The 51,588-nt window shown below is 50.4% G+C and overlaps 2 protein-coding genes across 7 annotated transcripts; one reads left to right on the top strand and one right to left on the bottom strand.

Moving 5' to 3' along the window:
- The first annotated feature begins 301 nt into the window (after window positions 1-301).
- PI16 (peptidase inhibitor 16) lies at window positions 302-10,614 on the top strand. 2 transcript variants are annotated; one of them, XM_064361090.1, is made up of 6 exons: window positions 302-813; window positions 5,272-5,493; window positions 7,520-7,629; window positions 7,943-8,031; window positions 8,702-9,403; window positions 9,614-10,614. In XM_064361090.1, exons 1-6 carry the CDS (start codon window positions 643-645, stop codon window positions 9,733-9,735), a joined length of 1,416 nt encoding a protein of 471 aa, XP_064217160.1. In that variant the 5' UTR covers window positions 302-642; the 3' UTR covers window positions 9,736-10,614. The 2 variants fall into 2 exon arrangements, with proteins under 2 accessions (XP_064217160.1, XP_064217161.1); XM_064361091.1 differs by having other exon boundaries at window positions 305-813; window positions 8,702-8,800.
- A 3,219-nt stretch (window positions 10,615-13,833) lies between these two features.
- MTCH1 (mitochondrial carrier 1) lies at window positions 13,834-31,589 on the bottom strand. 5 transcript variants are annotated; one of them, XM_012464322.2, is made up of 12 exons: window positions 30,890-31,589; window positions 26,983-27,067; window positions 24,119-24,225; window positions 23,690-23,767; window positions 23,254-23,311; window positions 22,826-22,877; window positions 21,190-21,249; window positions 18,303-18,396; window positions 16,301-16,348; window positions 16,060-16,127; window positions 15,720-15,795; window positions 13,834-14,663 (listed from the first exon to the last, which is right to left on the bottom strand). In XM_012464322.2, exons 1-12 carry the CDS (start codon window positions 31,208-31,210, stop codon window positions 14,592-14,594), a joined length of 1,119 nt encoding a protein of 372 aa, XP_012319745.1. In that variant the 5' UTR covers window positions 31,211-31,589; the 3' UTR covers window positions 13,834-14,591. The 5 variants fall into 5 exon arrangements, with proteins under 5 accessions (XP_012319745.1, XP_012319744.1, XP_012319746.1 ...); XM_012464321.2 differs by having other exon boundaries at window positions 18,252-18,396; window positions 30,890-31,233; XM_012464323.3 differs by lacking the exon at window positions 30,890-31,589 and adding an exon at window positions 29,595-29,708 and having other exon boundaries at window positions 14,371-14,663; window positions 18,252-18,396.
- Window positions 31,590-51,588: the final 19,999 nt, after the last annotated feature.

Genomic DNA, 51,588 nt, shown 5'->3' with positions numbered 1-51,588 from the left:
TTACTGAGGGCCTACTATGTGCCAGATACCATACTAGGTGCTTTATGTACATTATATGTCATTTAATCTTCTCTCCAGGCCTATGAGGTGGGTACTGTCATTGTCACTGATTCACCTGAGAGAGCTGCCAAAACACAGATAGCAAGGGGCAGCACCAGGATTCAGATTTGGGTTGGCTCAGCCTTTTATCAATACATCTGGTCTTCCTCTGTCCTTTCAAAAGCCTATAGCTTCCTCATCTTGCCCACACCTCTGCGGGTAGGGTCTGTGTGGTTTCCTTTCTCTTATCGGTCCTCGACACCCAGTGGGTGTGACCTGGGGACAACCAGTCACAGCTCTGCAGAGGTTACTGTGATTTGGCTCCTGAAGCATCTGTCCACAACTAAGGAACTCACACAGCTTTTGGCCTGAGCCCCCGTTACCGAGAGAAAGGAGGTTTTTGCCAAGGACTCCAAGGGGAGTGCACTCGATGCTGGTCGGAACCCAAGGCACCCAGCCCTCCCTGAGACACTGTGTGAGTTGGGCTGGGCCTCAGACACGGCCCCCACTGCCCCACCCCAGCCAGGGTGGTGCTTGAGTGGGAAGGACTTTAAAGCCAGCTGCCAGACCCCTGGACGGGAGAAGGAGAGACGGCTGGCCACCATGCACAGCTCCTGCAGTTTCCTGATGCTTCTGCTGCCACCGCTGCTACTGCTGGTGGCCACCACGGGCCCCGCTGGAGCCCTCACAGATGAGGAGAAGCATTTGATGGTGGAGCTGCACAACCTCTACCGGGCCCAGGCATCCCCGCCCGCCTCGGACATGCTGCACATGGTAAGCGTGGCCAGGGCCCTGGCTGGCTGGGATGGAAGGGGTGCTGGGCAGAGTCTGTCTCCAGGCCCTCTTACCCTGCTCCTCATGCCGAAGTGATTCCAGAATTCCTCTCCTTCCTCTGGTCAGTGACAGAGTCTCCAAGTCCCTGACATTATATTACATGACTTTTAATGGCAAAAACCACAATGACTTTTGCATTCACCTAATAAAATTTGCAGCCCCTGTAAGCAGCCTCATAATATGGATGAGGAAAGTGAGGCTCAGAGGGACTTATTGGGGTCACACAGCTGGTAGAGCCAGACCTGAAGCCCTGGATTCCCATTCCAGTGACCTTTCCCCAGCACATCCTCAAATGCATGTGTCCTCAGTGGGGGAACCCGGGAACTTCTTAACACCTTTGTGAAAACGATCTTTCACATGCCTGCCAAGGAGAGGACAAGAGGAAGCAGGGCAGCAGGATGGGTGTGGGCACCTGGGGTAGGAGGCGGGTGCTAAGGAGGTGGGTGACAGCAGGATCCACAAGCAAAGAGGGCTCCGGATCACACAGCTCAAATTCTCTCGGTCACCTACAAGACGTGATTCGAGGCAAGTCCTGTGACCTTGCTGATCCTGTGTCTCACCTATAAAAGGAGGTCGGAATGAGAGCTACGTATATACCAGCGTGGATTGAATCTCACAGATTGAATGGGTGAGGAAGGGTCTCTTTACATGAAGTTTGAAAACATGTAAAAATACTATTTATGTCCTGGTGAAACGTGCAGGTGTAGTAAACATACATGTACATGCACACAGGAGACAGAAGCTAGATTTAGGGCTGGTTACTTCTGTCAGGAAGAGCTATTTATGGCAGGGTGGAGGCGGGGTGTCTATACACAGGATTAGAGGAGATAAAGCGAGAAATTCACCCGCCTCCTGCCCTCCCTGAGGGCTGAACTAGCCTGTCCCCTCTAGCCACCTTCGGGTGGCCGGGGAGGTTGCTGGGCAGTGTTCAGGGCCCCCCGGAGCTGGTGCCTGAGAGCACAGATGCACCTTGGGGAACACAACAGTGAGCCTGGGGCCCCAAATCTAAGTTCTAACCTCAGCTCCATGTGATCTGGCTGAAGTAACTCTGGGTGGACCCCTTCCCTTCAAAGGCCTGTTTCCAGATGGAAACATGAGGCTGGCGATCCCTGCCCCGCGCGTCACAGGATGACCTGTGAGAAAGATTTAGGAAGAGCTCTGCACACACACCCGGCACTGCCGCGCACAGCTGTGCCAGCCTGGGCATCGAGGAAAGGTGAACAACAAATCAGGAGTTGCAGCTGCAGCTCTGCCAGCAGCTCCCTGATTGAGGCCTGCGACGCATCGTTGGGCCTCAGTTTCCCCACCTGTAGATCCCTGAGGCCCTACAGTTCTTGGTGGCTGAGACTGGGGGCCACACAGGCTGGGAGCTGCTTCTCAGACAGAGGTGCACCTTGGAATGGGGCAGCATTCTGGGAGGCAGCTGGGATATTGAGGGGATATGCTGCTGCCTAATGGGGAGTAATATGAGATGAGGCTGGGGCTGGGATGCCAGGAAATACTCAGGACAAGACTCAGATTCAGCCTCAGTAGCAGTGAATGCAGGGACTCTGGAGCCAAATGGCCTGGGTTCAAATCTTAGCTTTGTTACTCATTAGCTTTGTGACCTTGGCCAAGTTAAACTCTGCCTCACTCTCCTCATCTGTAAAATGGAGATGATAACAGTGGAATAATTCCCTTGTAGCTATGGTGGTTGTAGGGTTAAATGAGTGAATATGTGTAAAGCACTCAGAAGAATGCCTGGCACACAGTAAGTGCTCAATAGGTATCTGATTAACACTAAAGAGGGAATGGATCCAGGGTGAGGCAGGTGAGGGTTATCATGAACCTTCTCTCTCTCAGCCTCCAGATCTAATCGGCACCAGTTTTGCCCCCCAGAAGGTTCAATTTTCCTTGAAATCTAACCCTTCCCTCTAGCCCCTTCTCTCTTTGGCACAACTCTGGTTCAGGGTTCTTTCATTCTGCACCCAAGGACTCCTAGGATAGCCCCTACCTGTTCCTCAGTCTCTGGCCTCTGCTGTCAGAATGAATAATCCAACACATGGGCCTAACACTGCTCAAAATCCTTCAGTGGCTCCCATGGCTCCCTACTGCCTCAGGATAAAGCTCCAGCTCCTAAATGAGAAGCCTGTGTGTTCTGGCCACTGCCTACCTCTCCATCCTCCTTTCCTACTCACCCTTTATTCTTCTGTAACCTGAACAGCTTGTCTTTTCCCAGCCAAAATGTTTCCCAGCTTCATGCTCTTGCTGATGTGTACCTTCTGATTAGGACGCCTCTCCCTTCCAGCTGGCTAATGCCTCATCTTTTAACACTTAGCTTAGTGTCTCCCTCTCCACCCTTGGCTGGGCTAGATGGCCCTCTTTGGTGCCCCTATAGTACTTGTTGCACATCTGTCATTTACCATGTGGTGGCCTAATTCACTGTTTTGTTTTGTTTTGTTTTGTTTTGAGATGGAGTTTTGCTCTTATTGGTGAGGCTGGAGTGCAATGGCAGCGATCTCGGCTCACTGCAACCTCTGCCACCCAGGTTCAAGCAATTCTCCTGCTTCAGCCTCCCAAATGGCTGGGATTACGGGTGCCCGCCACCATGCCCAGCTAATTGTTATATTTTTAGTAGAGACAGCGTTTCACCATGTTAGCCAGGCTGGTCTCAAACTCCTGACATCAGGTGATTGACCTGCCTTGGCCTCCCAGAGTGCTGGGATTCCAGGCGTGAGCCACCATGCCTGGCCCCAGTTGACTTTTATGTCAGTGGAAACTTGGGCTTCTTGGTTCCTGCTGTTGTCCCAGGGCTGACACAGTGCCCAGGACTGTTGAATGAATGAATGGATGGACTTGCTTCTGGATGGTGACCATGTGGCCAGTGTGGGTGGGTGCTGAGAGTCTTACAACTCCACAGGGGGCTCTGGATGACTGACTGAGAATCCTTAAGACCAAAGCAATGATGCTAATGGTGGGGCTCCAGGTATCTAGTCAGAATGGAAAGGACAGCCAGGCTCTGTATGGGGAGACTGCTTTAAGCAGGGCCTTGTCTCAGTCATCAAGTTGACAAGTATCTGTTGAGTGCCTACCATGTGCCAGCACTGCGCCAGACACTGGGGATCCATCACTGCCCTATCCTGACAGCACTTACAGTCCAGCCCGGCGCCTCGAAGGCCATCTCAGACACTGTGACCCTGGTCCCCAGCGCCCTGCCCCTTTCCCACTCCCAATCTCCCACTGTTGCTAGAGTTGAGAGAATTTCAGGGACCAGTGACTCAGGACAAAAGTGTCCAAAGAGGGAAAGAGACTCACCCAAGGTCACAGCTGTGGAGCTATCCCAGCCAGGCGCACACCCATCCCCACACCAGGCAGCGGCTCTTGAAAGCCTTGAGTGGGTGCAGAGTGGGTGTGGCCACACAGCCACCTCCCCTCAGGGTCACCCAAGCTCTTGGCGCTTTATGGGATGTCTGGCTCCCACAGCTGGCTGGAACCCCAGAGGGTGGAGCAAGAGCGGCGGCCAGGCCATGGATTTCCAGGAGAAGCCAAGGACAGCATTTAATGGGATCCAGGCTTCCCTCCTCAGTCCTTTGGGTTGGATGCCTTGTTAATCCCTCTTCCCACCCACACTCGGTCTGTCCTCCTAGCCAGGGACACAATCTCAAAGGCTCCAAACCTAAAATGCCCCCTCCCACCATCTCACCTGAGGTCCCCACTGGAGAACACTGTCACTGGGGTCTGAGAGTGGGTTACCAAGACTCTGAAAATAGGCCCCTTGGTGAGAGGCTTGTGACATTCAGTGTCACATAGAGACACTTAATTTTCTTGGAGAAAGGGGGTTGCTGTTGACAAGGATTGGGAGCAATTAGGAATAGCACTGGGGAGGGAGCCTGCAGAGGGAAAGGCATGGGGGCTGGGCTGTCCCAAGGGGAGAGTGGGGGCTTAGAGGGAGAGGAGAGTGCCGGCCCTCAAGTCAGGTTCATGGTTGAGGGGGAGGGAAATGGGCTGAATAAACAACACAGCCCCTCGACACCAATCTCATCTGTGCTCTTCAGAGAAGTTCAAGGAGGCCTGGGAGGTAGGCAGGGGCAGGGATGGCCACCTTTTTCACATGAGGCTTTTAATAACACTGTCACCAACGCCACCTCATCCACTCTTCCCAGCTTCTGAGGGTGCAGAAAGGTTAGGCAGTCCCTGTAGTCACACAGCTGGTGAATGGTCCAGCTCTGCGGCCTAGAGTGGCATCCTCCACCTCCCCACAGAAGCCCACTCAGAGCAGAGACCTATTCCAGGCCATGCCCAAGAGTCACCCCGCTAAGGATGTGCCAGAAGGATTTCCCCACGACCCCCTCGACCTTTTGTTTGGTCCCCACAGAATCTGTGGGCATCCTCACCTCCCTTCTCCCTCCTGCCCTGCAGAGATGGGACGAGGAGCTGGCCGCCTTCGCCAAGGCCTATGCACGGCAGTGCGTATGGGGCCACAACAAGGAGCGAGGGCGGCGAGGCGAGAACCTGTTCGCCATCACCGACGAGGGCATGGACGTGCCGTTGGCCATGGAGGAGTGGTACCACGAGCGTGAGCACTACAACCTCAGCGCCGCCACCTGCAGCCCAGGCCAGATGTGCGGCCACTACACGCAGGTGCGGGCCCAGAGGGTGGGGCGGGGCCTCATGGCGTGGGGTGGGGCCACGTGCTCCCTGGGCGGGGCCACCTCTGCCTTCCACGCTCCCGAGCGTCCTTGCTGCAGGAGGCGGGCCTCACTCCAATCCCCTTAGACACTGCAAATCTTGTCTTTTCACTGCAACTAATACACTGTCTAGGCCCCTGAGGGAGTTGGCTTCTCCACAATCATTTGAAAACGTAGGCCGCCAGGCCCAGGCACAGTAGCTCACGCTTGTAATTCCAGCAATTTTGGAGGCCGAGCTGGGAGGATCACTTGAGGTCGGGGTTGGAGACCAACCTGGGCAACACAGCGAGATCCCCGTCCCTACAAAAAATACAAAAAACCTAGCCGGGTGCAGTGGCGCGAGCCAGCTACTCTGGAGGCTGAGGTGGGAGGATCGCTTCAGTCCTGGAGGTTGAGGCTGCAGTGAGTCATGATTGCGCCACTGCACTCCAGCCTGGGCGACAGAGGGAGACCCTGTCTCAAAAAAAAAGGGGGTAGGGGTGGGGGTGGGGGCGGTGGGGCATGTTAGGCGTCACAGAGCCAGTTTCATGGACCGTGCTTGTTGTCCTAGGCGATATTGTACCGGGCTCCAAGCAGTCCTACTCCCCTTTCCCCAGGATGTGCAGGGCTATTTACCCCAGCAGTAGATGGTCCCTAAATTTCACTCTATGGCTCTTTTGTCATTTATCATGGTGTCTAATTTGCTGCTTCTCATCTGCCAGGGACTAATCAAGCAAAAATAGACAATTTTGTTTAGTTTTTCTTTTGCATTTAACCATTATGCATAAAAATGAAGAGCAAATTGTGGCAGAATGAAGGCTTCGGGAGATTTCTGATAGAATTTCCTGCTTCCCAGTCACACTTTACTTCCTGTCTGGGTTCTCCCTGCATTTTGAAAGTTTGGGCTTGCAGATATGTGTGTGTGTGTGTGTGTGTGTATTAACATCAGTGTTACTGAATTCTTTTTTCTCCTCCCAGTGATTATGTGTCACACAAACAATAACATGACAAACAATTAAAAGAAAAGAAACCAATCCACCCACATCCACCAATTCCCACCCACATCCACCAATTCCATTTCTCAGTGCCTCTTTTTCATGATATTTTTAGTCTTCATCTTTAGGAAGGAGATCCCAGCAGCACCCACCCAGGTCAGGAAGTTGTGAGGGCCCATCACCCTCCCTGCCCCTTTCCCTCTGGACCCTGCCACCCCTCCCTCTTCCTCCACCCCCACACACTTGCTCCTGCAGGGATTGTTGTCAGGGCCCAGCAGGGAGTTAGTCAGGCCAGCTCCACCCTAGCTTTCTCTGGGGCTGAGGGTGCATGCACTCTGGGGTCGTTTCTGCCCAGAAGGTGCTCAACCCCGGGAGACCTTCAGCTGATTTCAGCAGAGATTCCTGGGCAGATTGGGCTTAGAACCAGCAAGGGAAGGCTGCTGGTCTCACCCTATGGCAGCACACAAATGTTGTTGGACTTTTTGTTTGATAAAGACAGAAGTCCTTCCAGCAGCCAAGACACCCACGCTGAGAAACAGCCAGAACAGGTCCTGCTCAGCTGTGATTTGGGGGAAGTTCCACTTCCAAAATGGCTCCTCCTCCTCCCCACCTTGCACTTTTCTTGTTGCTGAGGTCTAAAATTCTACCATTTGAGATTCTTTCCTTTGGATATAACCTTCATTTATTGCAAGGGCCTCTAGGAAGAGCCCACAGCAAAAATTCATGAGGGTATATCAGCCCTAGAGCTAAGGGAAGGTTTTGAGTGGAAAAGAGGCCTGGTGGTGTGTGGGGTTGGCAGAGAAGAGTAGACTGTTAGGGACAAACTCCCCCATCCCTCCCCCTGGTCAGAGTTTTGTCCTGAACCTGCATGGCCTTGGGGACGTGGATGTCACAGACTATAGGGTGGCTCTTCTCCCCATCCCTATAAGGCAGGTGTAGTGGGATGCCAGGAAGGCACCATGCCACCTCGCATGGGGCTGAACTGCTAGGTTTGCCCTCCTTCAGGTGGTTTGGGCCAAGACAGAGAGGATCGGCTGCGGTTCCCACTTTTGTGAGAAGCTCCAGGGTGTCGAGGAGACTAACATCCAATTACTGGTGTGCAACTATGAGCCCCCGTGAGTGCTGGGGGAGCCCTGGAGATGGAGAGCAGGGAAGGCAGGGGCAGAGCCAAGGGGAGGGCAGAGTTGGCCACAGCCTGAAGGAGCGGGAGGAGAGGGTTCAGTCTGGAGCTATACGTCCAAGGAGCTGTGAAGGCTCCGATGGGCGTCTGCTCTCATTGGCCAAAGGGCCACGAGGAGCCCAAGGTCGCCCAGCAAGTCAGTGGCTGGCAGTCAGGAGACCCAAGGGCACTTCCAGACTAGGTGTGTGTATAGGGGAGAGGGTTGGGAGGGGATCGACCCATCCCCGCAGCATCCTCCTGACCTGTAGGGGGAACGTGAAGGGGAAACGGCCCTATCAGGAGGGAACTCCGTGCTCCCAATGTCCCTCTGGCTACCGCTGCAAGAACTCCCTCTGTGGTGAGTCCACGGGTGGATAGATAGGGGCAGGGGGTGTGGAATAGTTAAGGGTAGGGGGTGTGGAAGGGATGCGATGCAGACTGGATGGTCTAAGAGCCTCCCTGGACTGAGCGGTGCGTGGGCAGGGGAGGGGCGGGGCGGGATGCAAACACCAGGGGCCTCTGGCGGCTCCCTTAGCCCTCCCGGCGCAGCCACTTCGGCGCCCTGTCGTTCCAAGTGACCGATTCCAAACCTTCAAACGGAGGATGTTAGAAAGTCTGGTGGCTTCCGGGGGCCCGGGCGAGGTGGGAGTGGCCACATGTCAGGGTCTCGAGGAGTGGGCGGGGGCAGGAAGGTGGGCGTGGTCAGAGAGATTCAAACGGGCGGGGCCGGCCTTGAGCGGGGAGGGGCAAGGGGTGGTCTGTGAGGGGCCAGGATCCCGCTGGAGAAGTCCCCTGAAAAAGGGCAAGTGCGAGTGCAGGGAGACTTGGACCAGGAGGTGGATGGAGGAGCAACCGTGTCAATCACCAGAAGTAACATTTATTTTCAGTAAGGGACATATCCGCCGGAGAGGTGTGTGTGTGTTGTGTGTCCTGGTAGGACATTTGGTCGCCTCACTTGGGTTGCGGTGGGGTGAGAGATGTGGGGTCCCGCTTGCAGCACTCATGCCAATTCTCGTCTGTCTTATCAGAACCCATCGGAAGCCCGGAAGATGATCAGGATTTGCCTTCCCTGGTAACTGAGACCCCATACTCCCTGGCAACTGAAGCCTCAGACTCTTGGAAAATGGGTACTCCTTCTTCCCTAGCAACGGGGATCCCGGCTTTCTTGGTAACAGAGGTCTCGGGCTCCCTGGCAACCAAGGCTCTGCCTGCTGTGGAAACCCAGGCCCCAACTTCCTTAGCAACGAAAGACCCTCCCTCCATGGCAACAGAGGCTCCACCTTCTGTAACAACTGAGGTCCCTTCCATTTTGGCAGCTCACAGCCTGCCCTCTTTGGATGAGGAGCCAGTTACCTTCCCCAAATCGACCCATGTTCCTAACCCAACATCAGCAGACAAAGTGACAGACAAAACAAAAGTGCCCTCCAGGAGCCCAGAGAACTCTCTGGACCCCAAGATGTCCCTGACAGGGACAAGGGAGCTCGTGCCCCATGCCCAGGAGGAGTCTGAGGCTGAGGCTGAGGCTGAAGGTGAGGCTGAGGCTGAGTTGCCTCCTTCCAGTGAGGTCTTGGCCTCAGTTTTTCCAGCCCAGGACAAGCCAGGTGAGCTGCAGGCCACACTGGACCACATGGGGCACACCTCCTCCAAGTCCCTGCCCAATTTCCCCAATACCTCTGCCACCACTAATGCCACGGGTGGGCGTACCCTGGCCCTGCAGTCATTCTTGCCAGGTAAGGCCCATAGCATGTCCTACTTCCTCCCTGGCTCTGGAATGTCAGCATCCTGCCCCAGCTTAGGTGGTTTGAGCATGGTGGGGCATGAACCCTCTAAGTAGGAGCTTCCTCTCTGGCTGCTGCCCGCCCCCAACTTGCATGGTGGGGTGGGCGGGACGTCAGGCACAGCCATCTCTAGGCTGAGGCAAAACCTCTCTCTTCCCACAGGTGCAGAGGGCCCTGACAAGCCTGGCGTCATGTCAGGGCTGAACTCGCGCCCTGGTCAGGTGTGGGGCCCTCTCCTGGGACTACTGCTTCTTCCTCCCCTGGTGTTGGCTGGAATCTTCTGAAGGGGATACCACAGAAAGGCAAGGCCTGGTGCGGGGGGCCCTGGCCTCATGCCCACCGGGATTGTCTTTCTCCAAGTGAGAGGTCACAGCTTCCTGGGCAGGTCCTGCTCTGTGGCCCAGCAGTCCCCCTTCACCCCAACTTCTGGCCAGATTCCAGGCCAGCACTCTTGTCCTCCTGGGAGGCGTCTACAGGGCCAGCCTCTGGCACTGCTCCAGGAGTGCCTCGGCTCTGGGTAGGCCCATCCCTCAGCCGGCTGCGGACTGTTCTGGGCGGTATTAACATGTGCCCACACTCAGGTTGTCCTGTGGCCATCAGCTTCTCTCCCAGACAGAGGATCTCGGGCTTCCAGAAACTCCTGGGTTGCTCCCAGTCCCCTGGCCTCTTCCTTGAACCATCTGAGTCCAGGACTGTCCCCCAGAAATACCTCTTGCCTTCCTAGGGTGAAGAGGTCAGCTGTCCTGTCATCTTCCTCACCCTGTCCCCAGCCCCTAAACAAGATGCTTCTTGGTTAAGGTCCTCTGGAAGGGAAAGGCTACGGGGCACATGCCTCATCACACCATCCTGGAGGCCCAAGGCCTGGCTGGCTGCAAGCTCGGGGTCGCCTGATGACTGCACACCAGGCCCAGACCTCTCCTGCTCCTCCCACCTGAGTTCTGGGGGTGGGAGTATTTGGGGGAGCTCACTGCCTGCCTGGCCTGGGGCTGTCTGCCCACACAGTATGCTCTCCCTGAGTGCCTGCACAGCTGGGGATGGGGATTGCAAGGGGCAGATGAAGGACAAGCCCCACTGGAGTGGGGTTCTGTGGGGGAGGGAAGCAGGGACAAGGGAAGGAAAGTAACCCCTGACTCCCCAATAAAAGCCTGTCCAACCTGTGACAACTGTTCCTTCTCTTTCACATCCCCCTCCTCTAAAACACTCCATTTAGTGTCTCCTCTTTGGGATGCACTCTTCCTTTCCTTCCCATAACTCTCCATTCCCCCTAATCACAGGTGGCTGGCAGGAAGGGGAAGAGACAAAGGAAGGCCAAGGGTGCTGGGCTGCCTCTCCCAGCTTCAGGAGTCACCAGCCCAGCTTAGGCAGGTTTAGAGCCCAGGATCAAAGCATGGCATGCGGCCTCTTCACGGGGGCGCTGCTGCCCAGGCCTGTCTGGGGCACAAGGTCAGAAATGTATGTTAGGCAAGGCTCTGCCAGCCCCAGGTGCTTGGAAGAGTCATAAGAAAGGGATCTGGAGTCCCAAACTCTCCCCAGGGGAGCACAGCAGGACTGTCCAGAGGTGCTGGGGACCAGAAAAGCACATGTATGTTGGGGTAGCAGTGGTGGGTGACTGAGGGTGGCTTGGGTGGTAGGGAGGGGCAGAGCAACAGTCTCCAGGCCAATGCTGGAGGGTGCGCAGTTACACAGGACACTACCCAAGTCAGGCCAGGGCTGGGAGCTGACCTGTAACCAAGGAGGGTACGCCCCTCTTTTACTTTCTTTTTTTTTTTTTTTGAGATGGAGTTTCACTCTTTTGCCCAGGCTGGAGTGAAGTGATCACTGCAACCTCCACCCCTGGGGTTCAAGCGATTGTCCTGCCTTAGCCTCCCGAGTAGCTGGGATTGTAGGTCCCCATCACCACGCCTGAGTAATTTTTGTATTTTTAGTAGAGACAGGATTTGGCCAACAGCTGGTTTGAACTCCTGACCTCAGGTGATCCACCTGCCTCAGCCTCCCAAAGTGCTAGGATCACAGGCATGTGCTACTGTGCCCGGCCTACTTTCTTTATGTGTTTTTTTCTAGCTCTATTCAGATATAACATAAAACTCACACATTTAAAGTATGCAACTCAATGATTTTTACTATATTCACAAGGTTGTGTAACCATCACAATTTTAGAACATTTTCATCACCCCAACAAGAAACCCCATACCCATTACCAGTCACTCCCTATTTCCCTCCAACCTCTCCAGCCCCAGTCAACCACTAATCTATTTTCTATCTATATGGATTTGTCTCTTCTAACATCCCCCATAAATTTTTGACATATATGTTGTGGTCTTTTGTGACTGCTTCTTCCACTTAGCATATAAATATATATAATTTGTTTTAGACAGGGTCTTGCTTTGACACCCAGGGTTATAGCTCATTGTAGCCTCCAACTTCTGGGCTCAAACGATTCTCCCACCTCAGCCCCTTGAGCAGCTGGGACTACAGGTACATGCCACCATGTCCAGCTAATTTTTACATTTTTTGTAGAGATAGGATCTCACTACGTTGCCCAGACTGGTCTTGAACTCCTGGCTTCAAGCAATCCTCCCAAAGGACTGAGATTATGGGTGTGAGTCACTGTTCTCAGCCAACATATTTTCAGGGTTCATCCGTGTCATAGCATGAATCAGAACTTTATTCATTTTTATTGCCAATATTCCATTCTATAGAACATTTCCATTTTGTCTTTGGACATTCAGGCTGTTTCCACTCCTGAGCTACTATGAATAATGCTACTATAAGCATTCATGTACCAGTTTTTGTGTGAACCTAAGTTTCCAATTATCTTGGGTAAATACCTAGGGGTATATATAAGGAGGTCCCCAAAGGCCTGTCAGAGGCCCTTTCAGCTTTGCCCATCATATGGTTTCCCAGGAGGGGAGGTGATTGGCTCTCTACAGGACACTCCTCCTGTCACCCTCCTTTGCCGACAGCTCAGCTCTCCAGCCCAATCCTACCCAATCTCCTTTCTCAGATGAGGACCCAGCATCCTAGTTTCCAAGACTAGTCAGCAGGAAACATGTCAAGTGCTAGGAGGGCAGATGGACAGGGTCTCAGCTCCCAAAGAAAGATCAAAGGGTCCAGGAAACAGCATTTCACACACACACCAATACAAGAATTTGAATGAACTCAAAACTTCCTATTTTATTAGATTAAAACCCTGTGCTTTACTCAACCAATAACTGGGATGCAGTATCAAAGGAGATTTTCATGCCATTTCTGGGTGTGGAAGATGGCTTGGGAAATGAAGTTGAAACCCCCAAATTCTTGGGGGACAGCAGCAGCCCTCCCCGAGGTGACTGGGCAAGGCCACCGAAGCCTTGCTCTGTACTCTAGGTAGCCTCTCTGAACTTCTGCGAGGAGCTCTTCAGGTCCAGCTTAGCTCAGCCTCCAGAGATACAGGTGCCCCTGTCTCAGCGGGATAGGAGAGACTTAGGAACTAATCTATGCAAAAACAGGATCTGAGCATGGAGCAACAGGAAGAAAAGATACCCCAGAACAATGGTCAGTGCTGTGGGTAAAGACACCGGGCTGGAGAAAGGCCACAGGGCAGACTCCTCTGAAGGGCCTGGGAACCCGAGGCCCCCATCTCTACAGGTCTGCCCTGCCCACCCCAGCATGTGTTCTTCCCACCACCCTAGCCCTCTGGGGTGTTTCCCTAGTAAAGTTAATATGGGTGACAAAGTTAGGAGACCTTAGTGGCCTCAACCAGGGTACATTTACATAACACCCACACAGGTACACTTCTGCGTTCCTGGGAAACCTGTGAAGTGAAACTGCCCGAGTCCACTGTTACTAGGCCACTGGGAACACCCAGTTGTGCATGAGCAGCCTAGCGGTCTTCCCTTTGGCGGCAGGGACTCAGCCCCTACCTGAGGGAAATATGACCAAAGCCACCAGACCTCAACTCTCATAAGCCAGGTCACCTCGAGCAAGGGCAGGGGAACCCAGCTGGGCCTCAAAACGTTTCTAAGCTTTGTCTGCTTATACACCCCAGTGCTGGGCAAAAACCATTCATTGGAAGGGAGGTCTGCCCGTTCTGACATAACCATGGCCACCACACCAAGCAACTCTTTGTAAAACTTGAAGATATATCATCCTGACGTGATGGTCAGGGGTGTGTGTGGAACACTCTGGAAGGCCCATCTCTGGCAACAGACCTGCGCTCTTGTTGCTGCTGTGGAAACTGGCACCCCAGCCTCATCACCCAGTGTCTCCCCGGAGACTGAGCTACAAGCTCTGGCACCTACATCTCCAACCTGGCAGCCCCTTCTCCCACCAACAGGAAGGACTCAGACAGACTCTACAGGTAGATTTTTAAGCTTACAAAAATAAGAGACTACCCACAAAACTCCAAATCACCACCAATACATTTATTTGTGGGAGATGGGGTCAGATCTCACTATGAACTTTAAAACTGGATAGGACTAGAGACACTGATCTGCCCAACCTCTGGGTATTCACAACTGCACAGGTAACCAGATCCTGTGCGCAAGGCATCACCATTCAATAGATGAGCATTAGATGAGGAGGACACATTCTGAGTAGTCACATGATTTCCCATTCAGAGGCAGGTGCTGCCCTCCTATCATTAGTGTTGAGAAAAACGCAGGCAGAGCCTGGCATTCGTGTCCTAGCATAGGCCTAGACATGATGGTGGCCATGTGCCAGGGGATCCGCCCTATTTACAAAGCAGCAGAATGATGCTCCCAGCTGAGCTGCAAGATGGGCGCTGGGCTGACTGGAGGGGTAGACGGGGTGGGGTCTGACCCCATTAGCCTTTCCCCATCCAACCTGGGCCCCTACAAGCCATTCTCTGGCCCTCTGCATAAGACAGACTCAGCAAATCTGGGAGGTATGGGGAGTCTGCCAACTCCCCACCTTGCCCCACCTTCCCCAGGTCTGGCAGGTGACCCAATCCACTGGGTGCAGCCCCACCCCCGCCCAACCCCACATCTGGACAGACACATGGCAAATATGGAAACTGAAGCCCGACTGGGCTGGAGCACATCTGGTTGTTGCTGGGTTGGAGTCGTCTTGCAGGTGTCCTAAGATGGTCAGGCCTCACCCACCGTGGCCAGGTTGAGACAGTGTTTTTTAGATGATCAGGTTACTCCAGGGCAAAGCATGATCCTGATGACACCCGGCGGAAAAGCAGGCTGGAGCCTCGGAAGAGCTGGCCCTGGACCAGAAGGAAAAGTAGGGTGAGTGAGGAGGCCACGGTTCCCCATCCCTCCTAGAGGAAGGCCAGTGTCAGGCAAAGAAGGGTCCAGGAGCTCGAAGACCCAGGCTCAGGGGTGGAGGGCCTGGGCCTGTATCCCTGGAGGGCAGAATCTACCTGTGCTGAAGCAGGAGGGAGTGGTTCACTTCCTGCCCAGGGGTGTCTTTGGGGCTACCCAGTAGGAGAGCCCTAGGGAGGAGGCTCATTGCCCCCCTTGCTTCAGAGCCCAAGTGGTCTCTTTCAATGCCCATGGGGAGGATGCGACACACACTGACCAGGGTCACTGGGAAGAACTGTGGCTCTCCTCCCTGCTTCCCTCCCATCTTCCTCTTCTCAGCCTTGAGGCCAGTCAGCACTCAGCTCCCTCCAGGCTATTGCCCCATTTCACTGCGAGGCAAACCAAGGCCAGGAAAAGGAAAGGTTCTGCCCTTGGCCAGAGCCTGGACCCTTGACTGCTGGGCCCAAGAGCTCCAGCCAGGGAGAGGTGCCTTCAGCACAGAACACGAGAACCCAAGGCTGGTACTGCTGCCAGGTCCTCACGTGGCCCAGCTCCACCCACAGGCTCTCCTGGGCCCACGAATGTCCTGTAGGAGGGAGGAGTCGGTCTCCAATGCCAGCCACCCTAACAACCCAGGAACTCAGCTGAACTGGTCGCAGACCTCGAATTTTCAACCCATGTTACTTGACGGATAAGCAGTTCCTGGGCTTTCCCACCTGCGACCTGGGCCAGAGTTCCCTTATTCTTATCCTAAGAGTCTTGAAGACTCAAAGAAGAAAAGGTCTTGTCTGATGTATAATCTTAAAATAAATCCACATTTAGCCGACCTCAAATCCTTTCTGAAATTAGGTAAGATGAAAATTTAATTTAAATGCCTTATATATACCAAGTGTCCCCTCACAGCATTAGATTCCATGAAACCACATATCTTTCCATGCCATGAAGCATCCACAAAACCATTTCAGCTGAAGGATGTGGCAAAGAACAGGAAGGGCCTCCTCCGTCCAGTGCTTGCTCACCTGCACACTCAGGTACTTCCAGCAGTGAATCCAGGATTTGAACACCGGGGAGTAAGGTGGGAGCCCAGCCTGCAGCCTGCCCGGGAAGGAGAGTGTAGATGCAGAGAACAGTGGGAAGACAGCCAGCCACGGGAAAGGCGCTTCAAGAAGGAATGACTTCGAGCTGCCACCCGTCCGCACCCTGACACCACAGTTCACCCCACAGGGTGCTGGGAAGTCCCAGCGGAAGTCAGGGTGCCTGGCAGGCCGAGCCTACACACAGGTGGGAGGGGGCAGTGCTGGAAGGTCTCCCCCACCCCACAGCCTTGGTAGAGTGGCAAGTAGGGGGGCGCACACCTACCCGCAGTTGTTCACAGCCATGAGGTCGCCGACTAGCAGGAAGGGGTAGGTCAGCATGCTCACTGCGATCTGAAACCCAGAGAGGCCTGAGTGCCAGTGGCCCACCCTGGCCCGGGAAGCAGGGACACGCCACCCTAACACCCTGTGTCAAGACCTGCCTCTAGCCATTACCAGGGTTGGCTTCCTAGGCCCTACTTGGGTCCACAAGGCAGTGGGAAGGAAGAGCAGCTGGCTCGACTTACCCCCATCACGAACTTGGTATAGCTCCGGATAGCCAGGGCCTGGCTGAACTGAGGAGACAGAAAGGAAGAGCGGTTTGCCACAGGCACCTCAGGACGCAGACTGCAGCTCACATGCCTTCACCCCACCCTCTGCGCTCAGCTCCTCACAAGCACACCACACATGCCACCATTCCTGTCCGGCCCGGGGCCGGAAGCGGGGTAAGTGGACTGAAGGGAGTCCCGAGAAGGAGACCAGGTAAGTGGATCAGCTGCCGCTGCCTGTGCAACCCCACTGGACTGTGAGCCTCAAGGGCTGAGCCTGGACCTGCCTGATCAATATCCAGGGCTTGGCACACAGTTGGTGTTAAGACAGACATGCACTCTGACACCCAGAGATGAATCCTGGCCCATGGGGTGAGGCGAGGGCAACTCCAGGCTTACTGCCACCTCCACCTCAGCAAGCTTTTCCTGCTTCAGACCCCAACTCCTCAAATTCTGCTTTGCTGAAGCAAACAGCTCCTAGTGAGGAAAGGGGACTTCCTCACCCTCAGCTTCTTGTGGAGCGGCCATCCCACCAGATCGATGCCCTGGGGCCTTGGCAGAGATTTGCTCAGATGTTTGCCTGAGTGGCTTTGACAAGTCTGGCAGCCTCATCTCAGCCTTTGAGCCACACACAGAAAAGCACTCAAAAAACACTTTCAACAATCTGTTGACTGTTGTTGCTAATGTAAGCACAGCAGCCTCTGGTCAGACAGCTGCCCACCTAGACCAGGAACCACTGAGCTGTGTAATCCCTGTCCCCCGACACCCTGGCTCTGTATGTGACAGCAGCAGCTCATCCCCCCACAAGGCCCCCGAGAAGGGGCAGGACTGCAGGTTTGTGCCACTGCGATTGCAGACGGGGTGGGTCTCTACGAAGCCACTTTAAATTTGCTGACATTGAAAGGCCAGTTAAGACTCACCTGCCCAGGTCAAGTAACCAGTCTCCCTGCAAGCAGAGGCTCCCATCTGGAATGGGGACTCCTCACCACACAGAACAACATGTGCCAGACACACACACACATGGAACATGACCCACTTCCCGCCCAGGTGATTCTGGCAGACAGGTCCCCAGGCCCTCCTCTAGCCTCCTGGGCGTGGCAATCCCCACTGTGAGAATGTCTGGATACCACAATCCCCAGCCACTGCTGCTCCCTACCTCTTATCTCGGTTCAGGCAGAACCAGTCAACCCCTCAGGCACCTGGACGGCCTTCTTCAAGTGCCGTGTAGAAGGACCAGGCCTTCCTATGTTTGACCTGACCTGCTGAGAGGTCTACGTGTACTACGCTGTGTAGACCATAGCTAACAAAATAGGAGGTGAGCCTGGACTGCATACATCCTAGCAGATCTGAAAAAACTCAGAGGAATGCACCCTACTCTTGGCCTGGCCAGGGACCTAATTCCAGCCCTGTCAGTTCCAGCTGAGTGACTGTGGAGAGCCCAGAGTCTCTCCAGAATTGGTGATCTCTGGGTCTCAATTTCTGTATTGGTAAAGAACATTATACCTGCCCTGTTCTCTTCACAACTAGGACGCCATCAGATCAAAGGCCACAGTGTTCACAAAAGGGTTTTGAAAAGCAAAAGACATGACGCAAAGGTCAAAGGGTGATCACTATTGGCTGGTCTATCTCCTGGCTTCCTGAGCCCTAGCTGGGTCACTGCCTCAGAGCAGCCTTAAATAATAAGCTGGGGTCTGCTTTTAAGGCTTCCCAGGGACAAGCATTCCGTTAATTCCTCCTAGGTCTGGATAATAATCTGGAATCTTGCCTCTCCAGGCCATTCTCCCCTTAGACAAAGCTGACTCCAGGGCAATGAGAGGTCCTCTCTCGCCCTCCGGGCCTGATGCTCAGAATCCCAGAATCCTCGAGTCTGCCCCAGACCCTGGGCATCAGCAGTACACGGAAAGAAGGACAAGTCCTTGTTCCAACCAACCTGGGAACCTGGATTCTGGTCGTTTCCCAGCCCCCCTGGGGTGTCACTCACGCTGTCATCCACCAAGTAGGCATTGATGAAGTGGGCCAGCAGGTTACAGCCCCACAAGAAAACCACATCGCCCAGGAGGTGAGGGATTAATCCACTAAAAAACAAGGTAAGCAGAGATGAGCAGGAGAGGGAGAGGAACAGTTCCTGGGGACTCCACATCCAGGAAACAGGCAGGGATGTTCCAAGCTCAAAATCTCAGCATATCCAATGGCATAGCCTCAGAAAGGAAGCCTGCAGGGGCCAGCAGTTATGCACACTGGGAAGGTAGTGCTCCTTTTCCCATGGGGAGGTGTTACATGCCGCTTTGGATGCCAAAAATTAGTTAAGGGTCTCAAGCAGTTTTAGATGTGAATACTGCCAAATCTGGAATTTTCAAATGCAGGTTATGAGTGCCTACGTGTTGTAATTTTCTTCTGGCCTCTTTACCTAACCAACTCTCAGAAAACACACTGCTCAATGCATCTGTTCTCTTCACCCCTGAAAATATTCTATCAAAAAGATTATATGCAAGCATTTACAAGGAGGGCTAACTTTTTAAATGATGGCCTTTATAGGATTAACAGCTCTACAAACTGCTAAGGAAGGTTCCCAAGACGCAGCGCTGAGGACAAAGGGCCAGTTTGAGGTCAGTGGGTCCCACGTGCCTCTTGTGTTTCTAAATGTGTTTGCTTGTTTAGGTACGGAGTGTCCAGGAGGGTCCCCAGGAGATGGACGGCTGTCTCCTGGGAGGAGAAGCAGAATTATTGTTTTTGAATTTAAAATAAAAAATCTTACTATAAAATATTTGAAAAACTCAAAAGTGTGTATGTAATACATCTATGAGGAATATTAATAAAATGAACCTCTGTGAATGCAATTTCTAATCTTGTCATCCCTGCCTGTGCTCAGATTGACTACGTGCTATATATATAGCCTTTGATGCTTTCTATGCACTGTAACAGGTCTGCGTATCACCTGTCCCAAAATCACATGGGGAAAAAGAACCCTAAGAGTAGGCATCTGTTATGTGGGAATCCTATTCACACACCAGAAGAGAACTACACGGTGTGAGAAATGCCAGAGGTGGTGATGTGCAGTGTTTTAAGATGGGTGGCTGTTTCTGCAGGGCAGCCATCAGCCGGGGCCCAGTGGCTGCTCCTTTGACAGGGTACATGGTCTCCGAGGGCTCCAGACGCCCCGCACTTCGTCACCTCACATCCAACTTACTTCACCTATAAAGAAAGCGCGTACTGAAAAGACTACGTTCAGAAAGAATAACGCACAGACAGAACCCAGAAGCCACGCTGAGTTGATTTTTTATTTGCCTTAAGGTCTAGGCAGTGACATCCATGCTGATAGGTATGTAACAAACGTTGATTTGTTACCAGGTACATGTGCAAATATATGTGTGTATAAATACTTATACATACGTGTGTGTGTGTATGAATATAAATCAGAGTTTAGCAAGCTTGGCACTATAGACATTTTGGGCTGAAGAATTTTTTTTCTTCCCCCAAGAGGCAGGGTGTCAGTCTGTCACCCAGGCTGGAGTGCTGTGGTGCAATCATCACTCACTGCAGTCTCCTGGGCTCAAGCCATCCTCCCACCTCAGCCTCCTGGGGAGCTAGGACTACAGGTGCGTGCCATCACACCCAGCTAATTTTTAAAAACATTTTTGCAGAGACAGAAGGCTCACTATGTTGCTCAGGCTGGTCTTGAACTCCTGGCCTCAACTAATCCTCCCGCCTCGGCCTCCTGACAGCTGCAGAAACCACTGACGCTAATCCTGAGTAAGTGGGATCACAGATGCAAGCCACGACGCCTGGCTGAATGAATAAGCCTTTGTTGTGGGGCTGTCCTGTGTACTGTAGGATGTTTGGTGGCATCTCTGGCCCTACCCACTAGATGCCAGTTGTGACAAACAAAAGATGTCTACAGACACTGCCAGTGTTCCCTCGGGAGCAAATTCACCTCCTGTTGAGAACCGTATATTTACATATTATATACACGTACATGCAGACATACCTACAAACAGTCATTTCTTGGTTAAACGAGGGGCCATAAATAAAAAATATCTGGCAAACTGGAAAACCATGATATAAAAGACTTCTTTTTAATAATATGGAGCCTAGTATCTAGTATTTGTCATGTACCTATCACCAGGTACATCACTGCCTAGACCTTAAAAAGGCAAATCAAAAAACAACTCATCAAGCCTGGCTTCTGGGTCCTGTCTGTGCTTTATTCTTTCTGATCACAGTCTTTTCAGTATGTGTTTTCTTGAGAGGTGAAGTAAGCTGAAGTGAAGTGCAGGGTGTCTGTGGCCCGCAGAGACCAGGTGTCCTGCCAAAGGAGCAGGTCCTGGGCCCCGCCCGATGGCTGCTCTACAGAAGGAACCACCCAGCAGGACAAGATTTTCTGACTTTTCAAGAGATGCCAGAAATGTGGATTTTTGTGCAAAATATCTGAAATGTTAACAACTAATTTGTCAGAAAAGCAATGTCAAACAGAATCCATTGGCTGTAGTCAGCCTGTGAGCTTCCAGAGCTCCACCCTCAGTCCAATCAAGATTTTCAGTCATGTTTTAGCAGTGGGGCCAAGGACTATGCAGTGACCTAGCTCATGAAGACCAGCGCCACACCCACTGCAGGAGGAGGCCCAGCAGGGCTGGTCGGTTCATCTCCCCCGTGTGCTAGACACACGGTTCCACTTTGACGTGAGCCACGGCCTGAAAAGGGCTAAGCAGCTTGGACGCGCTACAGAGCTCTAGAGAGCCAGTGCAGCCCGCAGGCTACGGCAGGGCTATGTGGTTCATCCCAGGCCAGTAGCTGTGGTCTGAGAGGTTGAGGACACACCTGTTAGTAGAGCCATGCCCATGGCCAGTTATGGGGTGTATAAACTCACGTACACAAAGAATCCCAGCAGCCCTTCCTCTTTGAAAATCTTCCCAATGGAGCTCAGCACACCACTGTGAAAAAGGCAAGACAGAGACACCGGGTCATGCAGCCACCTACCAGAAGCCCAGCCCTTGGTGTGGGGCTGAGCCCACCAACTCTGCTCAGATCCAGCAGGTCCTGGCGGGGATGGGGAGGACTATTACCAGGAGGAACCAAGTAGAAAGGCACAGAGAGTGCTTGTTCGGGGTGAGGAGGAGTTGACACAGTTCACGGAGGCTGAAGAAGCCCAACCTCCCCCAGGGGCAGCCCACTAGCAGTGCTCTACTGCGTTTTCTGTGAGACGGGAGTTTAGGAATGCGTCTCCTAACGTGGGCCACTGCTGCAGAGGTGGCAGGCCCCTCTTACCTGGCCCTCACACTTATCTCTGGTTAAACAACCCTCCAGCAGAGGAGCCCGCAGGCCCGCCCAAGACAGTAAGAATAGGAGGGGGTGATGAGAGCAGAGAGAATCACTTTCCCCAAGGGCAGGGAAGGAATACAGGGCCCTACAGGAGGAGGCACTGGAACCAGCCTAGGAGGAGACATCTGGCACTCCCCAGCAGGGAGCCGGGGACTCATGCCTGGCCACTGCACCTGTTAGAGATGAGAGGACAGGCTGTGGGGTCTTAGGTGTGAAGTGCCAAGGAAGCTCAATAACAACCTTGGTGACCTGTGGCTGGACACGTCAACTGGCTTGTCCTAAATGGAGGCTGTGCAGAGCCCAGGGGGAAGGGGCAACCTAACAGAGGAAGCCAGTGGAAGGCAAAGCCCTGGGTAGCCCTGGTCCCAGGTCATCCTAGCCCGGCCAGCCCCAGCCCCACCATTCACAACAGCCAGATTATACCCTCCTGGTTCCAACTACCAACCTCATACTCCAGTCTAGGGGAATGGGCCAATTTCCCACTAATGACCCCAGTGAGGCACCATGGCAGCCGAGCTTCCTGGGGTGGTGGCCTCACAGGACAGCTGCCAAAAACACTGACCCCAGGAAATGAGAATCTTAGAGAGAAAGGGCAACCCAGATGTGTCCTTCTGCCACATGCCTCTGTGTCAACACATATGGCACTGGCACCTGCCCAGGGCTGCATGCAGATCTAGGTGAGGGTCTGGTATACAACTAAAGGGATGAGCCCCAAGCCCATGGGGTAGATGAGAATAAAAAACTCTTTTTATTCTTCATAGAGAATAAAAAGAGTTACCGGCTGGAAAAAAACTCTTTTTATTCTTCATAGAGAATAAAAAGAGTTACCGGCTGGAAAAATCATTAGAGCATTACCTTGGGGGTCCAGGAGGAGACCTCAGCTCAGCCCTAAGTGCTAGAATCAGCTCTGGTGCCAGAAATCCTAATCCAAGCTGACTCCAATCCCACTCACCCCAATGCAAAGGCATCTAGGCTCATCTAGGGCTGCCCTTGATAAGAGACAGGAAAGAGAAAACTCCCCTGGACAGACTATGGAAGCCACTGCTGCATTCCTCAGAAGCCAGGCAGCAGGCTGAGCTCACACGGGACTAGGGCAGAAAAGGGGCAGCAACCAACCCCAGCACGGTCTGCCCTGGCGGACTCTGAGAGGGTAACAGGGCCACTCCGCCAGTCCCAAGAGTTACCCACCTGTACTTGGCCTCCCGTCCCACAAACTGGACCATGCAACGCATTGAGATGACTGAGGAAAAAGAAAACACACACAGGTGACGTAGTGGGCCAAACCTCATGACACCCCAGCCACCGGTGCCAGGTGCAGAGTGGCCACTGAACAATGTGCCTATTGAGAGAGGAGGAGAGGAAGAGGGTCGCTGGGATTCCCTGTCACAGGCCATGACCGCAGGGTCCCATTTCTTCTGCCTGGGAAGAGCTCCACCTCTCTTTGGAAAGAATTCCAACCTCTCCTCAGCGGGGTGGGTTCCAGTAGAATACCCCCACCGCACTACCACTTCCCAACTGGTCTACGACTGTCTATTTCCAGTCCACAAGGAGGTACCCCTCACCCCATGCCCCCACCCCGGCTGAGATACTGTCTCATGGGAAGGTGGGCAGCTTACCATGCAGGGGGTGGGCCAACATGCGGGACACGCACTGCATCATCATCTCATAGGAGGTCTGGAAGAGAGCATGGGGTGGAGACTCGCCACCCTCCACCCTCTGGAACTGGCCCTCGAGGGGAGCTACAAGTGCTTACGAGGGAGAAGCCTGTCCCATGGACTGCACATGGGGTCAGTCTGCCAAGGATGGCTCCACCTTGCCATTTCCCCACCCAGGAGTGCTGCCCGGTCCCAGGCTAGGCCCAACAATGGCTGAGAAGGCTTTCCGGGCCTCCCCGTGCATCCAGGCCAGGGCTCCTTCCCACACCACCTCACCCGTGCATGCATGAGAACACAACTCAACTCAGTGACTCGTCAATGACCCGCCCAACTCGGGGGTGAGAAACCATCAGGCTCCCCTCCATGTGCCTCTCCCTCTCCGCCTCTCCATACCCACCTCCTTCACAACTTTCTTCAGGGAAGTCTTCATGTCATCCTTGTTGGAAACCTGCTCGATCTCATCTGGAGGGAAAACCTGAAACAAACAGAGAGGGGCCAAGAAGCAAGTTCAGCGACGCCGCTTCCAGGGAACTCTTCAGGGACTCGGGCGGCAGGAACCAGCTCCAAGCATTTCCTCTGCAGTGTCTACTGGCTGGGCCCACCTCAGGTAACCTCCAGGTCAGGAGCCTCGGGGAAAAAGAAAGCTACTATCTGGTGTCGCAGCTGTGGGAAAGCAGAACTATGGCGTGGGAGCTCTCCCACGGGGCTGGAGTGAAGCCCCCAACGGTCTGGGAAGGAGGCAGGACCAGGGTAACTGGCTGCTGCAGGGGTGGCTGGGAGCATGAGGAAACCCTGGGCCACTGTTCCTGGCTTTGCGCCGGCTCACCTTCTTCATGCTACCCCGGGTCACGGTGGAGAGGGCGTTGGACATCAGCCGGGGGCTCAGGCCTCGGAACAGCCCTATCTTACCATCCACTTGCACAATGTACTTGGCTGTAAGAAAACAGAGGCAGTAGAGGAGTCACACCCAGTTCAGGGCCACCCACTCCTGGGTCACACACACCCAGATCAGGCTCAGCTTGTCCTTCAGGTAACTGCTGACTATAGGTTCATACCTTTTCTTGCTTTTTTTTTTGCTTTAAAAACTCTACTTGACAAACTCAGCTGTGATTTCTCAGCAACTTAAATGCTGCAACACAGAAAACAATTCTGTTTGTTAAAAATTAAGTTTTTCTTGCGGAAAAGAAAATAGGAAAGACAGAGAAAGTACCCACAGGGAATGATGAAGTTTGCAACCTAAAGGAGGAAAAAGGCAATGGAAGGGCTCCCAGGAGACAGTCTCCACCCTGCTACCGTGCTATACCCAGGGTGCCACCTGGCACCTTTGGCATTGATTAGTCAAGGGAGAAACAAGTCTATAGAGAAGTAACTGAAACAGAAGCACCAATGAACCATTCCACAGAATAAACTTAAATGTGAGGGACACTAGGCCCCACTCGTGTGAGTTAGTGTTTTCTTCACTAGGGTCTATTGCTCTAACGATACCTTTCATGATGTTTCATTGTTTTCTATCAACATTTTGAACATGTTTTAAATGGAAGGGTGGGTATTTTTATAAACCTGTGCATCTGGAAGTGAGCAGAACATTCTCTCAGACAGCATGCTCTCCCTTTTAGACCCATGACTTTAGCTCTCTGGCACCGCACAGAGGCAGGAAGAAGCAAATATGCCTTTTGCTCCTCCGCGGATGTCTGCCAGCCCAGCAATTCAACGTCACAGCTAGCATGGGTTTTTCACGAGGCTGAGAACACCTGTTACCTGTTCATGTGATTTCCTGAGATGGGGGTGGGCTGGAAAGAGAGGAGGAGGAGAAAGGGGATGCTGGGTGACTTGGCAAGGAGCCCTACTTCAGAGTGAACAGGCGGAAGGAAAACTTGCCTTGGGGGAGGGTGGATCCTAGTGAGGAGAGGGCACCTCAGGACCTCTGCATGTGATCCACCCTCTTCCATCGGATCTGCCCACCAGTGAAAACAAAGGAATAAGGACCTCCATTTCTCCCCATTTCTGAGAAGACTGAGGAAGAAGTGAGAGAGGAGGAAGGCGTGCTGAAATGCCTGCAGGGGCCTCTGTGCCCAAGGCCTCGGGCTGGCCAGGGCCTCCCTCATTCCGGGTTTTTCCGCAGTTCCGGAAACCCTCTGGGAAGTTCCTTCTTCTCCACCAGAGAATGTCACGACAGCTGCGGTACTTTCAGCCAAGATATGTAGAGGAGGAGACGCTGTCCACCCTGTACCAGAGAGCCAGATGGCGGCCCCTCGCTGACTCCAGAGCAGGTCTGGTGTCTGGATGCCCAGTGAACACCTGCTCACACCTAGACTGAAGCTCCATTTATATAAACAAGGCTGGGGCACACCTCAGAACTCTGCTCATCCTTACAAGAGGCAGAAAGATGGGGGTCAAGTTCCCTCCGCTCTAAGTCCTTTTGGGAATGGCTGTGTCACATGAATAGAGATGACTGGGCTCTAACCTTGCCTCTCAGGGCACAGCACATGCTACCAGATCCAGAGGAAGCCCCATGCAGGGCCGCAGCTCTCCGCCCCGGCTGCCTGACCTCTGTATACCTCTTCACTACGCAGTGGTCGGGGGCCTTCCTACTTCTGTCATTCCCCCTCCACTACATTCACAATTTTTAAGTAAAAAACAACACAAACACATTTCTTCACAAGATGACACATTCTGCCTGGCCCTAGACTCTGCACTCAACAACACAGGGACAAAACTGGAAGAGAAATATGACACCCAATTCTGCTAACAGCATGAAGTGGAAAAGGTAACACAGAGGCCAAGCCCCGAGTTACTCAGCAGAAACAAAGATTCCGGAGAACATTCTAGACAACCAAACAGGTAAGAGCAGAGGTGCAGGGAACTTGAGAGGATTCGCCTGGAATGGAACTCCGGCTGTGAACCCGGAGAGAAAAGGCACATTTAAAGAAGGCCCTCATCACGATCGTCTGACAAGGGTGGGGACCGGGAAAGGGACAGTGAGGGTGAACATGAGAAGGCCCTGGCCAGCTGGCACCTGTGAGCCGGGCAGCAGAGGCAGCAAGGTGGGCTTCTTGGTGACAGACAGGAAGCTTCTTGGGAGCTTACAGGAAGGCCTGGGAAGGATAAGCTGACCTTACTTTGCAGACAAGGTGTGCAGCCGGGCCAGAGTAGGTAAGTGGCCCTCCCAAGCTCACACAGCCCACAGAAGTGAAGCTGCAATTCACTGCACACCATTCTGTAACCAACAGATGGAGACACCAGAGTGAGTGAGCACCACGCTGCCTGTGGAATGCAGAGGAAACAAGACACCCAGGTGGGATGAAAGAAAAGAACTCAGGAGAAGCCCCACAGGCCTCCTCCTGGAGTACCAGGGCCAGCCTGCTCACAAGGCAAAAGGAAATCACCCCCACACCTGTTCAGGGCAGCAGAGATAACAGGGACCGGGGTCCTGGACTGGTCCCTCTCTCAGGCATCCGTGTCTGTCCCCTCCTGCTGTCTAGGCTGGCAGCTGGCAGCTACAGGCAGAGGAGCTGGACCAAAGCTGTGTGGTTCACCTGCTCCCACCTCGACACCATGCCCTCTCTGGCCATGCTTAGATCCCCTCCCCGTGCCAGCTGAACTCCTTGTGCCATGCTGCGTGGTAGCTTCTCCCCACTTGAGGCCTCTTTTCTGTTGGTGTGGGTTTTCCTGCTCGGGAGGCACACTCACCGTAGGTGAAGAAGCTCGGCAGATAGAGGACCTTCCTCCCCAGCACATTGGTCCCAAGGGTGGGGGGCATCGGCTCATGACCCACCTTCAGAATTAACAAAGACAAAGGGACTATCAGAGTCTACTGGTGATTCAGCCTCACCACCTCTTCTCAGCCTCCTGTCCACTTTGCCTAACTCTTCTCCCACAAATTCTAATGTGGTTCCTGTTCCTGTTTTCCCCATCAAAACATGCCAGAAAGCTCATCAGTGTCTCTAACCACCGGCAGCACGTAATCTCCCAATGAACAGAAATGCCTGGTCCCAGATACTACCCCAACCACAATCCAAGTCACACCCACACCCCAACATTCTTACATTCAAATCCCAGGTATTCCCAGCAGAGAAATCCCATTTGTATGTCCTTCAAACCCCACTCTCATCTCAGAATAAATCTCAGTTATTCTCATCTCCAGATGAAAAACTTCATTCCAACCTCAATTCCAAATGTGGCAATAAGAAAACATCATACGCAAGCTTCAGACAGGTCAGCCATTAAGTCATCCATTCCAAAGTGCACCCCAAACTCAAATTTCTTAACAAATATACTGCAGACACCTCCACATCTATTCCTCCCATTCCGAGGCTTAGCAAACTGTTTCCTCAAATTCCAGCTGCTTCTCAGATATACCCTCTGCTGCGTTCTCATCTCAATCACCCTACATCCCTGTGACAAAATGACCTGCTCATTTCTGTATGGCTTTGATAGTTCTCGCTGTACAGATGCTTTGCATATCTGAAATATTTATTAAACTCTTAGATGGGTGAAGGACCATCCATATCCACGTGAGGAGCAGGAAGTCTCTGTCAAGGGGTGAGAGCCCCTGCTGCCAGGCAGGAGGCAAGATGTCAAGGAAACCAGCACCTAGGTGGGGAGAGAGAAGGCCCCTTCCTCCCTTGGCAGGGATCAGGATACAGGCCCTGTGCCCTCTAAGCAGACCGGCCAGTCCCATGGACCAGAGAGATTCCTCTGAGACGCAGAAGAGGATTTGGCCTGCAGCTGTGGGAGGCGGTGGCAGGTTAAAAAGCTCTACCTCAGAAACCGGATAAGGTATGCTTCCAGCGCTTTTTGGGATCAACTTCCTGTCCCCTTTTGCCTTTATCAAGCAAGTGCTTTTGAGAGCTCAGGCCATCTCCTGTGAATGTGATTCTGAGAGGACTAACAAATTAATGATTGTAAACTGAAAATCTCCATGATGGGGACTGTCTTTAGAAGAAAAACATTTTGATCCAGTGGAGCCAAAGGAGGAAAGGGGTGGGTCAGCTGATGCAGGCAGCAAGTCCTTCCCTTCTAGACCTTTCTCTTCTGGGTTAAAAGTTCCAAGGTTCTGAGCTAAGTTTTGTCTTTATCTTTGTTCTCTTAAACACAGGTGGCATTCCTTTATACCTCCACTCCAAGTCACCGCCACTGCTCTCTTCCTGGCCTTACCCAGTTTAGTCACTACAATTTGGGATTCCCACTGATCCCAATTTCACCCTTAAATCTGTGTGGTTATCTCATATCCCCGTGGCTCCTAAATCTGTTGAATCAATTTTCTTAACTTCTATTGGGTTATCACAGGCACACTGGCTATATCTCATCCCCATTCCTCTTATCTTCCAAGTTTTGATGACTTGTTCCCAAATCACTAAACCCAATTTCATCCTCAAATCTGTTAACTCAGTCCTAACTACAGCAAATGCAGTGGCCCTATGTCAGATACCAGCAGGGACAGTCTGTCATCTTAAAATCTCCAACTCCCAAGCCTGCCACCCACATGCCCTGATCTAAGGCCCTGCATTCTTATGTACTCAATCTAGACAACTCCGAATCTGTCACTCCACTCCTGCCACCCCCACTCCCAGTCATCTGCCTTTTTCAAGATATTACTCTGATTCCCAAGCAACACCCATTGAAGTTCTTACACTAATATATGTTACACTCAACAGTGGCTGGGTTCAAATCAGACAGGCACCTCTGGGGCTTCAAAGGGGTTCATCCATCCTTACCTGTCCACCATCTAGTTCTTCTTACACTTTGGTGTCCTTCATTCCCCCATTCCCTTCCCCAACCACCCTTATTTCAAAGTTCTTTCAAACCAGATCAGCCATCGTCCAAATGATTAAACCACCTCTTCGTTTCCTTCACATTGAGCCCCTGTGCTCCAGGATCCTTCACTCCACAGACGCTCCCACCTGCACCCTAAAATCCTAGCCCTCACTCAGTCTCGTTCCATCAGCTTCCAGAACCCTCACTTCTAAGGACCCACCAGTTCAACTGCTGTACATACAATTTTAATTAACCCTGTGAGTAAGACAGTCCTCACTCCCAAATCACAACCAAATGCCAGTCTTGGTCTCTGCCCTCCCCCATCAGCAATTTTCAAATCTATCACAATTAGGGTCTAATCAGGCACCTTGATGCCCCTGACTGAATCTCCTCATTCTTTGTCATATTCTTGGTCACACCCACAAATCTATTACCATTCCTCGGATCCCAGATTTCAATTACTCTCATTCTCAAGGCCTTCTCATTCCAATTGTATTTTGCATTCTCTCAGTTCAATTATAAAGATGGTAAAATCGGACACCCACCTGCCTCAACTCAAATCTTGGATGGGTCTCCACTTCCATTTTTACCTTCCTCCCCCCACCCTTCTTAACTGGAAAATTCTGGCCCAATGACCCTCATCAAAACTGTACCCATCCCAGCCACACCCACCTAATTCTCACACCTCCATACCCTCTTCATTCCAGCTCACTCTCTCTTTCTCTCAAGCAGCACACTTCATCTGTACCGCATTGCCGGCCACCACCATATCTGCCAAGTGCCCGTGCATTCCTCCGTTCCAGAGACATCCCTACCTCGATCTCAATTTCTGGAAGTCCTTACCTATCCTGCCACCTATGTCTCCACTGTCCCTTCTGCCCAATTTCAATACTCGCATGCCCCTTCTCCTCATCCGCCCAGGTACAAGCACTGTGATTCCTATCTCTGATCCCAACTATGATTTCCATTTTCTCCTCCAAATGCGTCATCCCTTCCCCCTAAAAGCCTCCTCCTAGCTCCCCTCTCTAGACAAATCGCTGCCACTCCCCTCCCACAATGCCGGCCCTATCTGTTCCCCTCCCCCCATACGCGTCACCCTGTCCCCTCCTCCTACCAAATCTGTCGTAGCCATCAAATCCAGAATCCCCATCCCCGTAAACTGATAGCATTCCCCTGCTAAATTCTTTGCCTTTGCACTCTCCCACCAAATTAAATCACCACGAAACCCAAGACCTCCGTCCCCGCTGCCCACCCCCAGTCTGATGTCCTTCTTTACCTCCTAAATTTCTGGCCCTGGCACCCACTTTGCCCCCACCCCAAGACGCTTTAAATCCGTCTCTATCAAATGCAGAGCCCCCGTTCCCCTCTGCCCCAAATATGTGCTCCTCACTCTGTAAACACTTTGCCTGGGCCCCCAACCTTCCTCCCTATCTCTTCACACAAACTTCTCGCCCCTCCCCCAATTGTTTCTTCCCTCACCCCAAATTCGTTTCCTTCCCTATCCCAAGTCCATCATCCCCACTCCTTTATCTCCCAAATACATCTTTCCAGCCCATCGCCCCCTCCTTGGCATCCTCCAAGTCGCGTGTTCCTTGCACCCTCTCCCAAATCTGTGGCTCTAACCCTTTCCTCTCCTTTCTGCATCCTAAAACCCGTGACTCCTGCGTTCCCAACTCCCTCACGGCTTCCCTCCCCTCCCACCCACTTCGGCCCCCAACCCGCCGTCCCCGCCCCTCTCCCCAAATCTGTCGCCATTGATTCCCCGCCCCAATCCTCCAAATCCTGGCCTGTCACCTTCACATCGGCCTCCCATCTCCCTACGGCGCCTCTGGTCCCCCACCTGGATGAGCAGCTTCACATAGAGCAGCGGATGGCTGAGCGCCGTCACACCCGCGCCCAGTGCCACGAAAAGAGCCTCAGTGGTCGGGGCGTTGTCCCCAGACCCCAGGCCCCCCGATCCGCCGTCCATCCTGCGAGCCGAGGGCTGAGCCGCAGGCCGAGGGTGACGCGGATGTGCGCGGTGGGCGGGCGGTGGATCGCGAGCTCGGGCCTCGACCCCCGCCGCCGCTCCGCCACGAGCTCCGGCTCCAGCTCCAGCTCCCGCCATCCCCGCGGCACCGCCGCGAGCCCAGGGCGCCACTTCCGGGTCCGAAGCCCCCATGGCGCCCGGCGGCGAGGTCACTCCCCGTCACGTGATGGAGGTCACGCCCCCTCGCTAGCGTCAGGGGGCGGGGCCGGGGCGCACCACTCCAGACCGAGGGGGAGCTCGGGAGCTTGGCGCGGCTGGTGGGACGTGCCGGATGTGGCCCCCAGGACTTTTGGGCGCCCGGCAGGACTCTGGGCTGCCGGCCTGGGGTCAATGGTGACGGGCAGCCGGGGCCGCGGGCTCGGGAGTTGTGGCAGCTACCGCAGGCCGAGGCGCTCCCCCGGGAGCCCGAGAGCGCGCGGGGGCGGGGTTCGGCGCCTCTGGTTGCCAGAAGTCCCCAGTTTGGTCTGAGGCGCTTCCAAGCCCCCTCCCCGGCTTCGGGAGTTTTCTCCGCAGTTCTCGGCCCGCCCCTTTGCGGCCCAGATCCCAGTCGCCGCGGCCTGCGTGGAACTTTGCGCAAGCTGAACCTCCCGCTGCGGGACGAGCCCGGAGCCCCGAGCCCCTCTGCGGTCCCAGCCTCTTTGTCCGACCCCTTTCCTATCCCCTCTGCCAGGAATGCCCTCCCCACCAGAGCAGATCCAGATGTCCCCTCAGCGACTGTGGGCACCCTCCCCAGCTGCGGAGCCTTCGCACGCCTTCCTTAGAACCCGTGGTTGTAAAATTTGTTTTGCTCTAAAGTATTTGAGTGTCTCCCTCACTAGATCCTGAGGGTTTTAGTGAGTCCCTCAGTGTGAGCACTCGCAGGCACTGCTAGGTGCCTGTAGTTGATTCTTAGTTAAGAAAAGTGAATAATCACAACTAGACCTTAAATTGCAGGAACTATGTGACGGGCACTTTTTAAAGTGCTTTACAGGTGTTGATTCAAGTGTAATCCTCCCAAGAACCCCGCAAGGAAGATAGGACAGCAAGTGCTCTGCTCCTATTTGTAAACGTGCGCTACCTGCAATAACACCTACAACAGAATCCCGCTAGTTGTGGGGGGTTTGCAAAAAAAGTTTCTGTTTGAATGGATCCTAGAGTGCAGGGACACAGCAGTGGAAGACCTGGTCCCTTTGCCTGTGCTTACCCTGTAGCCAGTTCATTGTGAGAAATTTCTTGAGACAGACACCTGCCTTCTGGTCACTTTTACTACTAGTCTCGGTTTCCCATTCTGTCCTTTCTGACTCCCTTCCTGCCCTACCCCTTAAAAAGCTACTTCCCCTCTTGCCACTCCTGATAACAAACACTCTATGCACTTTTCACGTTCAAAGCCCTCACCTTGGCCTCCCTAACCCAGGCTTGTCCTAGTGAAATCATTTGCAAAGCCTCCTAGCCCTTTCAACTTGCTATTTTTTCTCTGTCACACACAACTTTCATCAAACCTCCCGCCATCCTTCAGGAGCACCTTAAATGACTTCCTTTTGCCTATATTCTGATTTAGCTTTCTCAATAAGGACCTCAAAGTCAAGTTCCTAGTGCCACACTAACTACCCAGAAGAGGCTAGAGGTTTTAGTTTGGGGTGCGGGTAGGGGAGGATGATTTACTCATACCTTCCTTCTGAAAGTTCCTCATAGGAACCTTTTCCTTCTCTACGCTTTTTGTCCCTATTTTTCTCCAGTTGTCTGTTTTTCCTTCTGAACTTGGCTGTTCACCATTGAGCCTTTACTCTGCCTTACGTGGTCACCTAACTTTGGGCCTATACTTATTTGGCGCTTTCAGACTGTGGTTCCATGTGAGGCAGCAACTTTGCGTTGTCTTGCATTGTTTTGTATCTTCCACAGCCAAATGTAGGGCTATGCATATAGCACATGCTCAGTAAAGTGTTTCTAAATGATCCAACAATTTCTCCAAGCAAAGAAAGTAAAGGAAAAATAGATTAGCTAAACCAGTTAGACCCCTAGGGTACCAAGCAGAAGCAAATGTAAAACTGCACGATAGCTGTATTTCTACAACCCAGGGCTCACAGAGACTCCAAGAGGATGAAAACAAGAATCCTCACAATAAAAAATGTACGAGCTACTCAAAGAAACATACCATCAAGAGAGAGAATAGGCAAAACAGGAGGAACTTGAGATAATAGAACCATCTCGAAGAAAATTAAAAGGAAAAAAGTAGGTTTCAAATGAAGGCAAAGATAACAGGAAGCACTAGTAAAAAGAATAGAAAATTGTAAAGAAAAAAAAGGTGTATTTGAAAAGGAACCGAACAGAACATCTAGAAATGAAAAGTATACTCACTGAAATGATTGAATTAAAGAAAATCTTCCTACTGAGCAATCTGGCAATAAATCTTTAGAGCTATAAAGCAGTTAGCTCTGGCCAAGTGCAGTGGCTCACAACTGTAATCCCAGCATTTTGGGAGGCCGAGGCAGGCGGATCACCTGAGGTCAGGAGTTCGAGACCAACCTGGCCAAAGTGGCAAAACCCCCGTCTTAATTAAAATACAAAAATTAGCTGGGCATGGTAGTGCACACCTGTAATCCCAGCTACTCCTGCCATGGGATGCTGAGGCAGAAGAATCAGTTGAACCCAGGAGGCAGAGGTTGCAGTGAGCCTAGTTCGTGCCACTGCACTCTAGCCTAGATGATAAGAGCGAAACTCCATCTCAAAAAAAAGTGGCTAGCTCTGGGCTGGGGTAGTGCCCCCAACTTCGATGCCACCACCCTCTGCGTATGCCATCTCACAGTGCTGGCCACACTGCACTGTGACTGCCTGTTTTCTTGTCAGTCTCCCATGTTAGACTGTAAACTCTTGACAGCCAGGACTATTCTATCCATGGTTGAACCCCAAGCCTGGCTCGATGCCTGGCACATGATAGGAATAAAGAAGGAAATTAAATAGCAATCATAGTAAAACAAAACCTTATCATTTGTAGTTGCTGTATAATAAAGTAAATCTTACTGTGTTGTGTGCTGTTTAATATACTATCTCCCCAGCTCTGTTTAGGGCAAAATAACTGCCTTCCTGCAAATCATTAAACTTTATCTATCCTCCCCACATTCTTAGCAAAATTCCCAGGCATCTAAAAATTCCCTTTTTTCTTGCTAACCAGCTGCAAGGTCACAAAGCAAATAAACTCAAAACTGTGAAATGTGTTTCTCAAATGTTACTTTTCAAACCTGAAGTACATCACAAAATATGTCACAAGTTAATTAACTGCTCTTTGTTCTGGGTTCTATAAACCTGCGTCCTGCCTCATCATCCTGTACCACCCAGGTGCATGAAAGGCATCCCATTTTCTTTGTCCTTTGCTCAACATTAAAAAGCAATTCCAGGGGGAACGGATCCAAGATGGCTGAATAGGAACAGCTCTGGAGTGCAGTTCGCAGCAAGAGCAACGCAGAGGGTGAGTGAACACCACATTTCCAAAAGAGTTATTACTGCCCACAGACCAGGAGATTCCCAGGCTGAAAAACACCACGAGTTTCCAGCACAGCTGTTTCAGCTGGCCCAGCGGGTTTCCGCACAAAAACTCACAGAAATCTGGGCAGCCGTTTCAACTGGCACCTGGAACTCCTGGGAGACAGAGCCACCCATTCAACTAAAAAAAAGGGGATTAAAACAGGGAGCCAGGTGATCTGGCTCGGTGAGACCCACTCCCACAAAGAACAGCAATCTGAAATGCTCTGGATTGAGAGTTTTGCAGCAAGCGCAGCTGGACCCGGGACAGTCCAGCTCTGCTAGGGGAAGGTTGTCTGCCATTACCAAGGCAGTCCACCATTACTGAGGCACTCTGCCATTACAGAGGCAATCCGCCATTACAGAGGCAGTCTGCCATTACTGAGGCAGACCACTATTGCCAAGGCAGTTGTAACTATACCTCTATAAACAACACCGCAAGGAAGTTCACACAGTGGCTGGGCAGAGCCCACAGCAGCTCAGCAACGCCTCTGCTGGCAGACTGTGACTAGGCTACCTCCTTGCTGGGTTGGGCAGCTCTGAAAAAAGGCAGCAGCACATCAGAAACTTATAAATAAAACCCCCACCTTCCCAGAACAGAGCACCTGGGAAAAAAGGGGGTTATGAGTTCTGCTGCAGCAACGTACCTGCCCAGCAGCTCTGAACAGAACAACAGAGCTCACAACTCAGCACTTGAGCTCCTATAAGGAAGAGACTATCTCCTCAAGCATCTCCCTGAACCCCATATATCCAAAGAGTCACCTAAAAGAGGAGAGCTCAGGCTGACATCTGGTGGGTATCCTTCTGGGACGAAGATGACAGAAGAAGAAACTGGCAGCAGCCCTTAATGTTCTGCAGCTGCCGCAGGTGATCCCCAGGCAAGCAGGGTCCAGAGTGGACCTCCAGCAGTCCTACAGCAGAGGGGCCTAACTGTTAGAAGGAAAACTAAAAAACAGAAAGAAATAACTTCATTATCAACAAAAAGGACATCCACTCAGAGACCCCATCTGAAAGTCACCAACTACAAAGACCACAGATAGATAAATCCACAAAGATGGGAAGAAACCAGTGCAAAAAGGATGAAAACACCCAAAATCAGAATGCCTCTCCTCCTCCAAGGGATCACAACTCATCACCAGCAAAGGAACAAAGCTGGATGGAGAATAAGTCTGACGAATTGAAAGAAACAGGCTTCAGAAGGTGGGTAATAACAAACTTCCCTGAGCTAAAAGAACATGTTCTAACCCAATGCAAAGAAACTAAGAACTTTGAAAAAAGGTTTGACAAAACGCTAACGAGACTAAACTGCTTAGAGAAGAATATAAGTGACTTAATGGAGCTGAAAAACACAACGCAAGAACTTTGCAAAGCATACACAAGTTTCAATAACCAAACCAACCAAGCAGAAGAAAGGATATCAGAGATTGAAGATCAGCTCAATGAAATAAAATGAAAAGGCAAGATTAGAGAAAAAAGAGTGAAAAGAAATGAACAAAGCCTCCAAGAAATATGGGATTATGTGAAAAGACCTAATCTACGTTTCATAGGTGTACCTGAATGTGATGGAGAGAATGAATCCAAGCTGGAAAACACTCTTCAGGATATTATCCAGGAGAACTTCCCCAACCTAGCAAGGCAGGCCAATATTCAAGTCCAGGAAATACAGAGAACACCGCAAAGATATTCCTCAAGAAGAGCAACCCCAAGGCACATAATCGTCAGATTCCCCATGGTTGAAATGAAGGAAAAAAATGCTACAGACAGCCAGAGAGAAAGGTCAAGTTACCCACAAAATTACAGTGGATCTCTCGGCAGGAACCCTAAAAGCCAGAAGAGAGTGGGGGTCGATATTCAACGTCCTTAAAGAAAAGAACTTTCAACCTAGAATTTCATATCCAGCCAAAGTAAGCTTCATAAGTGAAAGAGAAATAAAATCCTTTATGAACAAGCAATTGCTGAGAGATTTCGTCACCACCAGGCCTGCCTTACAAGAGCTCCTGAAAGAAGCACTAAACATAGAAAGGAACGACCAATACCAGCCACTCCAAAAATGTACCAAATGGTAAAAATCATTAACACAATGAAGAAACTGCATCGACTAATGGGCAAAACAACCAGCTAGCATCAAAATGGCAGGATCAAATTCACACATAACAATGTTAACCTTAAATGTAAATGGGCTAAATGCTGCAATCAAAAGACACAGACTGGCAAATTGAATAAAAAGTCAAAAACCATCAGTGTGTTGTATCCAGGAAACCCATTTCACATGCAAGGACACATATAGGCTCAAAATAAAGGGACAGAGGAAGATTTGCCAAGCCAATGGAGAGAGAAAAAAAAAAAAAAAAAGCAGGAGTTGCAATCCTAGTCTCTGATAAAATAGACTTTAAACCAACAAAGATCAAAACAGACAAGGGCGCTGTATAATGGTAAAAGGATCAATGCAACGAGAAGAGCTAATGATCCTAAATATATATGCACCCAATACAGGAGCACCCAGATACATAAAGCAAGTTCTTAATGACCTATAGAGAGACTTAGACTCCCACACAATAATAGTGGGAGACTTTAACACTCCACTGCCAATATTAGACAGATCAATGAGACAGAAAATTAACAAGGATATATCCAGGACTTGAACTCAGATCTGGACCAAGCAAACCTAATAGACTTTTACAGAACTCTCCACCTCAAATCCACAGTATATACATTCTTCTCAGCATCACATCATACCTACTCTAAAATTCACCACATAATTGGAAGTAAATCACTCCTTAGCAAATGCAAAAGAACGGAAATCATAAAAAACAGTCTCTCAGAACACAGTGCAATCAAATTAGAACTCAGGATTAAGAAACTAACTCAGAACTGCACAACTTCATGGAAACTGAACAACTGGCTCTTGAATGTCGATTGGATAAACAATGAAATGAAGGCAGGAATAAAGATGTTCTTTGAAACCAACGAGAATGAAGACACAACATACCAGAATCTCTGGGAAACATTTAAAGCAGTGTCTAGAGGAAAATTTATAACAATAAATGCCCACTTGAGAAGCAAGGAAAGATCTAAAATTGACACCCTATCATCAAAATTGAAAGAGCTAGAGGAGCAAGATCAAAAAAACTCAAAAGGTAGCAGAAGACAAGAAATAACTAAGAGCAGAACTGAAGGAGATAGAGACATAAAAAACCCTTCAAAAAAATCAATAAATCCAGGAGCTGTTTTTTTGAAAAGATTAACAAAATAGACCACTAGCCAGATTAATAAAAAAGAAAAGAGAGAGGAATCAAATATATGCAATAAAAAAATGATAAAGGGGATATCACCACCGATTCCACAGAAGTACAAATTACCATCAGAGATTCCTACAAACAACTCTATGCACATAAACCAGTAAACCTGGAAGAATGGATAAATTCCTGGACACTTGCACCCTCCCAAGCCTAAACCAGGAAGAAGTTGAAACCCTGAATAGACCAATAACAAGGGCTGAAGTTGAGGCAGTAATTAATAGCCTACCAACCAACAAAAGCCCAGGTCCAGATGGGTTCACAGCCAAATTATACCAGACACACAAAGAGGAGCTGGTACCATTCCTTCTGAAACTATTCCAAACAATCCAAAAAGAGGGAATCCTTCCCAAATCATTTTATGAGACCAACATCATCCTGATGCCAAAACCTAGCAGAGACTCAACAAAAAAAGAAAACTTCAGACCAATATCCACGATGAACATAGATGCAAAAATCTTCAATAAAATACTAGCAAACCGATTGCAACAGCACATCAAAAAGCTTATCCATCATGATCAGGTAGGCTTCATCCCAGGGATGCAAAGCTGGTTCAACATACGCAAGTCTATAAACGTAATCCACCACATAAACAGAACCAGAGACAAAAACCACGTGATTATCTCGATAGATGCAGAGAAGGCCTTCAACAAAATTCAACAGCCCTTTATGCTAAAAACTCTCAATAAAATAGGTATTGACTGAACATATCTCAAAATAATAAAATCTATTTATGACAAACCCACAGCAAATATCATACTGAATGGGCAAAAACTGGAAGCATTCCCTTTGCAATCTGGCAAAAGACAAGGATGCCCTCTCTCACCACTCCTATTCAATATAGTATTGGAAGTTCTAGCCAGAGCAATCAGGCAAGAAAAAGAAATAAAGGGTATTCAATTAGGAAAGGAGGAAGTCAAATTGTCTCTATTTGCAGACGACATGATTGTATAGTTAGAAGACCCCATTGTCTCAGTCCAAAATCTCCTGAAACTGATAAGCAACTTCAACAAAGTCTCAGGATACAAAATCAAGGTGCAGAAATCACAAACATCCCTGTACACCAATAACAGATTTAAAGAGAGCCAAATCAAGAATGAACTGCCATTCACAATTGCTACAAAGAGAATAAAACACCAAGGTATACAACTGACAAAGGAGGTAAAGGACCTCTTCAAGGAGAACTACAAACCACTACTCAAGGAAATAAGAGAGGACACAAACAGATGGAAAAACATTCCATGCTCATGGTTAGGAAGAATCAATATTGTGAAAATGGCAGTACTACCCAAAGTAATTTACAGATTCAACACTATCGCCATCAAGCTACCCATGACCCTCTTCACAGAACTGGAAAAAAACACTTTAAACTTCATATGGAACCAAAAGAGAGCCCGTCATAGCCAAGTCAATTCCAAGCAAAAAGAACAAACCTGGAGGCATCATGCTACCTGACTTCAAACTATCCTACCAGGCTACAGTAATCAAAACAGCATGGTACTGGTACCAAAACAGAGATATAGACCAATGGAACAGAACCGAGGCCTCAGAGGCAACGTCACACATCCACAACCATCTGATCTCTGACAAACCTGACAAAAGCAATGGGGAAAGGATTCCCTGTTTAATAAATGATGTTGGAAAAACTGGTTAGCCATGTGCAGAAAGCAGAAACTGGACCCCTTTCTGACACCTTACACTAAAATTAACTCCAGATAGATTAAAGACTTAAACATAAGGCCTAATACCATAAAAACCCTAGAAGAAAACCTAGGCAAAGCCATTCAGGACATAGGCATAGGCAAGAACTTCATGACTAAAACACCAAAACCATTGGCAACAAAAGCCAAAATAGACAAGTGGGATCTAATTAAACTCCAGAGCTTCTGCACAGCGAAAGAAACAATCATTAGAGTGAACCAGCAACTAACAGAATGGGAAAAAAATTTTGCAATCTACCCATCTGACAAAGGGCTAATATCCAGAATCTACAAAGAACCAAAACGGATTTACAAGAAAAAAACAAACAAACCCATTCAAAAATGGGTGAAAGACATGAACAGACACTTTTCAAAAGAAGACATTTATGAGGCTAACAAACATATGAAAAAATGCTCATCATCACTGGTCATTAGAGAAATGCAAAACAAAACCACATTGAGATACCATCTCATGCCAGTTAGAATGGTGATCATTTAAAAATCTGGAGACAACAGATGCTGGAGAGGATGTGGAAAAATAGGAAGGCTTTTACACTGTTGGTGGGAGTGTAAATTAGTTCAACCATTGTGGAAGACAGTGTGGTGATTCCTCAAGGACCTAGAAATAGAAATTCCATTTAACCCAGCAATCCCATTACTGGGTATATATCCAAAGGATTATAAATCATTCTATTATAAAGACACATGCACACATATGTTCATTGCGGCACTGTTTACAATAGCAAAGACCTGGAACCAACCCAAATGCCCATCGATGATAGACTGGACAAGGAAAATGTGGCACATATACACCATGGAATACTATTTAGCCATAAAAAACGATGAGTTCGTGTCCTTTGTAGGGACATGGATGAATCTGAAAACCATCATTCTCAGCAAACTGACCCAAGAACAGAAAAGCAAACACCATATGTTCTCACTCACAGGTGAGTGTTGAGCAATGAGAACACATGGACACAGGGAGGGAAGCATCACACACTGGGGTCTGTTGTGGGGGAATAGGGGAGGGACAGCGGGGGGTAGGGAGGTTGGGGAGGGATAACATGGGGAGAAATGACAGATATAGGTGATGGGGGGATGGAGGCAGCAAACCACATTGCCATGTATGTACCTATGCAACATTCCTGCATGTTTTGCACATGTACCCCAGAACCTAAAGTGCAATTATATATATATGTGTATATATATACATATTATACACATATATATATATACACACATACACACACATATGCAATTCTGCTAAGCCTGTAATCATGTTAAATAAAATCCTCCTGCAACCCCATCAGTCTCTCCAAATCTCTAATTTCCCACTACAGGAGCACAACAAATAAACTAGAAAATGAATGACTATGCAAAAAAATTTTCCAAAATTGTACAGTTTTTTATGGTAGCCATAATTACAGAATCAAAACTTTAGGAAGACCCAGGTACCCAAGAGGATCAAACAAAAGAAAAAGTTAACAAGATAAGACTCTTGTAGATCTTGAGAATTGCCAAGAATATAGACCATCCCAGGTTCCTGGAATCCTGCGGGATATGTTGTAATGAAGTAAATGCAAAATAGTAAGTACCCACCATTGCAATTAATTTGACATCATACTAACCCAGTCAGGAGGGAATCAGGAGGTGATGTCAAAGGCAGCATGAGAGTTCTGGCCTCACCTGATGTCTTAGGCTGTTTTCTGCTGTTAACAGAATACTACAGACTGGGTAAGGTATATATTAAAAAAAAAGGAAGAAGAAAGAAATTTATTTCTCACAGTTCTGGAGGCTGGCAAGTCCAAAAACATGGCACCAGCATCTGGTGAGGGTCATCCCATGGCAGAAGGTGGAAGGCAGAGTGACCACACTAGACAGAGAGATCAAATGGGCGCTGAACTTGTCCTTTGTTCTGAAGCCCATTCCCAAGATAACTAATCCGCTCCTGAGATAGCAGTGGTGAGCTCCTCTTAAAGGTCCCATCGTTAATACCACTACACTGACAGTTAAATTTCAACGTGAGTTTTGGCAGGAACATTTAAACCATAGCTCCTGGGAAGCTGCACAAGGTATAAGGAGAATCAACCCTAGTGTAAAGAAGATGGGCTTATTTCAGTGTAGGATTCCTGTGTACTGGTTCTGGGTGGGAACTTGTTCTGGTTGCTGCCTCTGATCCCCTGCTTCCAGGGGTGAGAGCAAGGTGGGAGTGGGAACATTGACTTTCCTTCTGTCTTGGATCCCTGGGGCCCCACACTCAGACATCAACCTCGCCCAGAAGCCAAGCTACAAAAGGAGCCAACTTTAGGTCCTGGCTCCAATTCCACTTGCCTCTGCCTCTCCCCACCCTCTTAAAAAGAAAACGACAACTACATAGGATTCTACTGAACAATTATTGATTTATTTATTTTTGAGAGAGTCTCACTCTGTTGCCCAGGCTGGACTACACTGGCAAGATCTTGGCTCACTGCAACCTCTGCCTTTGCGTTCAAGTGATTCTTGTGCCTCAGCCTCCTGAGTAGCTGGGATTACAAGTGGCTACCACCGTACCTGGCTGATTTTTGTATTTTTAGTAGAGTCGAGGTTTCACCCTGTTGGCCAGGTTGATCTCAAACTCTTGAGTTCAAGTGATCCACCCCCCTTCACCTCCCAAAGTGTTGGGATTATAGGCATGAACCGCCGTGCCCAGCCTGAAAATTTTTTAATGCCTAATTCAATCAGTTGTCTTATATTCATTGACTCTTCTGCTAAGTGAAGTGAGGCAACCTGCACAGGTGTTCAACTCTATGCCTGACACGGTTGTTTACTTTACAAGTATTTTTTTTTTTCTAAGACAGAGTTTCACTCTTGTTGTCCAGGCTGGAGTGCAATGTCGCAATCTCGGCTCGCCGCAACCTCTGCCTCCCAGGTTCAAGCGATTCTCCTGCCTCTGTCTCCTGCTCCTGAGTAGCTGGAATTACAGGCATGCGCCACCATGCCCGGCTAATTTTGTAGTTTTGGTAGAGACGGGGTTTCTCCATGTTAGTCAGGCTGGTCTCAAACTCCCAACCTCAGGTGATCAGGTGATCCGCCCGCCTCGGCCTCCCAAAGTGCTGGGATTACAGGCATGAGCCACTGCGCCTGGCCTACTTTACAAGTATTAATTCCTCTTACTATTACAGTATGAGGCCAGGGCTACAATGATTATCCTCATTCCACAGATGAGGAAACTAAGATCCATAGAGGCTAAGTAACTGGCTCAGGATCGCACAGCTAATAAGAGGTGGAGCCAGGGTTTGAGTCCAGCTCTGCCTGAATCTGATGCCCTACACTCTTTAATGGTGGGCAAAGTCAGAAAATAAACAAGCATGTAAAGTGATGACCCTGGACCTCCAGCTGCTGCTGCCAGGCAGGCCAGTGACTTCAAGGGTGTTGCTGGCACAAAGGTCTCCTGGATGCACAGGCTGTGAAGAGAACAAGATTTCAGCAGTTGAGACATACACCCTGGTGGCTCACGTGCACTAACGACACCCAAAGTGGGTACCATGTACATGCCAGCCAGAGGACAGCCTGATGCCAGCCTCACTCTGGTCTTCCTCAGTCGTGTCATCATACCACCTGTGGAGACAGCCCCCCCTTTTTTTTGAGTGGGGACAGAATTTTGCTCTTGTTGCCCAGGCTGGAGTGCAATGGTATGGTCGGTCTCAGCTTACTGCAACCTCCACCTCCCAGGTTCAAGTGATTCTCCTGCCTCAGCCTCCTGAATAGCTGGCATTACAGGTGCGCACCGCCACGCCTGGCTTATTTTTGTATTTTTAGTAGAGATGGGATTTCACCATGTTGGCCAGGCTGGTCTCGAACTCCTGACCTCAGGTGATCCACCCGCCTCAGCCTCCCAAAGTGCTGGGATTACAGGCGTGAGCCACCACACCTGGCCTAAGATAGCCCCTTCTTAAAGCGTTGTTACTTTCCCTTTGAGATTATACTCTGCAGCCATGTCTGGCCTTGGGAGTTCTGCAGTTGCTCACTTCTCCAGAAATAGCCTACCTGGTGAAGGAAACGTGGGAATTGGAGCCAAAAGCAGTTTGCTCTGAATCCTGGCACTGCTGCTCACAGTTGTGTGGCCCTGAGAGCTTCTCTGAGCCTCTCTTTCCTCGGATGTGCAATAAGAACTGGGGATAAGGGATGCAACAGAGTGGCAGAGTCACCACTCAATACATGTAGCTAAAATGCTGCAAAAACATCTTGGCGGGGGCGGGGGGCGGGGGGCGGGCGCGGTGGTTCATGCCTATAATCCCAGCACTTTGGGAGGCCGAGGCGGGTGGATCACGAGGTCAAGAGCTCGAGACCATCCTAATCAACATGGTGAAACCCCGTCTCTACTAAAAATACAAAAAATTAGCTGGGCATGGTGGCGCATGCCTGTAATCCTAGCTACTCAGGAGGCTGAAGCAGGAGAATTGCTTGAACCCAGGATGCGGAGGTTGCGGTGAGCCGAGATCACGCCATTGCACTCCAGACTGGGTAACAAGAGCGAAACTCCGTCTCAAATAAAAAAATAAATAAATAAAAAAATCCAGGGGGAAAGCCTCATTTTTGGATTTGAGAATTTCCTCTGTAAATTGCTTTAAATATTTCCCCAGCCTCCCATCACCCCCTTCTTTGTGGATGGTTCTTTATTTGTACAACCCAGCCCTTTTCTACACAAAGCAGATGGGTTAACCTGCTGGTGTGGGACCACTTTTGCCCAAAGAGGGGCTTCTTACTAGCTGATGACAGCCCTGGCAGTTCTTTTTTTTTTTTTTTTTCCCCTGAGACAAAGTCTTGCTCTGTTGCCCAGGCTGTAGTGCAGTGGCATAGTCTCAGGTCACTGCAACCTCTGCCTCCTGGGTTCAAGCAATTCTCCTGCCTCAGCCTCCAGAGTAGCTGGGATTACAGGCGTGGGCTCCCATGCCCGGCTAATTTTTTTTTTTTTTTTTTTTTGTATTTTTGGTAGAGTTGGGATTTCACCATGTTGGCCAGGTTGGTCTCGAACTCCTGACCTTGTGATCTGCCCACCTTGGCCTCCCAAAGTGCTAGGATTACAATCATGAGCTATTGCACCTGGCCCAGCCCCAGCAGTTCTAAGGGGACACTGAATTAAAGAAGCAGAGAATTATTATGAGACAGAGCCATTCAATTAAAAAAAACACCTCTTATCCTTATTATGCTAAAAGAAGGTATATTAGCATTGCAATCATCTCAGGAAACATGCAGTTAACTAGAAGTGTGTATTGGCATGAGAATTGCTAAACCAAATAATTGCCAAATTTACCTTATTTTGTTTGTTTGTTTTTTGAGATGGAGTTTTGCTCTGTCACCCAGGTTGGAGTACAGTGGTGCGATCTTGGCTCACTGCAACTTCTGCCCCCTGGGTTCAAACAATTATCCTGCCTCAGCCTCCCGAGTAGCTGGGATTATAGGTGCCCCACCACCACACCCGGTAATTTTGGTATTTTTAGTAGAGATGGGGTTTCACCAAGTTGGTCAGGCTGGTCTCGAACTCCTGACTTCAGGTGATCCACCCGCCTCAGCCTCCCAAAGTGCTGGGATTAAAGGCATGAGCCACCATGCCCGGCTAATTGCCAAGTTTTAATGGAAAACACAGAAGACAACTTGGGACTGAGGCCCAAAGGCTTTGGAATGAAACTTACAAGAGCAAAGAGAGGAAGTGAGAGCCTTTAAAGTCTGAGGAGACATGGCATGTTGCAGTGAGTCCAATACTGCCCCCATGTCAAAAAGGATCAAATGCCTAGTTTGTGTTTTGCTCTGTTATTCTCTTGGTGGAAAAAGGCACGTACACCTAAATCTTCTGTGACCCAGTCTATTTATCCAAAGAGGTGAAAAGAAGTTTTCTTCTCCTGTGGCAATCAGTAAAAATCAAATTTTAATGGGCCCTTGCATAGCATTTGGGTGAGTTTTAGGATTAAGATTTTATCAGGACCATTAATTCAAAGGGAGACTATTCAGCACTAAAAATGGATGAACTCTTGATATGGGCAACAACATTATTTTGAGTGAAAAAAAATCAAGACACAAAAGAGCACTTGCTGTGTGATTCCACTTACATAAAATTTTGAAACAGGCAAAATGAATCTATCAGGATAAAATCAAAACAGTGTCTGCCCATGGTAGAGGACTGACTGGAGAGAAGCATGAAGAACTTTCTGTAAGGATGGAAATATTCTTTATCTTTATCAGTGTGGTGGTTACATGGTGTATATAATAGTGAAAGTCCATTGGACAGTACTCTTAAAATCTGGGCATCTTGGCCAGGTGCAGTGGCTCATGCCTGTAATCCCAGCACTTTGGGAGGCCGAGGCGGGCGGATTACCTGAGGTCAGGAGTTCAAAACCAGCCTGACCAACATGGAGAAACCCAGTCTCTACTAAAAATACAAAATTAGCCAGGTGTGGTAGTGCATGCCTGTAATCCAAGCTACTCAGGAGGCTGAGGCAGGAGAATCACTTAAACATGGGAGGCGAAGGTTGTGGTGAGCTGAGATCGCTCCATTGCACTCCAGCCTGGGCAACAAGAGCAAAACTCGGTTTCAAAAAAAAAAAAATCTGGGCATCTTATTGTGCCAACATTATTCTTTAATTAAAGAAGAATATATTTTAACACTGTGTCCTTTTAGTGGGCATCTGGGGTTTTAAAGGGAAGGGGCTACATACTTTCATGTAAATCCTAATGTAATCAGAAAAATGGACTACTTCCTTCACTGCTGCTCCAGCACTCCTTGGCAAAGAGTCTGAATCTTTATAAGCAGTGCTGTGCTGGTAAGCATTTAACAACTGGCTCTCTGATGGGCAGGGGAGGGAGTGGGGGTAGGGCGGGGACATTCTGGTTTATAGCACTTACTAGTTCATCTGGTATAAATACACTCGCCATGACTGATTTCAAGCGGCTGATGTGATGTCAATGAGCATGAGCTGGGAAGAGATGGGCACAGCCGAATTTCTCAAGCCAGTATGAACCAACTCTGGCACATCACTGCAACAATCCTTTATTTTGAAAGTTAGAGGATTCTTGGCGGAGCTGAGAATACATTAAACAGTGTCTGACTCTGAAGCAAGTAGCCATTTCCTATTAGCCTGAATGTTAAAGATGAGGTAAAGAAACTGACACTGCCCTAAAGTGATAATATGAGGCTGGGCGCGGGTCATATACAAAAATTAGCTGGGTGTGATGGTGCATACCTGTAATCCCAGCTACTTGGGAGGCTGAGGCAGGTGAATCGCTTGAGCCTGGGAGGTGGAGGTTTCAATGAGCTGAGATCACACCACTGCACTCCAGCCTGGGTGACAGAGCAAGATTCTGTCTCAAAAAAATAAAGAAATAAAGTGATAATACGAAATACTGACCCCACTGTGGGGTCAGCCTTGCAAGGTGTGGCAGTTTGGTTAAAGTTAGCAACTCATTTGCAGCATCAGGATTTTTAAGAAAAAAATATGGGTTATTTCATTTAAAATTCCTGAATCCTCATTTCTCTTGGGGCGAGCAAAGAGGAAAAGCAGGCACCACAGGGTCTGCATCCCCTTTTGGTAACAACAGATTATAACAGGGTAAAACCTGCCCAATGAGAAGAGTGTGGGTTCTCCACCCATAATATCCACGTCTTAACAACGCACCTGCTGCAACCTGATACATTATGTGTGTGATTCTAGTCGTCATCTGAGTCTGTAAATCCTGGCTTAGACTGTGTCAACTGTGAGAGCTATTTTGGGGTGTGCCTGTGTGAACAGTTAACTTTTGAGTGAGCTGAAGAATACCCATTGTAAGCCCACAATTTCCCCAGCTGGAGGAACCTGATTTGGCATCTTGGGGTACTCATGGTCACTCTGGGTGCTCAGTGGGACTTGGGACACAAAAGGTTGTCACCATCCAGCCAAGGCATGGCCTGGACCCCGATTCCCAATCCTGGCTGAGCATTAGAATCACCAAAGGAGTTTGTTTGTTTGTTTGTTGTTTTTAACTTTAAATAAGCCCAGTCCTCAGTCCAGAGAGTTGAATAAGAATCTCTGGGGATGAGATCTCAAACTAAAATGTTTGAGTAAGACTGTCCAGATGATTCCAGTGTGCTGGAGGGTTGGGACCTACTGTTCCAGACAGAAAACAATGGCTTGCTCAGAGTCAAGGGCTAGAGTAGGCAGGAGGCTGGCTTGCACCTGGCTTGCATCTTGCAACCTGGGAGTAATGTCTCCCAGGTCGGGGGAGTCATAGATGCACAGAAAATGACACTTTCAAAGAGAGACCAAGGAAGGCCCTCCCCGCTTTTAGGAAGGCACCATTTAAGATGTCTTTTCCTTCGAATTAAGGGAAGAGTCACATGTAGCATCCAGTTTTAAGTTCATTTCCCTCACTAGGTTGTAATTCCTACCTCTAATAAAGGGGCAGGGCAGGAAGGGAAGTGTGGATTGCCATGTGTCAGCCCCCACGGGGTACCAGGTAGAAGCCGCTTCCTGTCCGGGAGACTTGGGCCTGCAATTTCAGCAGAGGTCAGAGGCAGCATGAGCCTTGGCTCACAGTGAAGTTGTGTGTCCTGGAGCCTCTGTCCTGTGAGAGCTCAGGAGAGATGGAAAGGAAGAATTCTCCCGCAATTCCTTTGACCAATATTCACCAAGCACCTACCACGTGCCCGGCACTGTTGTAAATGCTGGGGAAAGAGCAGGGAACAAAATAGACAAAAATGCCTGCCCTCATGGAGCTGATATTCTAGTGGGGAGACAGACAACGAATACAATAAATAAATCAATATCTCAGAAAGTGATACATGGGAAAAATTAAGCAGGGGAGGGACACTGGGAATGGGCGGTGTTGCTGCAGCTCGGGGAACCTCCAGGGGTAAGAAATGGCCAGTGAGATGGTGACATTTAAGCAAAGATCTGAAGGTGACCAGAGGGTGAGCCACGCAGATATCTGGTGGAAGACAGTTTCTTGTTTGGGGGGTTTTGAGATAGGATCTCACTCTGTTACCGAGGCTAAAGTGCAATGGCATAATCATAGCTGACTGCAGCCTCAAAGTGATCAAGTGATCTCCTACCTTGCTAAGTAGCTTGGACTACAGGTGCTGACCGCCACACCCAGCTAATTTTTAAATTTTGTGTAAAGATGACTTGCTATGTTGCCCAGGCTGGTCTTAAACTCTTGGTCTCAAGTGATCCTCCTGCCTTGGCCTCTCAAAGTGCTGGAATGATGTGTGTGAGCCACTGCGTCCAGCAGGAAGACAGTTCTAGATAGGAAGAGGAACAAGAGCAAAGGCCATGAGGTGGGAGTTTGGTGGGGTGGAGGCAGAGAGGAAGCCAAGGGCCTGGAGCCCAGCGAAAGGGGAGAGTGGCCCAGATGAGGTCAGGGAGTTGGACTTTGCAAGCCATTGGCTGTGGACGTGGCTATCACACCCAGTGAGACAGAAATCAGACTATCCTGATTCAGACAATCCCTAATGTCCTGTAATCCCAGCACTTTGGGAGGCTGAGGTGTGCAGATCACCTGAGGTCAGGAGTTCAAGACCAGCCTGGCCAACATGGTGAAACCCTGTCTCTACTAAAAATACAACAATTAGCTGGCTGTGGTGGTACGCCTGTAATCCCAGCTACTCGGGAGGCCGAGGCAGGAGAATTGTTTGAACCTGGGAGGCAGAGGTTACAGTGAGCCGAGATCACGCCACTGCTCTCCAGCCTGGGTGACAGAGTGAGTAGACCAGAAGGGACCCTTGAAAAGAGTGGGGTAACTGAGGCTAGAGTAGGGGCCATCCAGCCAGCTTTCTTCCTGAGTTGCCTTGTAGGGGACTGGGAATGTTTCAAGTTTTTTTGCGTGTGTTGTTTTTTCTTTTGTTCCCTAGGAATCAGACTGAGAGGGAATGGGAGCGTGACAGAAGGGCGGGTGGCTCACTCACGTTGGAGCCCTAAGACCAGAACTGGTGGGAAACTGAGGTGCATTTGTCAGGCCAGAGGGCCCAGGTCCTGAGTGGGGGTGGGGCACAGGGCTGGGCTTGGCTTGATGGGAGCTGGTGCAGGGAAAGACCAAAAGCCAAACTCAGGGAAGGCAGGCGATGGAGGAAAGAGAACCTTCCGTAATCCCCTCCTACATGCTGGAATGTCCTGCTCCCTGCTCGGAAAAGATTTGTGGAGGGCCTACTTTGTAGCAGGCGCTGCGCTAACTTCTAGGGACCCAGAGACAAAGGAGCCAGGGTCCTGCCCCTTCAGGATCTTGTGAGGACTGAGGCCTCGGGTGGGATTTGGGTTTCATTTCTCCTTGTTTCCCAAGTTCCCAGCACAGGGGCTGCTGACAGCAAAGAAGGAAGAAACCTGGTGGGAAGAGGGGCGGGAACTCGGCTGCTCTTTGATGGGAGAAACGGGCTGTCAGTGGTCTTCTGTGTGGTTGTTAAATAACAGCTCCTGGAAGAGGAAACCAGTAACAAAGAAGGTGCATCCATGCTGGAATGTCAGGCAGAGGATAACCCGTGCTATTGTGTGGAAAGATAGCGTAGAGGTAGCGCAGGTGGGGAGTGGGTCATGGGAGAAAGGTCCTCAGTGGGGAGGGCAGAGGGCTGGCTGTGCGGGAACAACTTATTCCCTTTCTCCACTTGGAAACCTGTCAATTCTCTCCAAGCCACTCATTTTTCTTTGTGAGCTCCTGTGAAGAACTCAGCAGTCAGGACCTTGAGAAAGACCCAAAGCTATCTGGAGATAGAAGGAGCCTGTCACCGGGTGTGGGGCTCCTGCAAGACGTGACTGCCTGCTGAGTGCCTGCACTCCGGGTGGCTTCCTGGGTACGGCCTGGCACCACTCCTGGGCTCTGGCCTTGTTTTACTGGCTCCCTTCTGGTGCCTCCCAGCCCAGACCCTGGCCCTGGCTCTGCCAGGCCCCTCTTCTCCCATGGAAACACAATCCTTGCCTCTGCTGGCTCCCAGTGTCCTGGGGGCGGGTCTCCTGCCAGCCTGCACATTCACTGTGGTTCAGCCCACCTGTGATTTTCCTCTTGACTTCCCTCCCTGGGGCCCACCTGATCTCTGCCTCTGGTGACCTTGAGTCCTTCCTGAATAGCGAGGTGGGTGCCAGGGCCTGGCACAAGCCTTGCTCAATCCCTGAGAATGCCAACTTTGAAACTAGATAGTTCACAAGCTGTAGAAGAAAGAGCTGTTTATGTTCTTCACTGACGTCCCCCATCTGCCACCCACGTCAGACCTGACACCCATCTGCCACCCACGTCAGGCCTGACACCCCTTTGCTGTCAGGGCTGTGCCCTCGGAGTGGACCCTCCTGGGCAGTGAGTGTCAAGGATCCTGTATTGAGAGAGGCAGGTTTTGCCTCCCAGTATTCTTCACAGGGCTGAACCAACTCTGAATAGTTACACCCCTCAGGCTGACCATAACATGTAGGAACACCCAGGCCACAGAGGGTCAGGGGCATAGATCAGGCAAAATATAGAGACGTTCCTGGAAAGGTGAAAGTGGGAAAGCTGGGCGGGCCCTCCACAGAAGGGGCCGGCACCCTCCCAGAAGAAAGCCTCGGCAAAGGGTGGAATTTCCAGCAGAGGGACAGAGTGGAGCAATTCTGGCTACCTGGGGGAGGGGACAGATGAGGTGAGTCTCTGAGGGAGCCCAGCTTTATTCAGCTTCCTCCCTCCAAGCCAGGGATCAGAGGCCCTTGGCCCCCACCCCTTCCACTGGTGGTGTGGCTTCTGCCCACCATTGCGACTACCCAGACAGCGCCCTCACCAGGGCCTCCCAAAAGCAGGTGTGGGGGTGGGTAGGAGGAGGGGGTAGGCGGAGACCTGGAGGGGTGGCAAGGACCTCAGCAGCCCCTGGCACAGGTTTCAGCTGGCTGCCTGCCTTCTCCCTGGAGCTGCATCATCCCAGCTCACAGGCTCTCTGTCACAAGCCATTAAGCCCTCTGCAGGTGCTGTGTGCTTGGCTGAGGCTGGGGGTGGGATGGCGGGCAGTGGGGAGCCTGGGAGCATGCCAGCCTGTCCCCTCGCAGGCCTTGTGTCCCTGAGGATA

The sequence above is a fragment of the Aotus nancymaae genome, unplaced genomic scaffold, assembly GCF_030222135.1.
Source record: "Aotus nancymaae isolate 86718 unplaced genomic scaffold, 86718_ANA_hifiasm-v0.15.2.pri h1tg000040l, whole genome shotgun sequence".
In the NCBI taxonomy this organism is placed as follows: Eukaryota; Metazoa; Chordata; class Mammalia; order Primates; family Aotidae; genus Aotus; species Aotus nancymaae.
This window is presented reverse-complemented; position numbering and strand designations above follow the sequence as displayed.

Coding starts and splice junctions, on each gene's coding strand:
- MTCH1 (XM_064361088.1), bottom strand. CDS start 31,210: ATGGGGGCTTCGGACCCGGAAGTGGCGCCCTGGGCTCGCGGCGGTGCC. Junction 23,312..23,689: donor TGAAGAAAGTTGTGAAGGAG/GTGGGTATGGAG, acceptor GCTCTCTTCCAG/ACCTCCTATGAGATGATGAT. Junction 15,796..16,059: donor ATGGCTGTGAACAACTGCGG/GTAGGTGTGCGC, acceptor CTTCCCGGGCAG/GCTGCAGGCTGGGCTCCCAC.
- PI16 (XM_064361090.1), top strand. CDS start 643: ATGCACAGCTCCTGCAGTTTCCTGATGCTTCTGCTGCCACCGCTGCTA. Junction 5,494..7,519: donor TGTGCGGCCACTACACGCAG/GTGCGGGCCCAG, acceptor GCCCTCCTTCAG/GTGGTTTGGGCCAAGACAGA. Junction 8,032..8,701: donor CTGCAAGAACTCCCTCTGTG/GTGAGTCCACGG, acceptor CTGTCTTATCAG/AACCCATCGGAAGCCCGGAA.